Raw genomic sequence first — 72,089 nt, forward strand, 5'->3', positions numbered from 1 at the left:
ATTAATGGCCCACCGGACGAGACATTTATGAGCTTAATATGATTTTCGGGCCGGGCCTGGGCTTTTTTTTCACAATATGGTTTGTACCGGGCCGGACCGGGCTTAAGGATAAAATTGATGGACCGGACCGAACCGAAAATATACGGCCCTTGCAGGTCTATAGTACCTATACGCTTTGACGGTTTAAACAGCACTTCATTGACGTAATTACGATCCAAAATAGATTTAATTGGTTGATACTTACGACTATAAAATAAATAAAACAACTAAATTATAGATTTTCAAATAATTGAGTTATCACCGTTTGGTTATTAGCCTATGGCAAGCTAAAAATATATGTATTTTTTTTTTTAGTTTAAATTGAAAATTATTTTACTTTTAGGTAATTACTGCTTTAAGATTTTTTGCTGCTGGCAGTTACCAATTAGATGTTGGTGAAAACCGGCATACATCTATTTCTCAAGCTTCAGTAAGCAGAGTTATTGAAGAAGTAACAAACGCAATAACAAATCCTGCAATTTTTAATCAGTTTGTTAAATTTCCCAATAACTTTAATGAATTGGATGATGTAAGAACAGGGTAAGTATATATTATTTTATTATTAATTTTCCAGTAATTGTTTTAAAATAATGAGTTATATTATTTGATATTTTCTTAGATTTTTTTCTAAGTATAAATTACAAGGTGTTATAGGAGCGATTGATTGTACACACATTGCTATAACACCTCCTAAAAAAGATGATCCAATTTACCCAGAAAATATTTATGTAAATCGCAAAGGCTATCATTCAATAAATACTCAACTTGTAAGTACCTATCTACAATATTTTGGAACTTTAAAATATTTATAAATTATAATAATAATATTCAATAAATCCTATGTGATGCCCTATAAGTACCTATATAGGTATTCTTGCCATTGAGTTTAATAATAAGCAAATTGACTAATATTAAAGCTAACAACGTAAAATGGTTTCTGCTGAATGCAAATGTACTATGTTGTACATTGGTTAAACGTAAACAACACATAGTTGACATATATATACTGAATACACCTATATATTGAATTCATGCAGTCCATTTACGCAGTTTAATTAGTTACTAAACGATTAAAACAATAATCATTATTATTTTTTTTATAGATATGTGATGCAAACTTACATATTTTGAATGTGTCGGCTAGGTGGCCTGGGTCTACACACGATACACACATATGGAACGATAGTGTTGTAAAACAATTTATTACAGATTTACATGGTCGAGGTTTCACTTCGTATTTTCTAATAGGTTAGAATCTCACCTAATTTTATAGTATTAAGTAAATAATTTTGTTATAGGAATAGTATATTAGTATTATGTATATGCTTATATAGGAGATTCAGGATATCCCCTTCGACCATGGTTATTAACACCATTTTTAAACGCTGAACCTAATACTCCGGAGTACAGATTTAATAAAACATTTTGTCACGCAAGATCTTGTATTGAAAGATGTAATGGAGTCTTAAAAATGCGTTTTCGGTAAACCTTGTACAATTTTTATATATATTTTTAAAACTAATATATGTACAATTTTATTTTTAGCTGTCTTCTCAAACATAGAACACTACATTATTCTCCTAGCAAGGCTTCAAAAATAATCAATGCATGTGTTGTATTGCATAACCTATGCATTTCAGAAAACGTGCCTATAATAGATGGCGATAATGATGAAGTTGCGGATTTAGAATTAGGCCTCTATCATTTTCCTATGGAGGAACATAATGATGATGTACCAAATAGGCAGAACCAAGAGCTTATAGCTGGTCAGCGTTTCCGTCAAAATATAGTAAATAGATTGTTTACTGATTGAGAAAAATGTAAATATTGTTTTTAATTGATTTCAGTAAATTATTATACAATGTTCAATTATATAGGTGCTAGAAATAAATTTCTTATTATCAGGATATATATTAAAATGATAATTCTTTATTTTATGAAACATATTAGGTATATTGTATAATATATTTACAATTTAATATAATTTATAATAGGTCTAGGTACTGAGTAGTTTATTATAATAGATATTTAGAACAATTAATATTGTTTTTTTTTATTTTATTTATTGTAGGTAATGTTCGGAATACCGATAACGTGATAGATAATAGATATTAATATAATATGATACGGTCGATATTCGACGTTACTTATGACCATAGCTAAATATATGTATAACCAAATTTTATATTCGTAAATGATTTTATAATATATAATTAAAATTAATATGTTATTTTAATTATAAATTAAATTTAAGTGTACTTTATGTTTATAATTTTTTTTCTTTTATTGTTTATATTTGTCAAATGTAAAAAAGAATTAAAAATTATTTAATAAATCATCATAAAAATAATAAGTCAATAAAAAATGACCGTAAGAAATAAAACACTACTGATTTCTTGTTCTTAAAATACACAGTATCACTTATTCATGTGGCACAGTAAATTTGCTAATAATAATATTATATTATATTATATAATATAATATGATACGGTCGATATTCGACGTTACTTATGACCATAGCTAAATATATGTATACCAAATTTTATATTCGTAAATGATTTTATAATATATAATTAAAATTAATATGTTATTTTAATTATAAATTAAATTTAAGTGTACTTTATGTTTATAATTTTTTTTCTTTTATTGTTTATATTGTCAAATGTAAAAAAGAATTAAAAATTATTTAATAAATCATCATAAAAATAATAAGTCAATAAAAAATGACCGTAAGAAATAAAACACTACTGATTTCTTGTTCTTAAAATACACAGTATCACTTATTCATGTGGCACAGTAAATTTGCTCAGAGCATCAGCAATTTTTTTTTGTGCCACACATATACGTTCTTTAGCAACTGTTGATCGTTGTTTTAATTTTAACATTTGTTGCATATGTTCAATTTTTATGTTATAATAATTTTGAAGCATTTCATTGCGTTGATTGCTTGCTTCTCCTAATGTCCCTACAGCTTTTACAGTGTTTTCCAATCTTTGTTTTGTTGTAAATTTTTTTTTGTACGCTAAAGTATGTAATAATTTTATAATTTTATAAATATATCTAAATACTTTAAATTGAATTAGTTTAATTTAAAAAATTAGTAACTAGATAAGGTGAAACATTAATAGGTATATAATATATTATGCATAATCGTAAACTCGGGGGGGGGGGCAAGATTTATATTTTGTAAAATGTATTTATTAGTATATGTATTTAGTTTCTATGTATCTTTAAGTATACGGTAATATCGACTTGAAATAAAGCCCCCCCCATAAAAATTGCACAAGTTACGCCCATATTATTATGCTTTAAATAATTATAAAATATGTTTTTATTATTATTATTTTATTAATATGCCTTTTAAAACGTCATTATAGAACAATAAATTATCAAAATATGTACTTATACCTACATTAAAATATGCGAAGAAAATTCCATTTAATAAGTATAACAAAAATATACTTTTTAAGTAATATGCTTCTAAATAAGCAAATATACGTATGCATCATAGCAATTTAAACATAATATTTTAACAAATATTACTTTTTTATTGGTCTTTACTATTTTCTTCTACAAAAGCTACCTCATATGGTCGTTTATTATTAATATTATTCGATTCTTCAACAATTTCACTATTAAATAAAGACAAACACGTATTGAACTATGATATGCTTTAAATGTTAAATACAATTTGCTCATAGATTTTTTAATTAACTGTCTAAAAGTGTCAATAATGAAGTTGTCACTTACGTAGCGTTAATAACAGTGGTATTCGAGGAAGACGGTTTAAATATATTGTTTTCAAACGAATCAATAGAGTGTATGGAATATTTTTTTTTCTATGTAAAAAAAAAAAAAATGTTTTTAATAATGTCATTAAGAGAAACTAGCATTTTACATTAGGTATATAACCTTTCTGCCTCATCTTGATTTTCAACAATCAACTTTGATTTGATGTCACTAGGTATATATTTTCTAAAAAAATATTATGTTTAATTTCTATTCAATTCAAATATAGGTATATATTACATATTGATTCATCACCAAAATCAAAGAAAACCGTTGACTCGGCAATCAATGGGTCTCCAGAGATTGGTACCTCTCCTATTATGCCAACGATAGTTTCACTCAACTTATCAAGTTGGCGAGCAGTAGATGGTCCTCCACCAGTCCCTCTCAAGCTTTTATTAAGCTGTGCCTGTTTTTATTTTGCATCAGCTTTAAGATCTTGCCACGTCTACAAATTATTGTTTTATAGAGGTATGTAGATATCTCACTAAGTTCAGAAATGTACATTTATAGATCTACATTTAATATATATTATACTTTACTCTAATAATATCTAATTAACTGATTTTTAAATGGTTCGAAAAATAAATAATGTTCATTTAAATTTTAAACTCTGTAGGTAGTTATTATTAAATATTAATATGATTTAAAATCTATTATGTAGGCAATGAATGTAAATTAAATGTATGCAAATGAATGTAGGTGATGGTTTACTACACACAGCTTAAATCGCAAGTTTTGCACACACATATCTACTTAAATATTTTATATTACGTATATCGAAGTGATTAAAATATGGTACCTATATACTTTGCATCCTATTCCTTCAATCATAAATTAGGTATATATTTATATATTATAAATTGTAATTTAATGTACGTACTCTACGCCAGGTTTTCCATTCTTTTATTGGGCCTGGAATTGCATTTAAAATATAGGTTAATTCTTGCCACTGTTGTACGGCAATATTTTGGGTAAAAGTAGCTGTGTGTTTTCCTTTTAGTAAGTCCGAATGACTCGATAAAAATTCAACCATCGCTGTCTTTTGGTCATTGGTGACGGAATGACTTTTCTTTCTTTTTTCGGAAGACATTTTAATAAAATATTATAGATAAATATAAGAAAAATACAAATTACAACGTACAAGGCAGTCAAGACTACATGTCTATATACGCTAATGATTCGTAATGAGCGCTAAGCCGCTAACGTTCATGATACTTTATTATTCTAAACAATTTATTTTACTTTCCATGACGAAAAAACATATTTTGCGACGTTGCCGTTGTGTACCATTAGGACGGTATTCCTAAACGAACGTTTTGGAGAACGCGGATTCGTATACGAATAAAAATGATTTAAGAATACCATTTTCTCTTCGTATACGGAAATATATCGTGTGAATCGTTCGTATACGAATCTCATTCGTATGATTTTAAGAATAGACCCCCTGGTGAGTTGATAATATTAATATATTATTGACATACAATATTCGCCGCGCTCGCGTAGGACATGATTACGGGCGGCGAATGCGGCTAACGCGAATTCGTACGCATCAATCGCAAATTCGCGTTCGCAGGTCTTACGTAGGACACAGCGTTAAAGTATGGTTGTATTTGTATGACAACGGATTATAATTTAATATTTATAAATATTTAATGTTTATTCTGTTTCGTAAATTCAATATCTTCCCTAATAATAGTCTTCTATTAAATGTTATTTATAAAAATTTCTTATCGTTATCGACATCCGTTCCACAATTAGTTGTTATTCCTAATTTCCCAAACAACCTATAGGCTATAATTTACTATAATTATTATTATATTATTTATAGTTACATAGAATATAGAATTATATTTTTCATTATTTACACTTTACAGTTGAAATAATAAATAGCGAAAGGTATAATCCATATAATAATATTGCTATAAAAAAAAATATAATTAAATAGGTACATTAAATTGTTGAAAATGAAAGGCCCAAGTACAAAAATTTCTAGGGGGTCTGGGCGGGTAATGCCACCTTCCCCCCCAGCCAGTCCGCCCCTGCTACAGAGGTCATGTTGGTTTTTACTTTTAACTTAATAGTTTAATATTTAGTCGAAGTCTTAATACTTCACTTCACACAGTTAACATGAAAAGTGAATAGTGAAAACAATATGATAATATGATATTAAACAAGCTTTTCAGCCACGCATATTTGCTGGTGGTTATTGAAAAAAAAAGATAAAATATCAATATGATTGCAAATACGTTTAGTGATTACAATTATAACCTCGGCTATAGATACTATTAATAGTATCAATAGCCGTGGTTATTACCGCGCGCAGAGCAGATAATATTAGATTATATATAATGATAAATTGTTTTTTTTTTCATATCGGTTCAAATATCGGTTTAAAAAAAAAACCGATACCGATAAAACCGATATTGCCAATATCGGCCGATAATCGATATCGGTTTGCATATCGGCCCAGCCCTAATAATAACAATAATTTTTAAACGCTTCTATATCTTTAAATCGAACAAACTGGTATATAGAATTGTAAGTTTGGAAACCGCCAGATCTTTCATCATGATAACATGCACTGTTACACCACTTTTATGTTCCTACATTTTGTATAGACAGTTCAACTAATGTATAATTTCGAAGTGGATCGGTTAAAATATTTAATACATGATCCTTTACCATAAATGGGTAATAATCTCCTACTAATCTAAAGGTGATTTCTGGGTTAGTACGATAATATTCTAAAGATTCTAGAACATTGTTGATTTTTCTATCCCATGTATTGTTTGAAACGATTGAAGACATACTGTAATTTATATTTTAAAAACAATTTTTAATTGAATATTGTACACGTATACAATAATAATGTGCGTGTATTCGTTTGAATCGTTCTATATGTAGGTAACGTACACCTATCTGCCTATACATATATTTTTTTTTATATAAAAATAATATCTATACTAATGATATATACTTACATTGTTATTTTGTGAAGTTGAAATATTTGAAAAAAAATTGAACTTTTTCCGTGTGTGTTTGTGTTGAGCGTCGTGATGTGTTATGATATATTATAAGTTTGTGAGACCGTTGTTCAATGTTTACAATAAAACTGTTGATGTTTTTAGATAAGTAAAAAAAAAAAAAAAATAGATTTTATAACTATTTTATATTTTATGTTTAATGATATATACTTACAATATTCTTTGAGAAGTTGAAATATTAAAAACACTTTTTTCCGTGTGTCTATGTGCTGAATAGTGTGCGGTGAATGATATGATGCGGTATATTTATACGCTCGGTACTTTCGAAATAATACTAGTTTCTCTACTCGTATTTATATGAGTTCTCAATGTCGTCCAGGGATTAGTATTATTAATAATCATAATTTAGGTTTCATTTAGAGTGGCGTGATCTTATTATAATAATCTACATATTTATGAAAATATAACCTGTTTTTCCGCTGAATGTGATAAAAAATCCACGGAAACGCCCTGCTTTACATATGTTATATGTCAACGTTAAGTTAATGTTAGTGTTTATGTTAACGGTATGTTTTATACCAATAATTTTACGCGAATAACAATATTTCTACATGGTGCATTATAAGAATTATTCATATGAGTAGTGATATAATATACTATTAGTATACCTACTATCAAGGTGACGTGCTACAATCATTGAACTCTATATGATAACTGAAATGCTCACCAAGCAGTGTTGCCCGAAAGAGGATGTTAGAATGAGATAGCACATACTAATGGTGTTACTATCTTTGTCTTACACATGGCGCTAATATCTTAATTTCATATTTTACCGCGATATTATTTTAGTTTGGTTCTTAAAATGTAGTTGCACCTCATTATTATTTTTAACTTCCACAAAATAGGCGATTCTTCCCACGTCTGGCAAACCATAATAATCCACTAATCAGTAACTTAAATAACTTAACACTTCCTGATAATCCTTGCCGTCGACTGAAAAGGAGATGGTGTAGAGATCTTTTACAATAAGTCACTCATACTCTTCCTCTCCCAGGAAAAAAAAATATATATATATACTTACCTACAGGGCCTGATTTACCAATTCATGGGCCCTGTACAGTTTACAATTTTGGGCCCCAAATGTTCGATCTCTATTTTCTTCAATGCTAAAATAAAAAATGTACGCATAATATATTTTTAAACTTATGCTGTAGATATCTAATTAGTATATGAGTAGTTGGAGCATAGAATAAAATTGTATTGTTAAAAATATGATTATTATTTTTAATATTTATTCAAATAAAACAAGTAACATAATTATTATAAAAAACAAGCTTTTTTTAAAATTAGTATTTTTTATTAGATAGGTATTACACTATACATATAATTAAATATTTTTACGTTCAATGTTTTAAATCTAATTTTATTTCAGTTTTCATAAACATTTCCTTGCTTTCTGCTTTGAAAAGTGGTCAATAACATCATCAAAATTCAGATTTGCTGTGATATCACTTTCAATAGATAATATTCCTAGAGCGTCTATATTTTCTTGGCTCAATGTAGATCGTAATCTATTTTTAATTCTTTTTAATGAAGAAAATGATCGTTCACTAGACCAATTTGTAACAGGCATTGTAAGAAAAATTTGAAGACACGTTTCCACATTTTGAAATGCATGTGATATTTGCATATTTTTAATGAATTTAAATTGGGCCGCGGGATTTCTTGATATTTGATGAGAAGAAATTAACCAATGAAATTGAAACCATTCATCTTCAAAATTATCGGGATCCAAATCTAGTTCATTTGCATACATTGATTGTAAATTTTTTATATGATTGTTTATTTCATTTCTATCAGGATTTTTATTGAATAAAAATCCAAATTTTTCTTTCTACTTCAATGTAAGCCATTTTTCGTTTATTCAATTCAGCTATAAATTTATCACAAATAACATAATGAATATCACTAATAAACTTTGCTCTAGAATCTAATTGTCTTTCTTCAGAATCAGTGTCATCTAAGTGTCTACTTTTTGGTGTCTTTTTTTTTCTTGAACTCTGATATTCAATATCCTTTTCTAAAAGTTCTATAGATTTGCTTTCATAATCATCAAAGTGTTCGCGAACATACTGTATGAAATCTATTAAGGAGCTGTATAAGGGCACTATTGAAAATAAATTTTCTGTTGAACTTTGAAGATTTTTTGATGTTATATTTATTCGTTGTAATATAACATTCCACACAATAGTTAATATAGCGGTTTCCCTTTTTTTCAATTTTTTCAAAATGTTTATTGCATCAAATCGAGTATTGCCGTTTTCATTTTTATCTTGAGATATTTCTAACAAAATAGACAAAATATGAGTATAGTTTTGTCGTAATGCTTTAGTTGCATTAGCATTTGCGGACCACCGTATTTCTGAAGACGATTTAATAGTTAACGTTTCATTGCGTTTTAGATGTTGATTTTAAAGTCTCCAACGATGAGTTGAAGACGAAAAAAAGTTATAAACAGATTGAACTATACTAAAATATTCAACTGCATGAACACCGACCAGGTTTAACGAGTGTGCCGCACACGGTAAAAATAATGCAAAAGGAGCTAGTGTTCTTATCCTTGTTTGTAATCCTGAGTACTTTCCAGCCATATTACTGACATTGTCATACGACTGTCCAACACAGTTTTTAATATCTATACCAAAGTTCTTAATTATTTCAACTATAGTAGTGGTTAGATACTCGGCTGTATGCCCATAAATATCTTGAAATTTTAAAAAAACGTTCAACTGGTTGTCCATCACAATTAACATATCGCAATACAATGGCTAATTGATCAATGTGAGTGATATCAGGTGTGGAGTCAACAATCATTCCAAAATATTTTGCATTTTTTACTTCATCTATAATATGTTTTAAAACTTTATCTCCCATTAAAATTATGATTTCACGAACTGTGTATGATGAAATATAATTTGTTTTACCACTACCAACGTTTCCATAATTATTGAGATATTCTTTTAAAAATGGATCAAACTTTGCTATTAACTCCATAATACCCAAAAAATTTCCATTATGCGCATTTCCTATAATTTCATTTTCTCCAAAAAATGCTGACCCTCTTTGAGCTAAATATTGAACAACTGCTACTGTTCGTTTTAGAACGTCCCTCCAATACTGAACATATTTTTTGTATTGTAAAACTAGTTGACAATCAATACGTTTAATATCTATAGAGCGATTTGAAAAATCACAAATGGCTTTTCTATGAATAAATGAATTTTCATGTTCTCTAAGTCGTTCTTTAATATGTTGCCAATCACTAAAGCCCTCTTTACATAACAGCGTGTTATTTGGTGAATATAGCTTACAAATGTAACAAAATAAACTAACAGCCGATGGTGAATATATCAACTATTTTCTATGTATTTCATGACCACTTTTTTTAATTAAATAAAAATGTTCTTTTGTTAATTTTCGTAGAACTCCTCGAATAGTTTTTTTTGAATTATGAATACAATCTATATTTTGTTTTGGAGTATTTAAAGTGAAATATTCACTAAAGCTTTCCGAAATTATTGGTGGCTATGTTGAAATATCATCGGAAAATCGTGCAAAATGGTTTGGTGGTAAATCTGGGTTTAATATTATGTCATTATTATCAATATTATCGATTAAACATACCTCAGTTCTAGCAGTTACATTAGTATTATCAATTGCAAATTTTTCATCGGAATTATTAGTACTGGTAGTACTACAGACTTCAACAGATTTTTCATGATCGGTAGTTTCATTTTCGTTGGTACATTTTTCAGTGACGTCTGTCTCTAAAAATAATAATTTGTGATATTTATACTAATAATAGTAAATAAAAGATTACGACTTCAGATTGTTATTAAAGATGTATTACCTGGCGATTGTACGCTAATAGATAAATTAGTTCTAAACGTAAATTTATCCAAACAACCGTGTAATTTTTTTGTTTCTTGATCTCGTTGATCCTTTAATTTTCTCTTCATTGAACCACTCAAATATTTTTTTGACATTTTAAATTATTAAAAATAATTCACAAATGACTAATAATTAATTAATATACAATAATTACGACTGACGTTAATCGTAGGACTGAATGCATCGCGCAACTAATAACTATACAAGACATCGTCAATAGTATTATATATTTATATTACGATTATTAATAATATATTATTATATTATTATTATATAATATTGCGACGATAATAACGATAATGAGATTTTGTTATCGTCAATGCTGATTAAAGCAGTCGTTTTCGAGAAATCCCCATTATACTTTTTACAAACTGTATATCCCAGCAATATATCCAAGTAAAATTGTGTTTTCCCAAAATATTATGATAAAACGGTATATAATTAGTTTTATATGACCGAAGTCGGTGGGCCCCTCTGACGAGTGGGCCCAGTGCAAATGTCCTATTTGTCCTTGCATAAATATGGCCCTGCTTACCTATTACTTTATCTTCCTAAATCTCCTCAAGCAAAGAGTCACTAGTGGGTGACTTCTTAATCACGCATACCATGTTTTCTGTCTCTTTTCACTTATACTTATTATGCTAAGAAGTATAAAAAAATTATAAAATTATAAAAAAAAAAAAAAAACTTCCACAAAATATTTTTTATTAATTTAATAAAATATAAATAACAAATAAATAGTTTATTAATTTATAATTATAATTTAAAATAATATAACAAGTACTTACGCTATTCATCTGGAGCTATATCTACTACTTACTTTAGATTGTACTTACTACTTTCCTAACTTAGGCTTAATATTGTAAATTTATAATTTAGGAAATATTAATACTGGAAATATCCAGTAAACAAAATCTGCAATACATTTTTGTTATATTTCATGGCCAAAATTTCTTAAAATAAATAAATATTTAAAGATACTATGATACTTTGTAGATACTTTAACTATATTCATAACCTTGGAGTTATATGATCTGTTATGTTAACTAATGTAACTTATGTTGAGTTACTTCAGCTAGATATTTTTCCTGTAATGACAATAAAACTATAAATTAATAAAAAAAGGTATTACAGTTAAAATAAACTATCAAAATATTCATTTAAATAAGAAACCATTGTAAAATACAATAGTTTAAAATAAATAGATTTATTAAATTTTAAAGCATTAAGCATAAAGCATATTAAAATAAAAGCATACACTACAAGTTAACAATGTTATATTATGAAAAATAGGTGCATATATGAGCAGTAGTGTTGAAATAAAAGCATACAATGAAAATATATATTAATTATAAAATAAAACAAGCTTATATAAAAGTATTAAACATGCACAATTTTCAATGACAAGAGTGCTGAAATCCTTGTATTGTATACAAAAAAAATTTAAAAATTGGATATAAAAGTATAATTAAATATAAACTGGTTATATATTATAACACACAAAATAACTTTGTAAACACATGTAACCAATGTATAAAACTCAGGTTAAACATGATTAAATAAAATAAGTTTGTTCAATTTATGCCTAAGGGATGATTTTAAACCTTGATTTTGTTGTGTCAATTTTTTACACTGAGTATGGACTCTTAATGTACAATAATATGAAGATATAAATTTTACTATTTTCATTTCGTGTAATTCTAAAGTGCAGGTATCAATAATTGGATGTATAGGATTTACATTTTTTACTTGATCCAAAAATTGTCTATGCACTTTTAATATAATATCTTTTTAAAAGTTATTATTTTTTATATTTGCAGAATAAACTTGTAACATTTTTCAGTGAATAATATTATATCAAAAATAAACATTGATACAAATTTCAGTTTGCCTCGATTTTTAAAATGTGTAAAACAAACATAATCTGTTACAGGCATTAATGAATAGTTATGATCCTTACTAAAAATATCTTTATTTAAAATTATATCTTCACAAAATGTACATGGGAACTTTTCAATAAATTTATTAGCTGCATTTCCTGCTATATAATATAAAATATTTTTTTGGTAATGACTAAATGTATTGTCATCTAGGTATGAAAATGACCACCCCTCTTCATCGATAGATTCTTCAATAATAAATTCTTTTTCAACATTAAAACTTTTTTCGTGTGACAGAGAAAAAATTCCAATAGAAATGGATTCATTTTTATCTTCTAAATCTTGGCAGTTGGCATTTTTACTGGGTAAAACCGAATTTCTGTACAACATTTTACGAATAATCCATTTGAATTGAAGAGCAGAAGGATTATTGTTCCAACCCCCTGTAGATCTAATACATGAAAATGTAATTTCTGCATGATCTTGGGATGTTTTATAAGGTAGGAAATATAATAATGGTTCATTTTCTCTTGTTAATAAATCTAATGCTACATTTTTATAGATAAAAATATTAATCAAAAAACCTAATTTAAAGGTTTTCCTACGGTGTTGTAAAATATCCTTTTCCTCGCATTTCAATTGTAAGATATAACTCTTGGAGCTCTCAAATATTTCTTCCCAAACAAATCTATTACTCAATTTTATAGGAGACTTAAATCCTTTACCAAAACTATTTTTAGCATTCATAATATCAAATAGTCTATCGAAAATTCTGATAAATTCAATAGTAGCAGTAGCATCTTTAAAATCATTATTATTTGACTGTAAGAATTGTAATGCATCAGCTACGCTGCTACTCAAAACCTGTACTGCTAAAGGAACACTCATTTTTTTGTTTTTATAAAATATATGTAATGAACTTAATTTATTGGCAAATTTCAAATTTTCAATTTGCTGAATTTCATGAAGTTTTTTTACATAATCAAATAATATCTTATTGCCTGAGTGAGATAAACTTAATTCAGCCATACAATTTCTACAAATTTTCATGAGATGGCAAGGGTCAACAATACAATAAATATTTATAAGAGGTTCATCTGGATGAGGAAAAGAAGATTGATAATTTGCATGATCTAAGCTACAACCTAAAATTGCATAGGTCTTTAAATTTGTGGTTGTTCCATCACTGGTCAGAGATCTAACTGTGATTCCAGCCTCATAAAGAACTGAGATGATAGCAAGTGATAATTGGCTTTGTACTGTAGCATTTATTTTATTAATAAAAAATAAGCAACTGGACACTTAAATTTTATATTTAGACTACTAATTATGAAAACTAGTGCTTCTTTGGCTAACACTTCATTGTCTGTGTGTGCAATGCCACTAAGATCACAATATCTATACACTTGTCCACTTTTATTAGGCCAAAATTCTTCTCTAATTGACATAGCATCATAAATCAAAGCAATATCTTTTACATGCAAAAATTTAGATGTCTCAGACTTTAATTTATGTTTAAAATAGTCAATTACTTCATGTAAAATACCAGGGTTGCAATGTTTAGTTGCTAACCATCTACGAATAGTAGAAGGATCTGGTAGTGTACTTCTTTGCCTTATAAATTCATATGCTCGTGGGGAAGAGCAATGTAACGTTAAACAAAATTCCCGTATTTCTTCTGAGTATAACTTATGGTTTGAAGCATTATTTACGTTAGCAATTTCATTTTTAAATAAAGCGAAAGGTAAAGAAGAATCAAATTGATTCTTAAAAATATCTTCAACAGTATCTCCAATTAAGTGATTATTTTTTAATAAATTTAACATTGCACGCATATTACTTACTCGTTTATCTCTTCTACTTAATTTCTGTTGCAAAATCCTTTTGTCTCGACGTAAATCATTTAATGTTTTTTCGAATTCTTCCCCAGTTAATTTTGTCTGTACGCCAACTTCTACAAACTTTGTCTCTGTTTTACAAGTAGATAACATATTATCATTATTTTGAACGGCTATTGTTGTGGTTGTGTCCTTAAAAATACATTTATCCAACAATTTTATCAAAGAACACAAAATTCCTAATACATAATGGCCATGTAATAATATAAAAAATATATAAATACTTGTTTTTATTAATTGTATAATTAACTTACTTCTCGTTGCTGAATTCTCCTTTCTTTAATTTTTGGAATTAAATGATTTGGGAAATTAAATATAGTTGGCACAGCAGATTTTATTAACATTTTTTTCCCACTTAAAACTGCTAAATAGAAGTCAGTTTCATTGAAATGTAAACTACATAAAGTTGTATTGGAATTAGGTTTAAAATCTTTCCTTCGAACAGCATGCACCCATTTTTGAAGCCTCTCTTTATCTTTAAGAGGGAACCTTAAATATTAAAATAATAGATGTAAATCTATTTAAAATGATCAATGAGTAAAATTAATAACACTATATAATAACTTAATACTAACTTGTGAAATGATAAGTCTTTTCTAACATCACTAGAGCTAGCACAATTAAAGGCACTACAAAAATTCACCATTTTAAGTCTTAACTGCACAGTACACACTATTTTAATTTTTTTTAAATCTTTGAAAACGCAGAAGGCAGAACAAAAGTCAAAACACTCAAAAAGTTAAACGAACAACGAATTTAAAATGTATTGGTAATCAATTCATATAACTATGTGTGATAAAAAAAGATAGCAACACCATTCTTATCTGCTGTCTTTTTCTAACACGCTATCTCGGTTATGTTTATATTGGTCTTATAACTGGTGAGCATTCCAGTTATCATATAGAGTTCAATGGCTACAATACTCTTGTTATCACAGGCGCTGTCCACTACTATTACTATTATCATTGATTATAGAATAAACAGATAAGCCATGGCATAGGGAAAAACGGGGATAAAAATTATGATATTAAAAGTTAATAGAGAATTTCAAATATGATTTAATATTTTTAGTTTGGAAATTTTAGCAAACTGAGACGTAGTTGAGTAACTTTGAGTTTTTTTTAAATATTTTACAAATCAATAATGTGTCTATAATATACAATTTATGTTCTTTACAAGATTCAAGATCATCTAACCTTTTTTTTAATTAAAATATCGTTTTTTATTTTAAGTGTCAATTTGAATTTAATTTTTTTTTATGTTGTATTTTTACAAAATTGTTTTCAAAAATTTCTAAAGCACGATTTATTATTTTATTTAATGAAAATGATGGTGCCTTAAGTCCCCCATCTTGGTCAAAAGATGAATAATTTTTGTTTATTAAAAGAAGTTGTCTTTTTCATTTAAATTTTTATCGGTAAATAAATTATTTTTACATTGGTGGCAATTAAATTTTTTATCACACTTGTAAGCAAGATACCCGGCAAAATAAGTAACCGAACAGTCTTCCAATGTAATTTTATTTGTTATAATCTCGTCTACAGGGCACAACTCTTCAGTATTAAAGGAAATATTTGATTCAGTATCAGAAGACGTATATAGTATAATATCAGTGTTGGTACATAATGGAGTTACTACGTCAAATTGTATAGTGTCATGGTCATCGGTTTCTTGGGGTGTTTCACAATTAGTTCCTGTCAAAGTACATATAGAAAAAATACAATTACTTCTAATGGAAGTTCTTATGGTTCGCGCTGTCGGATTTTTATTATACCCCCCTTTTTGCCGAAAAATACTGAATAAGTTTTCTAGAACATCCTGGTTAAGCCGATTTGTTATTAAAAATGCTATATTATTACATTTTTCCTCCTCAAAAAATTGTAAAATTGCGTTTATAGTTTGTGTAAATCCTCTAAAACACGGTGGTTGGGAAATTTTTCCTTTTTTAATTTTTGTCAAGTTTAAAAAGTATTTTGAAGCTTCTAATAAGAATTTTTTAACCGTTCCTGAATGATTTAATGCTGCATTATATTGATTATGACTGAAAAGTGACCTACTGTTTAAGCAATCAAATAAATTATTCATAAATTCGATGAAATCGGCAGTATCAAATGCAGTTTTACTGAGAAGTTATTCAGTTTCTGCACAAGTGCGGATAGCTGAAGACATAGAATGACTGAAGACTTAGACGGCTAGCTTAACTCGCATTTTTTGGAAAGAAGTTGGGTGAATGTGTGAATCTGTAATCTTAATTAGTGCTTTACTTTTTTTATTTGATTTGTCTATTTTATAAGTTTCTTTAATGTCATTAAATGAAAAGATTTTGTTATCTTTTTGAAAACAAGCCTCAATAAAATTGTTACGTACACTTTTTAATAAATACGGAACATCATATAATGTAAATATTTTATGGCCATTTACAAAAAAAAAATGGATTTTCTTCAGAAATATTTAATAGTTTTAATGCACTTTGATTGGATGTGCTTTGATTGCACACTATAAGTTTTGGGCACAAGCCAACATCAAATAATTTTTTTACAATATCAATTATTAATTCTTTTAGAATATTTTTGTTTACGCCGGAATGTGCAAGATAATACGCGATAGGAAATTTCCATTGAGTATATATACCACGAGCCATAAATACCAAAACGCAGTTAGCACTCTTATTTATCCTACCATAAGTCCCTAAGTCTTGAAATCCTTCAATGAAATCATAATATTTTGAATACTCTAATAATTCTTTTATGTACATCTCGTCAAAACAAACTGTACATGCTTTTTCTTTGTAAAATTTGTGCTGAAACTACTTCTTTTCGACATGACTAAAAAATATATTATTGATACCAGGTAAAAATTTTGTTTGGCCAATCCAGCGTCTAATGGTTGAAGGCAAATTTAATTTTTGCAATCTTAAAAAGTTATACGCAGTAGGTGATTTATAAAATAAATTTAAAGATAGTTTTTTTTCATTATTTGTCCATGTACGACGTTTATTTTTTAATTGCATTGTGACCATAGCTCTCGAGTTACATGATGGAAATTTAAAAGCAGATATAAGATTATTCAAATTATGACGAGTTTTATACTTAGAAATAGATTTTTTTAATTTTAAGATATGGGTATTTTTATTGTGTATTAATTTTTATTTTGTTTCAATTTTTTGTTTTAGTTTAATTTTTCTGGGAGAGTCATTATCTATTTTTTTTTTAAATTTGGACTAGGCATTTGAATTAAATTTGATATCTTTCTTTTTTTCGGTGTAGACATAATTGAAGAAGTACTAGAAATAGGGCTAGAAAATACTAATTCTACTGCAATATCTGCAGCTCTAGGTTTATAATAGGTTTTAGTAGGAATTAAAAATTGCAATTTACCAGTACCAGCCGATGTAGACGGTTCTTCTTCAGATGTAACATTATATCTGTATGGAATAGCTCTCGGTTTCAATGATTTTTTATTCCCTTGCATGAAATCATTTGAACTGAAGTGTTCCTGACACAGATACGTATTGTATAATTTGTCTAGTCAAGTTACTAATCAAAACAACAACGATTTCCTTTATTTATACAAAGAAAACTGTATTAATAAAAACTGGAATAACTCTCAATAATTTAATTTTGTTTATGGTTGGTTCCAAAAAAAATTGGACTCGAATGTTTAATCACTTATAATAAATACTAAATCTTAATATTAGTTAAAAACTATTTTTCTCAGAATTCTCAAATATTTGGTGAATTAGATTGTGAAGATGAAAATATTCCCACATAAATTAGAACTAATTAAATTAGTTGTTAGCATGTACTTAAAAATAAGATTGCATGCATTTGCAAAAAATCATTTTATGGCTATAAATTGCACTAGTAAAAGAAATAAATTCAATAAACTTGTGTTGTTTTTAAACCAATAATAATTTATAATATGAAGGTTACAAATTTATAATTTGTATAATGTATATTTTATAATTTGTATTATGTATAATTTATAATTTACTATGTGTTGACAGTAGTACGATATTGTATAGTAACTATACATTTATACCTAATCTGTATAAAAAATAATTGAGGACATTTTTAATCTAAATAATAAAAAAATTAGCTACTATAATATGTTATTATAATATTGATAGTTAGTTATCTAGGTTATTTAAAATATCTGTAGATTATACATTTATATTATAATGTTTGTTTTCAATTATCCCAATTATTTTAATTAAATTTAAGTATATTTAATTACCAGAGTTAATCACCCAAATTTCATTTCTTGCATCTTTGGGGAATCTGAACATTCGTAGGCCAGGAAATTTTGTTGTCGTTTTTAAACAATTAAAATATTGACATTTGTTTCCAGGCATGGTTTCATAAAATATTAACTCAATGGAGAAGTAAAGAAATACGACAAAACGACAATAAATCGACGTGTAGACGCAGTGGCTCTGCCAAGCGTAGTGATTAGTGATTACTGATTAGTGCTTAGTGGCGTTGTCATGTTGATTATATTAATATGATAAACTAATATAAAATTATAAGAATACTAAGAATAACTAAAAATACAATTTATAAATAACCATGGGCCTGTCTTACTCCGCGCTCCCCCAGTAATACATATCACCATTGATTATATAAACTATAGATTGCTCACTGAGCGAGTTTTCGGTGGCGTACCATGTGGCGGCGGCCGTTATAAAGCGCTCTAGTCACCTGCCGCCGTCGAGTGTAGTACTGGCGGCCGCTGTAAAAAGCGCTAGTGTTCCCCTTTCAGTGGCGGAAATATTCCAAAATCTATAAAGATCTTTATAAATCTTGGGATTTGGGAATATTCATTCTGACATCTAAATGATAAATTGATAACTGATTGGCTTGCAAGTTGCAATGACGTGTGGTACGAACTATGAGTTGTAACACAATGTACACATGTCACATACGTCACATACAGAAGCACAGAGCGCAACAGCGATCTAATAATCATAATTCATAATATTGTATGAATTAAACACCTGTCACCTATATAAGGTCACCCTTATTCTCCAAAATGTTTAAAATAAGATAACAATTTATTGTAATTTATTGCAAATTCGGGTAGGTAATAGATAAACTTAAAAATATATATTATATTTATATAAAGAAAGTCAATAGTATTGACTAGTAATAAGTAATAATACTAATAGTATAGTAACAATTTGTTTTGTATTGCAAAATATTAAGTTGTTAATATACCTATATATTAGGCATTATTTCTATTACTCATAATATAATGATTATTGTATAATAGAATTTACTGTTCTATATAACGCTCAATTTTAGAAATTAATTAACCTATCTGAGGTTTTATAAACATACGCTTGTATAGTTGTATGACTGTATAATGGTAGATATTAATATTCTCATCGATACCTTTTCTAAAATTAAGAACCACTGACCATGTTGTGTTTTGGAAATACATTGAAACTATTTTTAAATTATAAGTTTATAAATGTTATATTAATCAATTACAAAAACTTAGGTACCTACTCTCAATCAAACATTATAGTCATTCAGTATAAGTACTATACTATACGTTACCTGTGTAATTCATTTTAATAATTACTACAATTTAAATACTTTTTGAATAATTTAATATTTGTTTAAAATGTCGGGTGATAAATGTGTTTTTTTCAACTGTAATTTAACCAGAAGATCGTCAAATAATATTTTTCACAGATTTCCACTCAATAATGAATTGCTCAAACAATGGATAGTGAATTCTGGTAAGTATTCGTATAATAAGATTAAAACTATAAATTAAATCTAGAACATTATAAAAAAAGATATAGGTACCTACTTAGTTGAATTGTTTCTAAAACAAAATTATTTATATACATTTAGGAAACATTACTCTAGTGGGGATGAGCCCAGAAAAATTAAGAAAACGATATATTTGCTCTAATCATTTTGAAAAAAAAATGTACATGAATCCGAATAATTCAAAATCATTAATTGCTAATGCAATACCAAAGAAATATTCATCAGGTAAAAAATCATAATAATACATATATTATATTATAATATTATATGGTTAAATCTTTTGGAGCGCATATAAATATCACCGATACTAATAAAAAAAATAATAATCAATTATAAAGCAGTTAGAATGATTATTTATTTATATAATATTATCTACCACCAAAAAATTAAAAAATCTAGAAAATACATAAACACAATATTTTTTGATTCTGAACGAATTGATGAATGTATTGATTTTACAATGATGTGTCTATGTACCTATGTGTTTTTTTGTGTGTCTGTGTACAGCATAACTAGTCAAAATAATGCTCTAATTTCAAACTATGGGGGTGGTTTCCGATGTAAAAGTGAAAATCTTTAGTGCATTATAGAGGTCAAAAATAAACATTTTCCAACAGTTTTCAAAAAAATTGAAAAAAACTCTAAGCATTATTATAGGAAAAATTTTAAGTGCGTTTGAATTTTAAATTTTTAGAAATAGCGTAACGTAACGATTTATCCTCAGGCGATTTTAAATATTTGTTATTATTCAAAAAGTATAAGTCGTAGATACTTGAAAATTTTACCAGTTATTTAGATTGGCGTTTTATTTACATGATTTAATTTTCAAAATATTTTAATGCTATTTATAGGCATTTGAAATATTCGTTTTTGTTTATTTTTTTTTTTTATAAATATTGATAACAATTTTTTGACCTAGTCAAATACATTAAAATTTAATACAAAGTTCCTCATAAGTTATTCTTATAGTGATTCAATAATTATAAGAATACATTGGTACAAATTTTTTTTTATTAACATTTGAAGTTCAAATATTGACAAAAATTCGTTTAATCATGAATATTTGACAAATTATTTTGTAGGTATAATTCATAAAAATGTTTTTATAAGTAACTAAGAGTTGAAAATTTAATACAAGATTAATATTATTTTAGATTTATCTGTAAACGATAATGAGACGGTTAACAGTAATAACTCAGTGTTAAACACCCCTACTAAGACATTACAAAGTACATGTCACCCAAGTAACAAACTATCATTTAATTATGTTAAGCAAATATTTATTTATAAACATTAAAAAAAATCAATGTTGATTAAACATTATCTATTGATTAAGGATACATTTTTAAATATTAAACAATATTCAGTTAATATTGAATGAACCAAAATTATTTATTTAATTAACATTGACAACTAATATTTAGTTAAGATTTTTTTACCAATATTTAATTGATGTGTTTAACAAATATTTAGTCAATATTGACTTATATTTACCTAACACTATTTTTAATATACTGTAGCCATGTATTAATAATATTGTATTTTGATTTATTAATTTTACTCAACAATTTGTTTTCAAATTATTATTACGGTTCAGTGATCAATTGTTCAGCTTAATTGTCTTGCTCAAAATGCACTGAGTAAAAATAGCAATATAGGTATTTTTTTTAATAAGCAAATATATTTAAATAATAATAATGTAAGAAAGCTAAAATATTCACACACTTTCATACTTCTACTGAACCAAATATAAAAAACATTACAATTGATAAAAACAAAACTTTATTTAGTTTTAAATAAAAAAGTGTTGCATATTAAACATAGATTATTAATTATATTTTATTAATTTTAGAACGTTTTTCCGCAAAGGGTGCTTGAGCCAAATATATTTTTAATGGTTCTTCAATTTCATGATCACTGGCACTTTTGAATTTTACTTGTTTTTTTATTGCTTCTAAAAAGATACAAATGTAATAAAATTTATTTATTTATAACACATTTTTAATATTTTGGGGATAGGTATTTGTATTTTAAATTTTTTATTTAAGTTAAAAAAAAAAAAATGTTTTTATACTACTGAGTACAGACTATTGAACGTAACGACATAACAAGCAGTTATTGGTTAACAAAAAAATCATGCTCAACTAAGATTACTATTAGAAGTAATTTTGAACCTTGATCCAATTGAATCATTAGGTATAATATAATATAATACTTAGTATTTAAATAATAATAATATTTTAATTTAATATTATATTATTAAAAAACAATTAAAATTATTTTGTAATTTTTAAAATTTTAATAGGAACACTTATTTTATATTAGCTAATATTATAAAAAACATTTTTATGTCTCAATAATTGTGAAAAAAAGGGTATGGGCAAACATTTAGTACAGGTGCTCAACATTTAATATGTTGCAAGTGTTAAATAAATTGATTTATATTTTTCATATACTTACTTAAAATAATTGGAAATATAAACAAATCGGAAAATTTCTTTTTCCCTTTTTTGCCAGTAAATGAATATTCCGCAAGAAAACAATTTGTAAATAATTTTGACATGATTCTCTTTACAGCTGTTTTTACATTTTTCCCTCCAACGTGTGATAATTCATTTATCTATAAATATATTATATTAATATAATTATTATAATTCTGTTTTAATTTCTAGTTATTTGAAATATGATATACTTACCAAAGCTTTTTTGAAATCTTGATCGCCCAATGTTTTGTCCTCTAAAGTGTTTAATTCCATTATATTATTAATTGGCATAGAGCAATCGGACATACAGTTTATGTCTAAATTTGTTTGATCATAAAATTTAGTTGGTTTATCCTCTAGAAACTTTTCAATTGATTGTACTCTTTCTAACAATTCATAGTGATTATTGGTCATAGTATTCATAATATGTTTCAGCTCTACTTTGAAATACATAACATGTCTTATAATTTGTTTTTTGAACTCTTTATCTAAAAGTGAAAAACAACATATGCTATAAATTAATGCTAGAGTATGAAACCAATAATATACTTACCATTGATCGCATCATGATCTTCACATAATGAAAATGATTTTCTTCCAGTTGATTTTTCTAAATCACAAGTTACTACATTGTTAGAAAAATCTGTAACATTATTATACAACTTTTTTTCAGATACTTTTGTGATTATTAGGTATAAAACAATAATTTTAATAAATAATAATCATTAATCATTAGAGGTACTCATGTTTGGCATTTAAACAAATGTTTATTACAAAACAAAAATTATTATGATTTGTTTTATTAATTCATGTAGAACCTTACCAGGACTATTGCGAGAACTTAAGTATTTATTATTTTCCAGTTGATTTCTTCTTTCTTTAGAATTATCAGATCTAAATGTAAGTTTTTTGTTAAAAAATGATGTTTCTTCACCATCTGAAAATTTTTTTTTTATAGATTTATATTAATTATTTTAATATCATTCTATAATTAAGTATTAAAAAATAAGTAAATTTCTAGTTTAGCAGGTACCATAAATTTTAGATTTTTTTTTTTCAATGTTATGTTACTTTTTAACACTGAAAACTATGGTTTTAAGTTTTAATGAATATTCAGATCCTTAGATTCAAAGTAAAAATAGTAAATATAGTGTAAATATTATTAAACATTTTTTTTTCTTACTGTCATTATCTGAATTAATTATAGCAGGTGATAAGAATAATGATGTCTGCATGTGGTTACTTTCATATAAATTGTTTCTTTTAAACAACGGAGATTTTTCAGCATCTATCAGATGTGCTAGAAATAAAATACAATTGTTTAGTTAATATTGATTACAAAAATAAAAATTGTAAATATATAGTGCCTGGTTTTCTAGAATTTTTTTTAAACAATCATTATTATTTTATTTTTCTTACAGCCAATACCTGAATTAATCATAACAGGTGAGAATAATGATGTCTGTGTGATGTTATTTTCATCAATACTATTTCTTTTTAACAATGGAGATTTATCAGCATCTATAGGACAGTATATAAAACATACTTAAGTAAAATTTATTTGAAGTTAATTTATGTTTTACTGGAATTTTAATAATCCTATATTGTGATTTAATATTCCAATTATCAAAACCCACAACATATATTTCATTTAGACAGTTATATTTTACCTGAACTTCTGCAAGGACTTAAATGACGACTAATATTTTCTAGGGGATAAGCTTTTTTCTTTAAATTATCAATACCAAATGTCAGTTTCCTTTTGAAAGATGTGCGTTCAACTTCTGAAATGTTATATATTTATTATAATAGGTTATAATATTATGATAATTAGTTTTAATTAAATTGCATATTATAGTCAAAACAATAATAATACCTTCAATTTTTTTTGGAGAGGGAGACCAACCACTTTTTTTTTTTACCAGATTTGTTTGCATTTTCTTGTTTTTACTATTCACTGTACCAATGACACTACCATCAGAATCTAAAAAATTATATAAATATTAATATTATAAATAACTAGTGTATTGCCTTATATATATTTAATTTAATACTCAAAAAAGTTAATACTATATTATAATGACAAAACTACTAAAATATTTTACATATAAAACAAGTTTTAATTAAATTTAATTATGTTACCTGAATTGTATATAGGACACTCCACAGACTTTGTTGAATTTATTTTTATTCGTTTTTTATTATCATCATCAGATAGGTCCGAAGTTAATTCAGCTTTCTTAGCTTTAAATTTTGCTTCTTCTAAAGTTTCTATTATCAAATGTAGACCAAGTATTAATATTGTTAATTTGATAAGCTGTTATACTTATTTATAACTACAGACATTTTATCATAAACTGAAAATGAAAAAAAAAACAACTCACTTATACCGGAACAAAGCATTCTTATTTTAAAAAAACTAAATTCTTTTTTATTTGGTTGATATTTTTGTTCAATCATTTTTCTAGCATTTTTTGGGTTTAACGGCCAGGCACAGGTATTATTCTTAATCCAATTACTGGGGACACCCTCTACAGTGTTTTCATTTATAAAATGAACTACTGAATACTGCAATGACTCCATGATAACAGATAAGCTGTATTAAAATCGAGATTAAAATTAAAAAAAATCAATTCATACAGATCATATAAAATTAATTTATTATAAATAGATATAAGAATAAGTTTATACAATATTCAAAGTAAAAACTAAAATTAAATACAATTTATTCTTGAAAACTATTATTATTTTGAGTGTAATATCGGAAAAACAATTTTAATATTAATGTCATCATTTAGGTCAAGTGCCATATACTTTTTTAAATTAATTTTATTTATGTTGCATATCATTAAATCATCTGACAAATCAGAAACGGAAGCAATTCCTAACTTTAAACTATCTATGGGTTTAGTATAAAAGGGTTTAACAGTATTGAAAATCTTTCCCAAAAATACATTTGCTTGACTTTCATGATGATAACAAACATTTAAAACTTTCATAATAATAAGATTTTTGTTACTGCCAAAATATCCAATAAAACAATCAGATAATGATCTTATCTTGACCAGAACATTTTTCATACATACAATTTTGAATTGTGGTGATGAACAGCCTTCAATTAATGGTCCTTCATTATGTATATTTTTACATTCATTATCTGTTATTTGAGTACAAGTCATTTCAAGTCTACCAAACTTTTTAAATTCTTCGTTACGCTTAATAACTTGCTCTAAAGGTCTAGCTTTGCTTCTAACCATTTTTTTTAAAAACTGCATGAAATTTTCAAACATGAAACAAGAACAGTTATCAAGTGGCCCAAATTTGTTATAGTCATCACAGAGATGGACAAGTGCATGCAAATTATGAGACAAAAATTCTTCTCCATAAATTTCACCAAATTTTTTTACATAGTAAGTCAATAGCTTATCAATAAAATTTAAAAGATATCCATGAGAGGGACTTAAAAGAACAGTCATAGACACGTGTAAACATAGAAAATGTTCATAACATTCAGGACTAATAATAGATTTAAGTACTACAGGCCCTGTATACAATATGAAAGTCCTAAACTCTGTAGCTTTCCATCTCAAAACTTCATTTAGCCCTCTTGGAACCCTAGCAAAATCACGAGTTATGTTTGATTTTAAATGCAATAGTCTATTTGATATTAATTTAACACTCTGGCTTGGTAATCGAACTAATAATGGCGAGTTTTTCAAAATACCCAACCATAACAAAATATTTTTTTTAACAACTCCCAAACAAACCGAATGCATATAATCCAGTGGAAAGCTATATACCATGTCTATATTGGGTACTTCGGACAAAATGGAAATAGTGTTATGAACTTGATAGTCTTCATCTTGCCTGTTAAGAAATTCTTCATGAGTACGCTTTTTGAAAACGGTCTCACGAAAACTAACCCTTCTTTCTAAAAATACTCCTGTAATTGAACACCTAATGCAAGAAGAAAACCCTGTATGCCCTTTGGTCCTTAATATATAACTTATAGCTGGGGCATCAGCACAAATAGCTTCAACATAGACTTTTTTTTTACCTACAGGTAGATCAATACCATCAATACACAATCCTTTTAATTCAACTACTAATTGTGATAAAAACAAATTACTATCATGTGGCTTTTCTGTACCCCAATACAGACCAACCAAAAACACACATGACTTAGTATTATTAAAATTAGAAATAAAGCAAAGAATTGGCCAAAATTGGCTATTGGTAGATTTAGTCAAAGGTAAACCATCTATTCCTAATTGTAATTTAATTGTGTCATCAGAAAATACATTTGAACCAATGACCGATTTTATGCCATTCGCTAATCCAAAATAATGAAAAATACCAGGATTCATATTTTGAATTTGTAAGGGCTGTTTACTAACATTAGTTTTTAATAATGTTCTGGCATCTATTGGAAAATAATCAAAACATTTATGATTAGTTTTCAATACTTTTAACAAATCAGATAAAGCTAAGTTTGATATTTTATGTTGAATAGCCCATTTAGTAATGTTAGTTAACACTTTTTCACTATAGTCTGAATCACTATAATCAGAATCTGATGAAAAATTAGAAACAAAAATATTTGTACTATTTAGATTAATGTCAGCTATTAAGTTTTGATCAATGTCTTTATTATCATTACTTGCAAAAAAAATAGGAGTAGGATCACAATCATTACTTATATTATTAGATAGGTTATGTGATATATGCTGTTCGGATGAACTAGGTTGATCATTACCATCATGGTTATTGCAAGAAGGATTGCTATCAATGGCTAAACCTAACTCCTCGATCTCTTCTAAACATCGCCTACGTTTAGTAGACTTACTTAAAGCAAAAGGCATTTTTTAAGATAAATATTACAAAAACAGTGTATGTACCTATCTACCTAAAAACATTGTACTTAATAACAATAATAAGTAATAAAATAAAGAGGGCATTAAAAAATTACTGATTATCAACAACAACAATGCTACTATGGTATAAATACAAATTAAGTATACAATTGACACTAATAGTATGACTTGACAACATAAAAAACAATAAAATAATAATAATCTCCTAGGTACTAACCAATAACAATACTACAACATATGATTAAAACTGGTAGGTCCTCAACGGTTCCTTGGCGTCAACTGTGAACTTGATAGGTACTTAAAGTAGTCTTGAGACTGGAATAAAAATAGAAATATAGTAAAATGAAAAGAATTATAATATGTACGGCCGTTTAACAGCCACGCATACGTATCATATGCTATATAGTTTTTCGATTTACATTGTATAAGTTTGTACTCGCTGACTTGCTTGAACTCATGTATGGCCATTTTGCGCCATTGTGCCGTCGACGACTATCGGACTATCTATACTAAGATGTAAATCGAAAAACGCTTGGCTATGAAACGGGCCCAATAATCATAATGATATTATATTACATACCGGTGACAAATGACAATATTATTGTGTATCCACTTGTCGAAAACTCAGCCACTAATTTTTCAATAAAAGAATAATGACGAATGACGATGACAATCCGAAATTCACAGCATACGAAAAACTAGTAATGGCGGAGATAGACATAGATAAATTATAAACTTCGCATATTATTTACACTTTACAGTGTTTTATACCGTTTACCATTTAATTGTTGATTGATAACATCATAATATATTAATATATTATTATTTGTGTATTATGAGTTATATTTATAACGGGACAATCCGCGGTGATACGTAGTATTGGTAGTATAAAAATAGATTGTTCATGAATTGTGATTGATAATAAAACATGGAAAATATAAGCGTCAGTACGTCACGTCGTCACACAGACAATAATAATGTATATTTCGTTAGGTATATTAAATAAGAGTCACAACTTGAAGCATATCATTCGTTTTTGAATTATAACATTTTGAAATTTGATTATTTGTGTAGATCATTTAAATAATCAGATTGGTATCTCACTATGAATTAATCAGGGGCGGCTCGTCAGGGGAGACTTTGAGACTGAGTCTCCCCCTTAAAAAAACCCAGTTACTTGTAAATAATAATTAATTAAAATAATAATGCATAAAAATATTTTTTTTCGAATTGAAAATATAATATTATGTAATTTATATCGTTTTCTTTGTTTATTATTATAAATTGAAAGCAACCAAGTCTAAAACCTTTAAATAGTTATTTTAATAGAAATGCTATATTAGTTTTATCGATGACGGTGACGGTCGCCGTTACAGTGAAACTGCCGCCCGACAGTTTCAATCATAACATGACGTAAAATGGTACGGCCAGTTTGATGGAGGGCCGGAGGGAGCAGGGAGAATAAGCTGCGTATTATAGACAATTGAGACTGGGTTCACGACAATAATATTGCCGTACCGCTCGCCGTTCTTAGTCGCTGTCATAATTTAATGCATTTTTATGATTTAATAACTATAACACGATTACTACAGGGTTTTATACTATTTTCTATTTGATATTTGTTATATTTCTAATTATTTTAAAAATGCAAAAAGACAATATAATAGACATATTATTAATTAGTGGTTTTAATACTTTAACTTACGAACAAAAAAATCAAATTAAACTTAAAAATATTAACTAAATATGTGATACTATAATATTATTAGATTTTCAATAACAGGGTTTTTTTTGTTCGTTGTTGTACGTAGTTTATGTTAAATAATTTTAAGTCTCCCCAGAATATTAACTCACGAGCCGCTACTGGAATTAATAGGATGTCAGCGCACTATTTATTTTCTCTCTCTGACCCACGCTTAACATAGATAAAACGCATTTACGCAGAATCGTTTTTTTTTTGTTTTTAAGCAATCTTAGGGTAAAATCAAAAAATTGCAAAAAAAGATAGAGAGTGTAATTTGATGAAGTCGTTTTCTTTTTTCATTCGAAAATCTAAAAAAAACATTCGTACCTACCTAGTACATAAATGTACAATGTAATGCGAATGCTTTTGGTATGTTTAGTCACATAATTTAATAGTAATTTTTCAAATACGTTCAAATAACTTCAAAAAATAAAATATAAAAAATAATATCATTTTATGTAAATACCTATATAAAAAATAATGTAAATAAAATACTTTTTTAATCGATTTATTTTTGCATATTTTTTATTTTAAAGGGCATATTCCTACAAAATAAGAGCATAAATGCATATTTTTGAGTACATATTCCTTAGGTTTTTAGATATACTCAATTAGCTAATAATACTATGTGGTTATTTATTAAATATAATTTTTAAATATTTATTAAAACACTATTAATTAACATTGATATTTATTTATTTTTAATTATTGTTAAATATTGAATAATAGTTAAGTTAAATATATTTTAAAGTTAATATTTTATAAATATATAAATATATTACAATACAAATATTAATTTTCAAATATTTAATTAGTTACTGAACAATATTAAAAATTTAACATTAAGAATTTAATGAAAATTAAATATTTATCAATCTGTACGATTGAAAATTGTTACTTGGGCACTCTCCAAAATCTTGGAAGTGGAATACTATAAATCAATCTAATATTGAAGGTAAAAGAAAATTTAATTATAAAAAGTATTAGATTTTAGTTCAAAAAACATATACATTCATATATGACTTTAGATTCATTAGTACGCGTTGATGAGACGGTTAATACGACTCCAATAAAACAAAAACGGTTCAACACAAACCAAATATTTGAAGGTAGGAAATATAATTGTCTATACCGACTATACTTATATATTTAGGTACAAATTTTAAAATTCAGAAATTATATTTTTTTACTATAGGGAATGATATTTTCAACTCAGTTTCACCCGAAACAATTAAAGTATTATCACCAAAAATAAAGTACAGTAGAAATGTAGAAATTCGGACTCCAAATTTGATAATACTTGACAAAACACCACCTACGATATCACCAGCTTCGAAAACGTTTGTATCTCAATTGATTGAATTACCAAGTCCGCTAAATAAAGTAAAAAAAACTAACAAAGTCAAAATAAATGAAACCAAAAAACTTTTGTGTAAAAATAATATTTTACAAAATAAAATAACTAATCTAAAAAGATTACTTAAAATAAAAAGCACCACAATTGGTTCATTAAAAAAAAAAATGTATAAAAATAAATCAATTAATATACATAGTATATTTGAGATGTTAAAATTTTCTTCGGAAAATTCTAAAAGTGTCGTATCTATGCAATTATTACATAAATAGCGTAAGAAGTGGTTAATAAACGAAAAAAAAATTGCACTTTCATTGTACTATAAATCTCCTGCGACGTATAAATTTATGCGTAGAAATGATATAATATTACCTGGTGAGAGTACCATTAGACGTTGGTTGAACTCTATTAATTATTCAACTGGATTTCCTTTAAAATACATGGAGCAAATTAAATTAAAAATTTCAGAAATGAAAGACAATGAAAAAAAGTGTGCGATTTTATTGGACGAAGTAGCAATTATGAAATATATTGAATATAATAAAATTTTAGATGAAATCGAAGGTTTTGAAGATTTGGGGGCATTAGGACGAACTAACAAATTAGGTTCTCAAGCATTAGTGTTCATGGTAGTGGCATTTATAAGAACTGGAAATTTCCACTGTGTTATTTTTTTACCGGTAATGGTATAAAAGGAGATGACTTAATAACGATTGTTAAAAATTGCGTCGAAACTATATTAAATTTTGAATTATTGCCGACTTGCATTATTTGTGATCAGGGTACTCAAAATCAACGTTTGTTTAAACTACTTGGAGGAACAGAAAAAGACCCATATACTATTATAAGTAATACGAAATTATTTCTAATATATGATATGCCACATTTAGTCAAAAGCCTAAGAAATAATTTATTGAATGTAGATTTTGAAATCGGTAAAAATAAAATTGTGTCAATAAACGATATTAAAACAACTTACAATATAGATGTTAAAAATACAGCTAGAGCAATGGTAAATATTACACCAACTCATTTGGCACCTAATCCATTTCAAAAAATGAATTGCAAATTGGCGATTCAATTATTAAGTCATACTGTTTCCGCAGCAATAAAAACCTGTATTGCAACCGGAGAATTAAAATCATCGACTGCGTATAACACTGCTAACTTTATCGATATTGTAAATAATATGTTTGACTCTGCCAACAGTAAACATATATATGATTTAAATTCTAATAAAAGGCCAATGTGTGACCGAAATCCACAAGTATTGGAAAATTTGGAAAACGCTAATTCTATGTTTCAAAATGCTCGAAAAATATGTCACAGAACAAAAAAAATCAGCACACCGCCATGTTTTATAGGGATTCTATGGACAACTACTGCTATACGTCAAATGTACGAGTCCGAAAAATTGGAAATAATGAACGACAACCCAAAACAAGAATATTTCATTATGACTAACCGACTTACGCAAGATGCGTTGGAAAATTTGTTTTCAATTATGCGTCAAAAAAACGGGTATATATTTCTATTATGTCACAATCAGTATTTAATTTTTATTTAATTTAAAATAAATAAAATCTCATTTTTTATGTTGTTAATTTCCTATTTTTTTATTAATATAAATATTTTTTTAGGTACCTATAATAGAAATCCAACAGCTAGATTATTTAGGTGCTGTTTCGGGAATATATGCTCATTTAGTTTAATGAGATGTAATTCAAGCTGTAGCAACTGCGAAACTGATGATGGCGAATTTCTGACTGTGGATGTACTTAAAGATATTGGTGTAGAGAATAATAAAGAATTGACTGATTTACCTGCAATAGAAGAAAATAATTGTAACGAAACAGATTCCAACTCAAGCAATTCGCCAATTTTGAGCAATAACAGCCCATTGAGCAATAATAGTAATCAATTATCTCTGGAAACATGTTCAGTAACTTATTTCGCCGGTTACTTAGCAAAAAAATGTCTGGATCAATTTAATTGTAGTGATTGTGAATTAAATTTAATTATAAGCAAAACAAATTTAAACGACGAATCACTACTTTTGATAATGTATAAAACATATGATCATGTTGGCCCTATTCAAGGACTTAAGGCTCCTTCAATTCAGCTTTTAAAAATTGTTAACATTTGCTTGGATGTTTTTGAGAAATGGTTTCCGATAATCAAAAGTTCTAAAAAAATTGTATTTCAACTAAAAGAAAAGGCAAATGCAATAATTACTATAAAATTTCCAAACTTTCAAAAAACAAAATGCATTGACCACTATACATACATAATTGAATTGCTTTTTAGAACAAAATTATTCAAAGAGTGTAAGTTGGAAAACACAAAAATCAGGGAAAGAAAATGTGTACAAAATGTAGCTAAATTGCGTGTTCTGCAGAATCAATAACTAATTTTATAATTTTTTAAAATGTATATTATATAGTTTTATATCATTATACCTATTATTATTCAATAAGTGTATATAAAATAATAAAAATGTATTTTGAGTTTAAATATATGGTATTATTTAAATAATAATATAGTTATTTTTGACTAATATTTGCTTTCAACCTTATTGTGGTCGACGATCGTTTTATTTAATAATTATTTACACTAGATACCTAGGTATTCCAAATAACAATAATATAATATAATTGTTTGGCATGGCTAATGACGTTAAAAACCAGTTATCCCCGCACCCTGCACTTTCTTAGTGATGTTGACAATAATAAAATAGGAACTTATTAGTATTGTTAAATCTTATCGCCATCTAGCGAGAGTTTTATACTACGCCACCGAAAACTCGCTCAGTGAGCAATCTATAGTTTATATAATCAATGATATCACCTATGGCGAGGTGGTACCTCTACCGACGACAGCGCGACGACTAGAGCGCTACATAGTGGTCGCCAGCGCAGAATTGTCCCCTATTTTTTATACAGCATGGCTTATCTGGTTATTCTATAATCAATGCTATTATTATTATTATTGGTCTCAAATAATAAAAATATATAGTCGCACATAATTTACCATCTCTATCAAACAATATAATTTTACCCTTTCCGTTTCAGTGTGCTTCAACTGAAATTTATATAAATAGAACACTCGATACAAAATAGCTAGTCACTTTAAGAGACAGTACGTAAGTCCACTTAATAGCTACAAGTTATATCTGAATAAAAAAAAAAATGTCATTTGTTAGCTCATTAAATAGTAGTAACGAAGAATTGATGAACGAAAGTGATGTAAGTACAAAATAATATGTTTTTTATACAATTTATATTTATTAGTTATATTTTGGAGATGACTAAATACAATATTTTTATTTTGTATAATACTCAACTATGTTGGTTCGGTATTATACTTAAAGATATAAATAAATAGGTGTAGCGTATATTTATATTTATATTTTTACTAGATTTTTAATTACCAAATTTTATTTAATTTCAGAACGATTATAATAATGAGAGTATGAATGACAAGGTTAAATCAGTGAAAAAACAAAACATACGCGGTAAAAATAAAAAACAAGTAAAATCAAATAAGAACAAAACAATGGCTAAAAAAGTAAGTAAAACAAAACATTTACAGTAAAGTAAAAAAACATTTTTGTTTATTTATTTATTTATTTATTTTTTTGTTTTAGAATATTTCTTATTTGGATAATATTGAAAGTTTGCTAAAAAATGAAAAAATTGAAATTGATATCATAAATACTATTACGGTAAAACAAGATGACAATTTGATAAATTTTAAATCTCCAACTGACGAAAAAAGTTCCGATTATTGGACCATCAGCCACTATAAGATCAAAAATATTAAGAATGTTGATAGCAAGAACAGGTAATATAATACATTATATTAATTATATACGGAGAGACCAGGACTATTTTCGGATAAACGCTTTTATAACGAATGTAAACTAGTGAATGATATTAAATCATTATCCCTACAAAGACGATACACATTGCTGACAACTTATATGCTCTTTATTATTTAATCACCAATATTTAAAAAATGTATTAACATTATTCACTTTGTCCAGCTATCCGGGTTGCCGTAAATGCCCGGAAAATAATAAGGCGGACTGTAAAAATCCGGAATTTTTCCGTAATATCGCGGACCGTAAAAATCCGGAAAAAAAATTACTGCGGACCGTAATTGTCCGGACTGTTATTATCCGGAATTAAAAAATAGTGAACCATAACACCACGGACCGTAATACCCCGGAAAATCAAAAACCGTAATCTCCTGGACTGTAATTGTACGGAAAACTAAATGACATGGACCGTAATCTCACGGAACGTAAAATTCCGGAAAAGTATAACATACGACGCTGACGCCATCAAGTGGAGCATCTATGTAACTATACACTGTCAACAAAAATAAATATTGGTCGCTGACAAAGGATAGGTATTTCTTATGAAACAGCGAATAATAACCAAACTAAATATTAATAGGTACCGACGTGAGTACGCGACTTTTTCAATAATAGTATGCACCAGGTTTTGGAAGTGGGTTCAGTACAGTTTCTTAAGTTGAAAATGGAGAGGATGAGGCCCTATTTTTTAGTGAACCCCGACACAAAGTGTGTAGGTAGTTCTCGAAATCGGAAGTGTGCGAAGTATACGGATTTGATAAGTATGTACTATGTGAATAAGAGTACAAAAATAAATAGATTATAATTCGTACAATGTAGTATACATAGTACAGAATATGTAGTATACTTATATTACTTATAGTACCTACCAAAAATGAATTGTTTTCAGTTACATTTTAACAAATTTATATTTACTTCTCTACACTGGGTAGTTGGTAGATATACAGTATATCATATACCTACATGCTACAACTATCGTAAAGAAGACTTCGTCATATTTTTATTCAAAATGTTATCGATATATAAAATAAATGTTTAATGAACATTACTAAGGTACCTTATATGGCTATATAATATATTATAGGTATACAAAATTGAAAATAGTATAATATTATTAACTAATTACCACAATTAAATAAGTAAAAACTAAAAATAATTAAATACAACTGAAGAATAATTAAAAATTTGAACTCATCCAATTCGTTACATCATACAAAAAAGCGTGTTGTATCTATCAGTTTAATGATAAAAGAAGTTATAAGAAGTTATAAGATATTTTGAAAACGTTAATGAATTATTATGAAGGTTGGATACCTTTAGTTATTTCTGTGTTATGATTTTGACTCTCTTAAATTTATAAAAAGTCATGTCCCATATTTTACTGAATAATATATCAATTTAAATTTAAATTCTTGGTCCTCTTCGTTACTGTGTCATAATATCATTGTAAATAAAGTGTATAGTACACATTTTTTTGAAAAATAGGAGCTGGATTGAAGCCCATAAACAGAAGGTTTCGTGGAAACTTATAAAAATGAAACTAACAAATTGGAATAGGTAGTACATTATAAACAATATACAAAATATAATTGTCTAGGTTTTTGTCTATGATTATTGATTAATGATGAATATCATTGATGGCATTGTTATTATGTACTTGTTATTTTTCTTATAATAAATGTTAAAATACGAGAACAGAATATTATTTTTTATTATTCATATTGATAACTCCATGTTTATACAAGTACTGAAGTACCTAATATACATTAAATATACCAGTATAATATTTTTACACGTAATACGCACTAATACAGTAATACTGCTGTTCTCAACTTTTTTATATCCGCGTACCACCTTTTTTTTTTTTGCAGTTTGGAACCGACGACCGGGAGGGGACTGCTATTGGACTTATTGATAAAACAAAATATCGGACAATGGGGGTTGATGGGACAATCCACATCTAACCCCCTTACAAAAAATTATAATAATTTGATAACATCGGACAATAGGAATTGATGGGACAATTCCCCATCTAACTCCCTTACAGTAATTATAATATGTACAATTGGTTAATCCTTCCGCGTCTGCAGTGATCGTCCTTCCCCCCCGTGGTGTCATAGTTGGTAATGAAGAGCGGTGGTCGGTGACACCTCCGACGTTTAACGGTTGACAATGGTATGCCTGCTGCCTTTCTTCATCAATGACCGCCGTTCTTCATCTTGCCCCGCAGGTTTAGAATGGACTCATCGCGCTCTGACTTCAGATTGCTCCGAGCCTGTTTCCAGCCTCTATCTCGCGTTCGTCGGTTTCCTTCCTTGACAATATCGATTCCACCATGCCGATTAGCTCATGTCGATTGACGGCCGCCTGAGTTAGGAGTCTGTGTCGCATGTCGGCCTCTTCGGGCATGCCGTCCATCAGAGGTCCGCACAGGAGTTCTTCAACGTCACTGGCGTTGGGATCCGCGTACCACCTACACAGTTTGAAAATGTTTTTGTATCTTTGGACCAAATAACGTTTTTTTTTGCTTTACAAAAATATTATTGTACATATTGTGTCATGTACCTATATGAAATTTAATTTTATTAGAAACTTTAAAATTATCATAATAATATTATAAGTTTATTATAATGCATAAAATGAAGATTAAATATGTACAATATTATATACCAAATAAATCAAATAATATCTAATATTATTATAATGTGAACGATCCTTTTCATTTTTTTTATAAATGGAGATGTTTTTAGCTTACCACCGTCCACCTATGAGCTTTCCACATACCACTAGTGGTACGCGTACTACAGGTTGAGAAACGTTAGTGTCTCTCTATTAGTGACATATAGTAATATGTATACGTAAAATTATTTTATAGATATTATAAGTATATTATTAAATATTTAGAACTGTCGGACTGGATTGAACCAAATCAGACTGAACCACATGTAACTTGGCTTTTTAAATTTTTATACTGTGGACGAACCAGACAGGTAAAGATAATAGTGGTAATTGTATAACGTCTATAAGTATGTAATGTTGCTAATATCTTCGCTCTACGGTAAAATAGAAGGGGATAAGCCCCCCATAATCTCTTAAAGCCCGCTCAAAAAAAAATAATATAATTTATATTATAATTTTTAAAAAAAATGTCTTGTGGCTGCTAGCCCCCTAAACATTTTTCCTAATTGCGCCATTGCTCCACGGACAAGATACCTTATGGTGATGTGCAATAAGTTGGATTTTTAGGCTATTTTTCCGTGGAAGTTCACCTAATAATCACGATAATTTAGTTGTCTACCACTTGTAAATGTGGTTGGTATTTTAAATTTGAATGCAACGATAAAAAACAATGCATTCGGGAAAATGATTCTTAATAAATCTCAATACAAAATTGAAATCTTAAAACAAATAATTATTTTAAATATAAATTAAATAAACTAAATAATAACTTTAAAAAATCCGCCATTGTTGTCTAATTTGAGCCAACTCTTATAAAAAAAGGCGACAAACGATTTTTGATATTTATTATTGAGTTTAAATTAATGTATTTAACCTATCTACATAACATTACTTTATACATTGCATTATGGTATCTTGGTACCTATAGGCAATGTATTAGATTTTCAGGTTTTAATATCAATATAAAAAAATGTGATATTTCTATTATTTTCAAAGTTAAATATTATATATTATATATTGTTTCACCCTGAAACTAAAAACAGTCTAGATCATACGATTGTGCTGAGATATAATGTATCCAACATAAATTGATATTTTATATAATACATCATATACTAAGATTAAAGGGACAAACACAAGGGGTTGTACTATTAATCAAACTTATACGCAGTTGTATTTTGTTGGTAATAACTTAATTAATATTCTAAAACAAGGTTCCGCGTAAATATGTAAATAAATTACTTTATTCACAATAATATCATCAAATATAGGTACTTAGTAATATATCATAGGCTGACTCTGACTAACCGTCTTCGCCCAGAGTCATTTTCCGTATACAATGATATTATAGGTACCTATCATTGTATTCAAATTTAACACCATCCATTGCAGTGACCTACTTGTTACCTATACATTGTACCTATTGTACAGCAGAACGACACCCACTTGCCCACCTTATTTAAATTTTAACATAATATTAAATATTCTTATACATACAGGGAATTTTATACATTAAGAATTTTTTTTTTTTTAATGTTGCCACTTGGTTTATCACTGCATGGAAGTTTTTTGAATAGGTAATTACTAATTAATAATAACACATAACAGAAACTTTTGATCTATATCTATGTGTGAGTAAATGAACATTAGTGTGTGTTTAAGAAAATCGCTGTAATGCCGCGTCGGGTAACTAACGCACACGCACGCACATTACTTCGCGAAAGATTAAATATCTACTATACTACTATAAAAGCAATAGTCAATTGTTCCATTGTAATTTCGAAAAAATAGTTGCATTTATAAGTAATTCCTATAGAGATAGGAATCACTTTTTTGATTTAAAATCAGATGTGCCCAACTGGCAATAAATACAAATGTAATGCAATTATTTCATGAGATTTTTGAAACAAAAACCTTTATTTAGGTCTTTAAAATTTAAAATCGACTTCTTAAAAGCCTAAATATAGATTATACATGTATAAAAATTAAAGTTTGTGTAATTTACCACCACTTAATTTTAATTATTAGCATGGGCGTAGGTAAGGGGGGTTTTGGGTGTTCAAACACCCCCCGAAATTAAATAAAACAATCTTGAGCTTTTTGTGAATTTGTTCGAGAATATTATTAACTAGCATATTATGTAGGTACTAGGTATAATTTGTGGGAAACCACAATTTACATTGTATACTAGTTGTATTGCAATTGTTGGTAATAACATAACAAAATAGGTATAGTGTATAAATACCATAAATCATTTAGATAAATTCAATATATAAGGGTTTTATCGGCGGACCGCGATTATCAGCTAGCGGTTGTCTCCAATTATTGTTTCCGTTAAAGTCTTTATATTGTTCAATTAGTCGTTAGTGTGATGTAGCCTTGTAGGTACTAGATACTAGTGTGCAAATAAATTTTTAATGAAAAATCTTTACAATAAAGCCTAGTAAGTACTCATGTTATTTTATATTTAATTATATGTCGTGACCATTTGCTACTAAATTTAATAACCAATCTATTTAAACGAAATAATATAAATTAATTTAATAAAAACATTATAAAATAATTTTAAAAATATATTCTCGTAATATTCTTTAGACTTTTAAAATCTACGATGAAGAGGTTGAGAAAACAATCATCAATATCTACATTTATAAAAAAAAATAAAATCTCTGATTCAAATTTATCAGAAACTATTGAAACTATAAATGAAGAACAAACTATAGAAAAAACTATTGAATCATCTTCAAAATTAATTTGTAATGATGATATATCTTTTTTTGTAAATAAAATTTTGACTGACGCGGAACGCAAATTAATTTTAACCAATTTTTGGATACCCCCAGGTTATTTTCCTATAGAAAGCATACGTAATCTAAAATTTCAAATACAGTGGATTGATCAATTCCCTTGGATTTTATATTCAAAAATTGAAAACGGAATTTATTGTAAATACTGTTTAATTTTTGCGAAAGACGTTTCTGGTAAAGGCAATAATCAAAAACTAAGTAATTTTGTTTCAAAAAGCTTCAATAATTGGAGAAAAGCAAAAGAAATATTTAATAAACATGAAAAGACTGACTATCATAGTAGGTACTTGTAAAATAATGGTTGATAACTTTCTTTCTGTAATTAATGGAAAACAAATAAGTGTTATCAATATATTAAATACTGAACGAGCACGTCAAGCTGAAATAAATAAGAAAAAATTAACTTCAATTGTAAAAACAATAATACTGTGTGGTCGACAAGAGCTTCCATTAAGAGGAAAAATTGATTTTGGTAATGTTCTTAACTGTGATAATAAAAACGATGGTACATTTAGATCACTTTTACGATTTCGAGTTGATGCAGGCGATACTGTCTTAGAAGATCATTTTATTAACGACAATAGTAGATTACAATATACAAGTCCCTCTATTCAAAATTAATTCGTTGATATATGTAGTAAAATTATTAAAAAGAAAATTGTAGATAATATAAACGATTCTAAATATTTTGCGGTTCTAGCTGACGAAACAACCGATATATCTAATGTTGAACAAATGTCGTTATGTTTAAGATCTATAGATTTAATTAATAATGTAATTCGTGAAGATTTCCTCGAATTCATTCCTGTTCATGACATGACGAGCCGTAGATTAGCATTAACAATTATAACACGACTAAAAGAAAATGGAATTAATTTAAATTATATGATTGGACAAGGCTACGATGGAGCAGCATCAATGAGTGGTCATTTGAACGGTGCACAAACTATTATTCGTTCTGAATATCCAAAAGCCTTGTATGTGCATTGTAGCGCTCATTCCCTAAATTTAGCAATTGGTTATGCCTGTCAAATTCAAATGATTAGAAACTGCATGGGTACTGTTAAGTCTATTACATCATTTTTTAAAAAATCTGCCCAACGCACTAATATATTAAAAACACATATTAAATCTTCTTTACCAGAGTCCAATCATGATAGATTAATTTCAATGTGTGAAACCAGATGGGTTCAAAAGCACGAATCCATAAAACGATTTCATGAAATGTACATTCCAATAATACATACTTTAGAAGAACTCCAAGAAGTAATAAATAATGAAACATCACAAAAAGCACATCAATTTCTGGCAACTATTATCAAACCTGATTTCATATTGGCATTAAAAGTAACTGAAAAAGTTTTTACTTTTACACTTCCACTCTGTAAATATTTACAAAAAATTGATTGTGATCTTACCAAAGCATGTGATCATGTTCAAGTTGTCATTGATTCATTAAATACTCTTCGTCAAAATGCTGAGGTGGAATTTAACCTAATATTTATTACGGCTTCGAAAACTTTAACTGATGTAGGTGGCACAATGAGCGTACCAAGATTATCAAAAAAACAAATTAATCGAGATAATTATACAGAATCTACGCCGGAAGAATATTATAGAAAAGCACTTTTTATACCGTTTCTTGATCATTCTATAACACATTTAAAAAGTAAGTTTGAACATCATCATGATTTAATTTTATCTTTTCAAAATATTATGCCGAATAAAGTTGTTTTTACAAATGAGAAAGATGTTTTTAATTTATGGGATTTTTACAAGACAATACTTTCGGATCATCAACAGTTTAATTCAGAATATTTACTGTGGAAATCCAAATGGGTTAAAGAAAAAGAAGATTGTAGGCCATCCTCGGCATTTGAAGCATTTTTAAAATGTGATTCTGATTTTTTTCCAAATATAAAACAATTGTTAACTATTATTTCTACACTTCCCGTATCAACTACCACTGCAGAAAGAACTTTTTCAACATTACGACGTATTAAATCATACTTGAGAAATTCTACAGGAATTGAACGATTAACTGGACTTGCTTTGCTAAGTGTTCATCGTGAAATTAATATTGACCCGGAAGAAGTGATTAATATTTTTAAACTTCAACCAAGAAAACAAAGTTTTATCTTATAATTTTTTTTTTTTTTTTTTAATTTGTAAATTATATGGACAAAATATTGTATTGACCATGGGTATTCAATTGTATTATTTAATATTATTATATTATTATTTATAATTATTAATTATTATTATATTATTTATAATTATTAATTATTATTATTATATTATAATAATTATAATTATTATTATATTATTTAATATATACAAATAACTGATTCTTATTTTATCATATTAATATAGATTTAGACAAAAACCCCCTCCGAAAATATTTCCTACCTACGCCCATGATTATTAGTCTAAAATGTATGCAAAATACGTGTTCTGCGAATTGCGATCCACTTAAAGACGTAAACATTTATAAGTTATACAAGTCATATAAGTTGTATAAGTTAATACTCCGTTATAGATACAACGTTATAGGCACATATATTTTTATTTAATACCTACCTATGTGAAATATATAGGTAATAAAAATGTTAAGTTTTTTGAACGCAAATATAGCTTTGTCTTTTAATTAGGTTATTGTGTCTAATTGAGTAATACATAGTGAGTAATATTAATAATAATCTTCATATTGCTTATCTATATAGTTATGAATCGTTCATTTCTAGGATTTATATAATTGAACCAAAACAGTCTCCACAAACGACTTTGGTGGCATAAAACTTCTCAAAAACCAGTTTCAAGACTTCAGGGAAACGACTAATGTAAAATCTTTAACTCTGTGGGATAGGATTCTGAACAAATAATTGTAAAATGTATTGCTGAGAAATGGTTTTGAACTAGGTACTGGAAAAAATCATTATAAATGGTGGGTTATTTTTCATCCCACTATATGTCGCAACAGTTAAGACTTTTAGACGTCTCGCCACTGTCATTTGCGATCTGCCCTTTATCGACTTTCGATAATCTTACGAGCCACGTCACTCGAGATTTGTTTTTCTTTAAGGTCTTTGTTCGTGTATTAATTGTGATTGTGTCAAATTAAATATTTTTTATACATTTGTATAGTGTATACTGTATACCTAAATTAATTTTGTTTTAAATAATTAAAATTAAAAATGGACCCCAATGATGGGTACAAATATAATAATAATGGCAGTCGAAATAGAATCACGTAAGTATGATTAATTATAAATACCTAGTTATTATGCCAACTTAAATTATATTAATTTTGCACAATTTATTCATTTCACTTAAATATTTTTTGTTATACCTATTAAAATTCCAATATTCAATTGTATTACCTTTGCAATAGTGATGTTTTTTCAGTTAATATGTCATTTTCAACATAGGTAATAATATAAGACCTGTCATTATTATTATAAGTATTTATGAATTTAAAATAAACATGCAGTTATTGTAATTATTTATTTTTAATATTTCAGTTATTTTAAATGCATTAAAGCTCGTACACATTTTTGTAACGGTTCTATAAAAAGATTGGAAAATGGTACATTCGTTATGGTCAAACCACACAGAGGTCATGGTAGAGAACAAGGGATCAATAACCAGGACTTGATCTCTAATTTCCGAGCAGTTTTAAAACAACGAGCAGCTACAGAAAATATACCGTTGAAAAGCATATACGATGAAGAATCAAGAAGGTATGTTCTTAGGGTCATAAAAAGATGAAAAATAATGATAGGCCCCAATAACAGTCATTCTAAAATACAATGTTTAATACTCTTCAGAATTGAAAAATATCTCTCACTTGTAGATGTTGTAACTAGTAATAGTGCTAGAATAAATAAACATTGACGTATGTTTGGAAAATATAAACATCTATCCTCTAAATCTTCTATAATCTCAAACTGACTCACCCCACACCAGCCTATTGACTTATAAATACATTATAATATAAAGCAGTTAATTTTATTGTTAGGTACCTACCTGCCATTCATATAAAATATTTATCAAAGCACAAATTACCAAGACTTTCTAAAATATTTATTTATTTTTTAATTTTGTTACATATAAATTATATGTAGGTAACAATTTTTTTTTTAGCATAGATGGTATGTCTATGTCGGGGACCTCTCGTCAACCCCTCTCCTTAAATTGGCTACTGATTATCACAATAGGTAGAGTAATTTGGAATGATGTAGTATTTACAGTGCTGTAAAGTATTTGTTTAAAAGTCTTCAAATAATTTTTTATACTGTAGGTAATTTATTGATATTTAATAATAATTAATACAGGCATGTGGTAGCAGCAGAGTTATATCCATTTTCTACTGCTGAATCGATTATGCGATTTACCAGAAGAAGTACAATGCCAAGACTGCCAAATTCGTTATCCGACTTAGCTACATTATTTGAAAATCAACAACTAAATCGATTTGGATGTTGTGATGCTCCATTCTTTAGAGGATGTGTACGTGATGCTGATGGCAGGAGTAATGTTGTTTTTGTATGCACCAACTTAATTCAGCATGTACTTAGGAATGTTGTCACTGAAATACATGCTGATGCAACATTTAAAGTGGTCCCAGTGAATATGGGATATCAGTTGTTGACAATACATTGTATGATTCAGAACCATGTAAGATATTGTTTTATTTTCATATGCCTAATTAAATTTAAGATTATTTCAATCATTTTTCATATATATGAATAATTAAGGTTAAAAATGCTAAATTTATTATTTCAGTCCATACACATAGTATATGTTTTAATGTAAAGCAAGTCGAGGAATTCGTATGATTGTGTAATACGATTTATTAGAAATAATCTATTGCCAAATTTAGCTCCAGAAACCATAATTACAGATTATGAAACAGCACTGAGGGATGCACTGATTTCGGCATTTCCAGAATCTCGTACTGTTGGGTGTTTTTTTCACCATAATCAAGTACCTATCTATTAAAATATATTAAAAAATTAAAATGAATGACATATTTTTGTATGTATATTGTTAAGGATGTATGGAGAAAAATGAAAAACTCAGGCTACTTACACCATGTCAATAACAATGACAATGCGTTTAAAGCTTTAAGACTCCTCTTGTCTCTTCCGTTATTGCCTGCCAGAGATATAAACAGTGGATTTTTGTTGATTCGGGCATTTTGTCGAAACCATGGAGTGCATCTAGAACGTCTGTTGACATATTATGAACGGTAACTTATAATAAAAATATCTTGTTTAAAATTAAATTAACAAAAAATTATACATTTACATTTACTACTAATAACAAACCTAAATTATTAAAATAAATATTTTGTTAAATACCTAACAACTACTTTAAGCTATGAGCAATGTCAGTAGGCAACATTTAACAGTTTATTGAAGCCAATAATTTTCAATAACATTAATCATTACTCATTAGTCCAGGGCTCGTAAGTTCATGCACTAAAAAATGCATAAATAAGCATGCATTCATGCCCTAAAAATTAGCAAAATATGCATTAAAATATGCACTAAAAAGTTTGAAAATATGCATTTATAAGCCCTAAAATTTTTAAATTATGCACTAAAAATATGCATTATGTAAAAAACCATGGGCAAATTTTAAAATAATAAGAATATATCCATTAATTTAAAAGTGTTTTATTAATTTTAATTTTTATACATTTATTAACAAAATTAGTAAAATAAAAAAAAATGAATACTTGTGAAGTTCATAATATGGCTTTGTTATCTAATTTTTGAACACCATTATTCTGCACCTACAATGAAAATATTTGAAATTTAATATTAGGTATTTCATTTTGAGATATATTAAAATAATATTTACAAAAATTATACTTACTTAAGAAATTACACTGTATTATTAGCGTTTTTTTTTATGTTTTCCAACTTAAAAGATCGGCGATTGTCTACCAATAAGTTTTTGAGCATAGAAAAAGATCTTTCTACGTCTGCTGAAGTAAGGGGTGCATATTTGAAGTACAATAAATCGTTTGCCGTCATATCATCAGGTAGATCTAAATTTACAATATTGTCTTCTTCGCCACTCAAAACTTTGGAAATTTTACGAATTATGTTGTACCCGATATTTTTGTCCAAAACATATTTTAGTTTTTTTTTAATTTCAATTCCGAGATGTCCTTCTAATTTTGTATATGTGTCTTGGATTTCTTCGACTATTTTAAGTCCTTCACTTAATAGAATTCTTTGTTCTTGTAGACGCGTGATCGCTATTGGTAGGCAATCAAAGTTTGATTTGATATAAATCAAGTTAGCCTGTAGTTGTTGGAGTTTGAAAACATTTTTCGATTTTTTTATAGCCACAGCATCGCTTTCGTCAAATGATTCAACTATACGTTTTATAGTTTCAAAATGTGTGCAGTAGTACGACGCAGCAGTTAACCATGTACCCCAGCGAGTGATAACAGGTGATGGGGGTAATGGTAAGTCAGGTGCTTCATTTCTAAAGTATTGTATTCGATATGGACATTTTCGAAATACTTGCTTAACGTTGGCCACTAAATCGTCTACATTTCCAAACTGTGAACGAATTTCTTCGGCCACACGATGTAGACCATGTGCCATACAAGTGAGATGAATCATTTTCGTGTAAAAAGATTGTAAAGTACGAGCGGCCTTTGTCATATATGGTGCGGCGTCAGTCACAAACAACAGGACATTATCGTACTGTATTCCGTCGGGCCATAGTAACAACAGTGATTTATCTAATGCTTTACATATAGTACTATGATTTGCTTTTTCCAGTTGATCAATATTTAATAAAAATATTTCACCAGGAGAATCATGCAAGAGTGTTCCAATTATTGTGCTCATTATATACCTGCCCTCAACATCTGTGGTCTCATCCATCGATATCCATATTTTTTTACCGTTAACTTTGTCTTTAATCTCGTTAACCGTATCGATGTAACATTTGTCAACATATCCTAATCGTAATGTTGATTCTACGGGGGTATCCTTCATAGTATACTTTTCAAGAAACCTTCTAAATTGTGGATTGGATAATTTGTTAAGAGGGATATTGGCCGCTAGCATCGCTTTACATAAATCTAAATTATATTCACTCTTTTTCGATATAGAAGGTACGAGCAGCTGTATTTTTTTGTTTCCTTCCTTTCTTTTGAAACGTTGAACACCTCGTACATGATTATCTGAAGCAATGTGTTGTGAAATACTAAAACGTTTTTCACTGGATACCTTTGTTTCACAAACTTTACAGATCAAAACTTTGTTGTCCGTTGAAAAAATATCAGATCCAAATTCCGACACAAAACCTTGCAATCGGCTTGCAACTATTTTTTTTTCTTTCGGCATTGTTTAAATAAAATAGGAATTACATATTTTTAGTGACGAAATTGGTGTTGGCAGTGGTGTTAATATGAACAGAAAAAAGTTAAGTGGGTGTCAGTATAAAAAAAAATCAAAAGAAAAGGCTGAAAAATTAACTAATGTTCTTAATCGGACCCAAAAGGTTGATGCATATTTTAAACCAATAAAAGAAAATGAGGAACAACAAGTATCTATTTCTAATTTACCCCAACCAAACTTGACTAATGATTCGAATATTATTAATTCACCTAAAAAACAAATATTAGAAAATCAAAACCTAGAATCTGTACCTTTTACTTCTTCTGCCATTCATTGTCAGTCTTTACCTCCCCCCAGTCCCCCCCAAGATGAAATAATTACATGTCTCGAATCATTATCAACTTCTTATTCTACCGATCCTTCAAAGTGGATTATAAATGATGACCTCCGAGATTATTTTGCTGTTAATGGTTTTGAACAAAATAAAAACATTGATTTTTCTAAATCGCTGCGTATGTATAATGATGGGGAAAAACGACCTTCGTGAACTTAGCAGCGCAATGATAACAGACAACTTTTGAAACAGTCTAACAAATTTGTTAGGGAGCTGTTAGAGATTGTTAGACAACTTTCAAAGTTTGTTAGACTTTATTTTTGAAGCTACAATACTTTTTTTTTTTGTACTGCTATCTTCACGGTAGCAGTACAAAAGTTTGTTAGAACTTTTTAAAACAAAGCATTTAGACTTGTTAGACATTGTTAGACAACTTTCAAAGATTGTTAGACTTTTTTATCGGAGCTAAAAATTATTAACTTTTGTACTGCTATCTTCACGGCAGCAGAACAAAAGTTTGTTAGAACTTTATTATCTTGCTCAAACAAAGCATTTAGACTTGTTAGACATTGTTAGACAACTTTCAAAGTTTGTTAGACTTTTTTTTCGACGCTAGAACAATTTCTTTTTTTGCACTGCTATCTTCTCGGTAGCAGCACAAAAGTTTGTTAGCACTTTATAATCTAGCTCAAACAAAGTATCTGGACTTGTTAGACATTGTTAGACAACTTTCAACGTTTGTTAGATTTTTTTTTCGGAGCTAAAAATTATTAACTTTTGTACTGCTCTCTTTTGCGGCAGCAGCCCAAAAGTTTGTTAGAGCTTTATAATTTCAATCAAACAAAGCATCTCGTTTGCTAGACATTGTTAGATGACTTTCAAAGTTTTTTTAGACTTTTTTTCAACGATAAAACACTTTTTTTTTTGCACTGCTATCCTCACGGTAGTAGCACACAAGTGGCCGTTGAAGATTTTCCTAGGATGATTACCGATAATGTCACCTTTTAATATGATTTTAAAAAGCTTATCTAGATACACATATTCATGTAAATATATACTTTAGTAAGTATTTCCCAAAAAAATATCAAAAATGATCCGTTATAATATTATTCAAACGTAAAATTAAATTGAATGCCTACCTATAATTTATATTATTGATACAAATGTAACATGGTTCTCCTTTGACTTTTATAGTTATAATATAATATTATAAATCGTATGAATAATAACCTAACAACGGTAATGCGTATGTATTATTGGCTACCACTAATATAATGAGTAAAAACATTTTAGATGGTTTTTTAGCTAATAGCCAAGAGTCCAAGATACTTCGCAGAATCCCAACAATAATGTGTATTAAAGTCTTGTTTGTCAAAGAATATAATAATTGAAATCCTGATTAAAAATGATAAACTGCAGTACTTATGCAATTTTATTATAATAATATAATAGTTCACAAACACTGCCATAAATAATAATAAAATAAAATAATTTAAAAATAAAATATATTTAATATAGGTACGACGATCAAAGTGCCACCTATCAAAGATAACTGATAACCAATACTTTATTTCAATATGTGCACCTAATAAGTACGTAACAAAAGATACATTTCTATTAGGCATATACTGATCCACGGTTCGTAAAAGTAAAGAGTTGGACAAGTAGCTAGACTATTGTTATACCAAACATTGTTGATAAACATTGAACCCATATTAACTACAATTCAGTTAATAACTGATAAATTCTTAGTAAAAAAAAATAAATAAATAATACAATGTTAATATATTAGAGATAATACTGTTAAATATAATATCTAAAACAATATTTAAGTGACTTTTTTTTTTTATTAAAAGTAATAAGATCTAAAATAATTAAAATCCTAAAATTAAATTCTTAAATTAACCTAAGCGGTAATACGGCCCTGAATTATTAACTACAATTCAGTTAATAGCTGATAAATTCTTTGTAAAAAAAAAATAAAAAAATAATATAATGTTAATATATTAGAGAGAATGAATAGGACAAATAATATAGGTAGGTAACTATATTTAAGTATATTTTAGAAAATCTAGACTAATTTCAGTTTATTATTTTTATTCACGATTTACCTTCGTTTCTAACAGTCCAATACAGTATTGAGAGTTGTTAATTTCTATTTTCTTAAGTAAACATATATGTGCTGTGTACCTACAAAATCGTCTAATATTTTTCATACGGATCTCCATCGTTATTCTGTGAAGGGTAAGTATCTAAATTAACATTTTTTCACTATAGGTACAATAATATTACTATGTAAAATTATTAATGAACATGTTTTTTATTACTTAATACAACGAATATTAATATTATAATGTATTATTGTATACTTATTAAATAATAAGAATAGATTATTATCCAATGATAAATATTGTATAATAATATTAACAAGCTTATTTTATAGTTGTAACTTGTAACCATTTATAAATTATACGAATACTTCAACTAGGTATTTAAAAAACTTTAAAATATTCATTTAATTATAATAATATCGCATTTTTTTTAAATATACCAAATTATACAAATAACATTCTAGTATAATAATAACTATGTATGAATACAACTTTAATGCATGCGATACGTTAAATAATTTATTTATATAAAAATTATTTGCAATTGGTTTTATCAAAACACTGACATGTTTTATTTTCATCCTTTATATTTTTTGAACTGTTTGAACAAAGTCGGGAGGCAAACTTCTTGAAGAACCAATTACTTTAATAACAATAATACCATAAAATATAGGTAATTAATACCTTTAGTTTTATTATAAGCTAATTAGTATTTTTTTTAAATACCAATTGATGCCGACGTTAGGGAAAGACAATTAATGGGACATAACACATAAGTCCAGGGCGTCGTGGTTTTAATAATCATCATAATAACATGAAGCATTTTATACAAATTACAAATCTATAGTTTTATTATTATATATTATAAATGTATAATATTTATATGATTCCTATCACCAGTTATTTATAAAACGATATCTAATTTCAATAAAAACTAAATATTTATTATCGATACGATAATATTCAAGAGTTATATTTAAGCGATACCCGCCGACGCGCGACGGCCGGGTAGGAAAATACTATAAATAATTTTAATTAATTGTTTTCTGTTTTTATTTGGAAAGCCATTTGCGTATAGCAGTAATTGTAGAAGGGACAAAAGCTATATTTCTAAAATATTTGTTTGATTATCTGATATTATGTTCGACATTTGATACTTGGACGTGTAAGAAAAATTTAACGGCAAACAACAAAAGTAAGTTTTCATTCTATGAAATAATTATTCAAATAATTTGAAAATATTATTATTTAAATAAGAATTGATTCAAATAATTTTGAAACATAATGTTAATATAAAATACAAATATGTTGTAGAATGATTTTAATATATAATAGGTACCTACTAGTATAACAGGTGTATAATTATTAATTATTAAAAATTATTCATACATTATTATTAAAATATGATTAGAAAACCATATCTAATTCTAATTTTTTTTTTTAGTTTCTTCTTTGAAATTTAAATGGTTCTATATTTGTTTATTTTGTGTCATTTTAGACTCTGAAGTCTGAATGGAGTGATGAATGTATTGATTTTATTTTACAATAATGTGTGTTTATTTTTTTTTTTTGTCGGTGTACACCATAACTTGTTGAAATAACGCTTCAATTTTAAAGTTCAGAGGTGGTTTATGGTGTTAAATTGAATATCCTTGGTGCATCATACAGGTTAAAATTAGGAAGTTCCCAACTGTTTTCAAATAAATTGGAAAAAAAAAACAAAAAAGTGACGGAAAAACTGAAATCTTTACGCAAAACCGGTTTTCAAAAAAAAAAAAAAAATCGATTTTTTTATATTGTTGTAATTCAAAAACTAATCACAGTAAATACTTGATATTAGCGTTATCTATACAAGGTTAAATTTTGTCTTTTTTTGAGCTATTTATAGACAATAGACAACTGAAATTATAGTTTTTTTTTTTTTATATAAAAATCGAAAAATATATACCTATCATACTCTGACAAATTATCTCCTTTCAGAATCTTTTGTCGTATACAATGATAACTATCATTTCATTCAAATTTAAAACATCCATTATAGTGATTGCCTAACCTACTTTATATCTAATATCTGAGGTCCAATCCATACCTACTGTACAGCAGAGTATTACCCATTTTACCACCCTTTTTATTTCTATTTATTCCGAATAAAAGAGGATTTACAATAGTGTAACTTAAAATACAAATACTAACTATTTTTTAATACGTACTTTTTTAGTTTCCAAAATACCAACCATAATATATAAACACATATGTTCACTAATATATAATATTACCAACAATTATTTGAAACTATGCTTGTAAATAATTAGTCTTATAATATTTTTTAGATTTATTTTTGATTTTAGAAGAGGTCGGAGTAAATGGAGGCGGGAGTTAAGTTGTTTACGTTTATTTTTTGTATGATTTGCCCAGGTTAGCCTTTTGTCTAGAGTGATGCCTAGGTATTTAGTTGATTGATGAAGAGGAATTGGTTTGTTATTAAATTTGAGTGAGGGACATTCTTTTTTCTTAAGGGAAAAATTTACCTGAGCGGATTTATTGTCATTAATTTTAATTTTCCAGTTATTTGCCCAAGACTCAATTAAATTTAAGTGCAATTGTAAGTTGTGTGAAGCGGTGTCTGAGTCATTATTGGAAGCAAATATAGCTGTGTCGTCAGCAAATGTGGCGAGGAGAGTTTGATTGGAAGTGGGCATATCAGAGGTATAGATATTGTAAAGTAAAGGAGAACTGCATTTTGGATAGTTTTTGTTAATTTGAAGATTGCTAGGTCAATATCGAGAGGGCATTTTAGAGGAGTATTTAGGTCCTTGCTTTTCGTACAAGTGGTTGAACTGTGATTATCACCACAACGAACGCATCTAGGTGTACTGTGACAGTAGGAACGCGTATGGTAAATTATTTTTAATATTATGGGATTAATAAGTTGTTTTAAACATTTTTAGGTTAATGTTTACAGTAAATAATAATAATAAAAATTGAATACTAATTTCTAAATATTTAGTATTCGTTAAATTAGTTCAGTATTTTTTAAAAATATTTATTAGAATAAATTTATTGTTTTATTAGGTATATCTATATTGTAAGTTATAATTAATAGATATTATGGCATCCAAACGACTTGATGATATAATACAAGTGGCGGTTGATTTTCATTTATTAAATGAAAAAGGCGAATTATTACCATGGTCATCTTCAGATTATCAAAAAGCAGCTGATAAACTTAACTTAAAAGAAAATTGCTCAAAAATTAATAGAGACTATTTATACATACTTCTTAAGAATAATAGGTACAATCTTTTAGATACATTAAAATCTAAATGTGGAATTGAAATTATTCCTGAATTTATTGAAAAAGTATATGAAAGTGATTCATATGAAGATGATGAAATTTAAAATGAGACAGTAGTCGATAAAGGTAATAGTTTTCTAAATAAGTATATTATTATTTATTAGTAAATTAAAAAAATATGAAGTTAAATATATTATAATAAAATGTGTTATTTTATATATTTGGAAGAAATGTACTTAAATCAGTGATGTATTTAGAGGGTCTAGGGGGGAGGCGATTGCCCCGGGCTGCATTATTATAAGGGTCGCATCCGACTTTTACATAACCCATCTTCTGTTAACATTTTTTTAGATTCTGAACGAAGTGATGAATGTATTGATTTTACAATGATGTGTGTTTTTTTTTTGTTGTTTTTTTTTTGTGTCTGTGTACAGCATAACTAGTCGAAATAATGCTCCAATTTCAAACTATGGGGGTGGTTTCCGATGTAAAAGTGAATATCCTTGGTGCATTATACAGGTCAAAAGTTAACATTTTCCAACAGTTTTCAAAAAAATCGAGAAAAACAAAAAAAAAAAATGACGGAAAAACGAGAATTTTTACGCAAAACCAGTTTTCGACCAAATCGATTTTTTTTTATGGTTGTAATTCAAAAACTAATCACTGTTAATACCTGAAATTTTAATGCAAAGTTCCTCATAAGTTTTTCTTATAGTGATTAAAAAATATTAGAATACATACCTAGGCACAATTTTTTTTTATTAGCATTTGAAGTTCAAATATTGACAAAAATTCGTCAAAATCATGAATATTTGCAAATTATTTTGTAGGTATATTTCATAAAAATGTTTGTATAAGTAGCTAAGAGTTGAAAATTTAATACAAGGTTTTTCATAAGTTTAGCTTACAATTATTATAAAAGAACTTAAATTTTGGTGTATTCAGGTCATTAAAACATAAACCACCTTTTTCACCAACCACTGAAAATTATATCCTAGGCTGACAAATCATCTTCGTTCAGAATCGTTTTTCGTATACAATGATAATTATCATTGGATTCAAATTTAACTTTCCTATAATATATAATAGTGATCCACACGGCACCTAATGTACAGCAGAGCGGTACAAACTTGCCCGCTTTTTTACTTTTGTTCTAAAAAGGATAACGATAATGAGTAGTCGCCGAAAAGTATGGCTTCGACGCGTTAATTATGTGGAAAAAGTAAAATCATTTTTTTTTTATGTGGTGGAGGGGGAGGGGGGTTATAATAAAATATTAGCACCCAGGCACCAAATATCTGAATACGTGTCAGACTTAAATGATAATAACAATTAAAAATTGTTAAATACAAATAAAAAACTTAAGGCCCCGGTGCACATTTGAATGGTATTACTTTTGATGTACTTTTGGTGAGTTATAAATAAATTACAGTGTATCATATGAATATATGATTATTAATTTACAAACACTATATTATTAAAGTTATTAGTTTATTACTTTTTAAATTAATGAGTTTTATTTCAAAAAATTTTTAATTTAGAAAATAAATGAAAAAACAAATAAATAGTAATTTGTATTATCTTGTTATTAAACATTTAGGACCATTATTCTCTTTAAAACAAGTGGAACGGCACCAAAGACCATCAGTTAGTTATAAAGTTATTATACCATACACATGTTATTCAAAAATCAAACCACAAATTAAATTACAACGGGTCAAAAATACATTGAAAGGTACACGACAAGTTTGGAAATTACAAAAAGGATGGGTTGATTTATTTTTGGATTCCTTCTTCAATCAATATGGATTACCGTGTTCATATGCTATAAAATATCATAATGTTTCATCAGAGTTCTCAAATGGTTCTTACATTTCATTTAAAGGTAGATGTACTGATCCTAGTTGTCGTGCAATCATATTTGGTGATGTAATTAATGCACCGAAACCTGGAGAAGATGTGGTATTAAGTATTTTAACTGTTAATACAATAGATATTGAACACACTACAAAACGATTTTTACGAGAACCAAAACGCAGTGTTGTTAGTAAAGAATTAATAAACAATGGTTCATACAAATGGCGACAGACTGTAGCTGATCAATCCATGGATTATGGAGATTTAGAACCACCTAATTTATATGAAAGTTGTGTACTTAGAAAAGCTAAACAACAATATATGGATAAAACGTTAGGTGTAGAAGGTAATGATCCAATACACAGTATAATATCACTTAAACACGAAGTCGAACATAGTGGTTCTATTCATAACATAGGATGTGATCCATTCTACGTTCACTATTGGTTACCTATACAAGAACACATTATTAAATCAAAACTGTATAACAGCTGGAAAACTATAAGTGTAGATGCTACAGGTTCTTTAGTATTGCCAATTACAAGGACAAAATATTAAATACAATCGGCACATATATTTTTATATCAAGTTATTACAGAAGTGGATGGAAAAACTATACCAATAAGCCAACAATTGTCAGAAAAACAAGATATGTTAACAATATATTATTGGATGGCAAATTGGATGAATACAGGTATTACTCTACCAAACGAATGTGTAAGTGATTACTCGAAAGCATTACTTGGTGCAATTACTAGAACATTTTGTAATCGAAGATCACTAAAAGAATATATAAACACTTGCTTCATTTATTTAACTGGTGATAAAAATCAACTTCCTGAATGTTACATACGAATCGATGTGGCGCATATGGTACACATTTTCTGCCGTTGGAAATGTTTATCAGTACGAAAGCCGGTTAAAGATTTTTACGTACGTACTGTAGTACTTCTTATAAAATCAAATAACATTGAAGACTTCAAAAAAACGTTGGAAATGATAATTATTATTGCATCTTCCGAAACTGATGGAGATGATGTAAATAAACAACCTACTCCTTCGGAACAGGCGCGAACACATTTAACTAAATACATTTCAGACGGCGAAATCAAAATTTCGTTAGAAGAATTCAACAATATTTCATATAAAGGTATAAATAGTGGAGAATTTTTTGATGATGTTGACTCAGATATCATAAACGAAGATTGTTTGCCGATAATCCAAAATTGGATTTCTGACATTAAAATTAACGGGTTAAAAAAATCAGAAGTCATAGGAGATAGATTGAATGCTTTACACTGTCCAGATTTAATAAAACCATTATTGCGTATATGTTCGGAATTTCCATTATGGTCAGCAGTTATGGTTCCACATTTTAAGTCACCTAACCTAACAGCTACATCTGCTAGAGTTGAGGGATATTTTTCAACACTAAAATCTTCCATACTAACAAAAAAAATGTCGAGAATGCGCGTTGATAAATTTTTGGTCACGCACATAAAATCTATTAGAGGGGATTTGAAAATCGCAGCAAGTCATAACAATAATGAAACACTTTCAAGTAAAGTAAACATAAATGCTGACGAATGGATCCCAAATACCGAAGAAGTTCAAATAGTTGACAAGCAATCTAACAGTGACGAAATATTTGATTAATGATTATGAAGACGTTTTAATAGATGAAAAATCAAGTATTGAAAGTGATGAAAAAAATGCAATTGGTCAAGATTTCTTAAACGATGATACTTCAAGTAGTTCAGATAATATTAATAATGAAGAAATTGAAATTGAAAACTGGAAAAATAAAGCATACTTGCAAAGCCCCCCACCAAAAAAAATCAAGAGATCAAAATACTTAAGCAGTCATCCCGAAATTAAAATTAAACAAAAAATAAACCAACAAATTGTAAAACATCGATTAGATATAATAAAAAACGGAAATTTAGTAGGAACATTATCAATTGGCCTAAACAAAAATAAGGAAAAATGTAAAATTACGAAAGTAGGGTGAAATGGCCGGTTCTGGTGACCCTCCGCTTCACCCCCCGACCACCCATCCGACCCACCATGCCCCACCCTAACCCCCCGAATCGTTACCCCTCCACCCACCCACCGCCTATACTGCCCCACCCTACGTCACAAGACCCCCCGCCCCCCTGCCGACACTTCGTCATAGACTTTGCGGGACGGAAATCCATCAACATCGGACTTGACGCCGCGAACGTTTTCAACGTGACCGTACAGATGATAACCTAACATACATTATTAATTAAAATAGCTACATTATTATTATTATTATTATTTATATGAGAAAAAATTATTTACCCATTGAACCACCTACTCATACAGCGCTGTGAAATTTGGGAGTGTTTTTAACGATCTCTATTTAAAAAATAATTTAATTAATAACCCTGATTTAAGCAAATCATCTATGTGTATATTACGGAACACTATCGATTAATATTCAATGTACTTACTATGACAATTTTGTACGTGGATGCTGAGTTTGTCTCGGCGGGTGAATATCTTGAGGCATATTCCACATGAATTCACCGATCCATCGTGAGTTTTGACATGTCTGTTCAAACCACACTTATGAGCATACACTTTTCCACAGGTCGTACAGTTAAACATTTTCGAGAATGTAATACAAACAACGTTTTAAAATAATAATAATAAAATGTAGACGAGACTATGAATATACGCAAGAACGTCGAACGTGTTTAAACTTTGTAGGCCGTCTGATCTGTATACGTCGGGACCGTTGGCATTTCGATTCAATAACTAATCGACCGCTAAGAAAAACCAGCGCTATGTTTCGGGCTATATTATACGAGGAGTATATATTATATATATATATATTATATATATATATATATATAATATATATATATATATATATATATATATATATATAAATTACACACGAAATATGCGCGTCGTGCAAGATGTGTTAACAATGACACTGGTGGCGACATCATACCACACATCTGTATGGTCAACAACGACGGGACGGCGGCGGCGGCGGCTGTTATCTGTTAATGAGGAATAACTGCTCGACATTGAATTTGCTATTCAAATATTTTAATTCATATTATTTTTGTTACTATTATTATTATTATTGACGCGTATACACCACGCGCGAACTATTACCATATATACAGCCGTCAGTCGTCAGTTACTGTGAGACCTTTACACTGGCCGCAAGTGTCTTATTCGCGATCAGACAGCTAAAATGAATTGCATGCGATTTTAAAACAATTATTTTTATACGTTGTATTAAAATGAAATTATTAAAATGTTCGACTGATTGCCGATCACTAGTGCGTTTGGTTCACGAGAACTCGGATCCGGAATATCCCCAGTATTCAAGCTTTTTATCGAGACTTAAAACATTCGATTCATATCCAACGCGATCGCATCAAGATAAATATTCGTTAGCCGAATGCGGGTTCACTTATACCGGAGCTGGCGACTTGGTTCAATGTCACTACTGCGGCATATTGTTGGTGAATTGGGAGGAAAATGATGAAGTTTGGCAGCAGCACGCCGTGCATAACCCTAAATGCGTTATTATATAAAGGCGCTCAATTTATTACGAATGTTTAAAATGAATTTAATGACATTCGTAATAATCGTAATAGTAATGATCAAGTCCATAGATGTAAAACGGAATCGTATGATGTCGTCGGATAACATGTAGATTATTCATGCCGGTTATAACACGATAACGTGTATAATATATTTTTATTGAATAAACATCTAATTATATTAAACGATTCAATAGTGTTAGTATTTAACTCCGTATCCTACTAAAAGTATGCATGTATGTACATGATTTACACATTTATGTATATGTTTCATACGCGAATGTATATGTTTTACACATTTATTTTTATGTTTTATACGTATATGTATATGTTTTATACGTATATGTATATGTTTTGTATGTATATGTATATGTATATGTTTTATACGTATGTATATATGTTTTGTATGTATATGTATATGTTTTATACGTGTGTGTACTCACGGCGCTCGTGGTACAAGTGGCGGGGTTTTAGCGTGATAACATGGAGATATCGTACGGATGCGAGGCGAAAAAACCGCGTCAGTCCCATGTACGGACAGATGGGGCCACCGTCGACGACGGCGATAATAGGACATGATAATAGTGTGATGGGTGGGGCGACAGTGACGCGGTATGGGCGGCGGTGCTCCGATTACGTAGTGTATGGGGGTGGGGGGGCTCAGGGGTCTTGTGACTTAGGGTGGGTCGGTATTGGGGGGAAGGGGCTCGGGGGTCTTGTGACGTAGGTGGGTCGGTATAGGCGGGGGCGGGTGGAGGGGGTAATGATTCGGGGGGTTAGGGTGGGACATGGTGGGTCGGCTGGGAAGGCGGGGGGGTGAAGCGGAGTAGTGGACAAACATTTTGCGGGGTAACCCCGTACCACTCCACTCCGCGGAGCTTAACTTTAAATACGTATAACTCATAAACTACTCACCCTAAATTTGATTTTTATGTATCGAATTACTCAACAAATTATTCTGCTTTGGAATATGAAATTAAAAATCTATGTTGTCATTCAAAAAAGTAAAAAATTTAAAAAATTATAAGGATAAAAAGTATTTAAAAATATAATTTTTTTATTAAAACGTTGTTTTTTTAACAATTAGAAACTATGTAAAAAAATATTTTCAAAAAAATGAATACTTTTGGAAATAATGAGTGTTATTTGATAAAAAAAATCACCCTGTATACAGAAGCACAGACAGGATTTTTTTTGTGACGGGTTGTGCTTATAGTTTCCACCACTCCATCTATGTGAGCTACTGAATATATAAGTTATTATTATTATTCATTAAATTCATGTATAAAATGAATTTGTATTAAAGTATAAAGTATTAAAAATTATTTCAGCTAAATTGAAGGAAGGTGTTACTTGGGAGCATATTTTGGACTTTATTCGTGAAGGTGAAATTACTGATGATACTAATCAACGAATACTTCTTCTTGAACGTCAAGATTTAACTAATATATCCCGTGACTTTAACATTAATTATGCTACAAGAAGACATAAAAATGATGCAGTCAGTGTTGACCTATGGGTCAATGAACTGAAAAATCAGCTTAAAGAAGATTGTCCTATCCTTTACTATAAAGCCTAAGATAAAGATGATTTCAAGCAAAACAAATACTGAAGTTTGGTCCCAATAAAATTTGTATTGATGGAACTCATGGTACTAATGCTTATTACATTCAGCTATATACCATTATGACAGTGGACGAATATGGTACAGGATTTCCAGTTGCATTTTGTTTTTCAAATAGAGTACATGAAACTATATTTACATTATTTTATAATCAAATTAAAACTAAGGTTGGCATCATAAAATCAGAAGTATTCATGTCGGATGATGCGCCAGCATTTTACAACGCTTGGGTCAATGTCATGGGACCTGCTGAACATAGGCTCTTATGTACTTGGCATGTTGATAGAAATTGGAGAGATAATTTAAGTAAGATTAGTGGAGGATCTGAAAAAAAATCGCTTGTTTACAAAACCTTGAGAGTGTTGTTACAAATGATATCTATTGATGAGTATAAAATTTCTCTAGATCAATTTATAAATGATTTATTAGCAGACAAAGATACTGAAGCATTTGGATCATATTTTGTACAACATTACTCAAAACGAACAGAAGTCTGGGCATATTGTTATCGTTTGAGACTCGGCATTAACACCAATATGTCCTTAGAATCGTACCATAAGGTTTTAAAACATATTTACCTGGAAGGTAAAAAATGTAAGCGCATCGATAAAACAATTAATGCAGTGATGAAGTTAGCTCGTGACAGTATGTTTAAAAGACTCATAAAGGTAGCGAAGAATGCATCAAATTCAAAAAGTAGAAAAATTCATGAAAGCCATAAAAGCAGTGAGTTGATTTCATCAGATAAAATCCAAATCCTAGAAGGTGGACAATCATGGATAGTAAATTCATTGACGAATCCCTCTGAAAAATATTGTGTTGCCAGAGCTGATAAAACATGCAATGAACCCTGTTTGAAATGTTCAGTATGTAATATTTGCATACATACATTTACATGTGAATGTATAGACAATATAATTAAACTTAACATTTGTAAACATATACATGCCTGTGCACAAGCATTCAACAAACTACCTAATGACAGCAGTAATGCATTTTATTTAGAAGATGCAACTATTGGAGAACAAGAAGAATTGATAGAGATGATTTCTCAGCCTTCTATGAAATGTACTACACTTAGTACACCTGGCATAAGCGGAAAAATTATTAACAAAGTAGAGCTTATCCGTAGTCTATGTGCTACAAGCGAAGTTAGTGAGGAGGAGGACATGTTGCTTAATAAAAAATTGGATGATATTATAAATATGTTGAACAAAACAAAAAAACTCCATCTTAATACTGTTGAAAATGTTAATATCCAAAAAAAAATTACTGGCCAAATGCGTTTATAATGTTTATATTCAACAAGAAAACGAAGATTGCATAAAAATGATATTCATAAGCCAACTGTAAATGAAACAAATGCTATTCGTGATGGAATTAATTGCCAAAACAATGAATATGTTAATATTTACCAGACATTTGATCATGGTTACCTATGATTAGTATGATTAAGTGTATCAACATAATTGATGTATGTTTGTTTTATAAATCACATATTTAAGAGATAATTAGAATATTAAGACCTTTCACTCCATTCTTGTAAAAAAAAACTGCATTTTTCTAGTACCTAATTAATATTTAATAAAGTTGTTTAATAAGTCCAGTCTCCATTACAATTTACAGCATTATTCATTTGCTCCACTACCTATCTACCACATACATTAGGACATATAATTTATATTCATCAAATGTAAAGAATTTATAAAACTATGTGTTATAATATACAAAATATATTAATATATACCTTTTAAATCAAAAGATATCTTCTAGCTCCACAGTAATGTTAAAAATTGAAATAATATAAATTATTATTACCTACTATTTTTTTTAAATATTTACATTTTACAATTTAAAATTATGATACCGTTTTTTTATGATAAGCCAACCAAATGCCTTACTGCGGGGAAGCGTTCGTAGTTTTTTTATATTATTGTTATAATAATAACAATTTTTATTTCATGGAGTAAAAATGGACATTGGATATGTTTTTTTATCGTGCAATTATCTTTTATTGAACAATTAAGAGTTCGAAAATAATTTATTACAGTCATTCGGCGTAAATGTTCTGACTTATAATAATTATTGAATATCGAAATAGAAGTTAAAAAGGTAAGTTAAGTTTTAAATTATGATTTTTAAGAAGATATAATAATAACGATTTTGGTTATATTGTTGTAATTTAAAAATAATATTTGTAAATATATGAAACTTGTAGAGTATATTGTTATATTTTATACACACAATGACATTTTCAAATGTAATTTTATGGGGAAAAATTAATTTAATCTACTGTAGTAGATACTAGTGTCTAATACTAAAATTAATTACTTTATCACAATAAGATCGTAAAATATGCATACCGATTTATTAATATTATAGGCTGACAAAATGTATTTAAATAATGACCGTCTAAATAATAATTCAGACCAGCCCTAGAAATAACTATTTGTATGCAAAATCATGTACTTTTTGGCGGCGTACAGGGGACAATGCACCATACTAAAGGCATCATTTTTTTTTGAAATCTTTAAATGAGTGGTTAATATTTATTGAGAATTTTTGGTGTATTCATTGTTCTTACAAAAATAATTATATTATAATACATCGGGTAGTGATATTTGCATATGGCCAGATATAACTGTATAACTGAAAGGCTCAAAACCTACTGTATTCATAGTTAATAATAAAATAATTTTCAAATTTTTGTGATATTGACTAATTTTTCAAAAAATAAAAATTGAAATGCGTATTTAAGAAAAATCGTGTCTATGTGGATATGTACCTTTAATTTATACATTGATTTTAATAACTTACGATTAATCGTGTATTACATTTTCAAGCTTTTTGATCCCAGCGAATAAATTTGTATTGATTTTTAAAGAAATAAACAAAAAAATAAAATTAAAGTGAATAGGCTCAAAAAGAGTAGACTTATTTTAAAAATATTATGATGTATGGAAAATGGCCAAACACACATTTGGTGAAAATTTTAAGTAGGTAGGAAATTTATTGTTGTATCAAAATGAGATTTTTATTTTTTTTTATAGTGGATAACTTAAGTGCATAGTCTTAGGTTCTTAATACATAATATACAAGTGAACATTTATATTTTTTAATGCAATGCATATTTCATCAAATTTTATTTCGTAAGTGATTAATTTAGGTCTGGTAAATTCATCAGCGATTGATCGGCCCACCGGGATAACGGGAAAGTTCCTAGTGGACCGAGCCTCGTATTAGAACTCTGAGCCGATGTACTTGGCTTACAAAATATTTGATAATATTTAACTGCGTGTCTTTTTTTTGGCGTACCACTTAGGTGTATTATTAAACAGTCACGTACCACTAATGACTAAAAATAGAACGATCCAAATTGTACAATTAAATACCTACTTTACTTTTTTTTAGTTAAATACATTTATTTTAAATAATAAGGAAGTAAAATACTACAGTATAAATGTTTTTATTCATTAGTTTTTTAAAGTAAGATATGAATTAAGTAACACATTTTCAATGCGATTAGAATCGAATATTTATTTTTAATTTTCTGTTCTACCACCATTTGGTTTAAGGTACGCGTACCACCATGTAGTCTTTCGTGTAGTGGTAGTTTGAGAACTGCTATCATCGATTAATACTCTCTAGTCTATACGTCGTTTATTGTTATACCTACTCGTAGCACGATTTTGAATGTCATTTTCGCTACACTATTTTATTTTTTTTAATTGTTATGCAATTTTACTACTTTATATTCTGAGCGAAGCGATGAATGTTTTAATTTTATAATGACGTTTGTTCTTTTAAAATAAAAATTGTGTGACTGTCATCACTTTTTGAAATAAAATACATTGGTTTTCTATTTCAGCATCTTTTCTGGTAGGACAGTGATCAAAGGCGGCACTTGTCTTCTATTATCAGGGGGGAGGGTCAAAAATTAATCATAATTAACTGACTTACTATCTCAATAAGAACAGATAACATCTTACACTCCTATACTTTTATAATTTATATTTAAATAATTTTCCAGTTAAGTGCCACTAATGGGTGGTTTCTTATTCCTATTTTCATTGTATTTTTGTTCAATCACCACATACACTTATTGTGCTAAATAGCAAGGCTAAACATTAACGAATTAAAAGTTAAAATTAAGTTAAAACGTTAAGTTAATTAACTAGTTACTTATTTTTTAAGATTAACGTGTTAACTTTTCGTTAATTGTTTAAATTAAGTTAATTACCATCCAGATAATAATGCAAATTTTTTAATGATATTTTTAGAAAAGTAAGTTTTTTTGATAGCTAATTAATATTTTGATATATCATTTTAAATTTCCCCAGTAATATTCTTGAGTGTAAAAAAAAAACTATGTAATAAATATTATTATGTGTCTAGAATTTTTTATATTGTAAATTAGAAAATCTTAACTTAAAATTAAGTTAAGTTATTTTTTTGTCAAAGTTAACGTTTAACTCGACGAGTTAATAAAAAAAAATATGAGTAACTTTTAACTTAACTTAGCTTTATTATTTTAAAATAACTTAACTTAACGAGTTCAAAAAAAAATCGTTAACTTGCCCAGCCTTGCTAAATAGTACAGATTTGCATCTTAATAAAAAAAAATATGTGATATATGTTATGTTATGTTTTAAATGTACCTAATCATAATATTATATTAAAATCCACAGCTTTCTAGAATTTACATTACTTTATATTCATTTATGGTAATATTGATAATTCTATTTTGATCTGACTTAACATGGGGAATAATTTTCTTATATAAATGTACAAAAGTATTTTCAATATAAATATTTTATAAAAATTAAAAATTGTTAAATAATATTTAATTATGATGGGAAAAAATGATGAGTTATAATATATATTTTTTTTTTTTTTTGGGGGGGGGGGGCAATTGACCTCTCATGCTCCCCTAAATGCCGCCTATGACAGTGAATCTAGTTGGTAATTTGAATGGTCATAAAAAAAATTTAAAGATACTTACTTACAAAGTATTCACAATATTTTAAATGTATTTTATATTAAATTATAAAAATAAGAAAATTCCTAAATAAAAAATAAAAAGGTTTTTATTGAAAATTATTGTAATATGCTTGTTGGGTATACAATCCAGTTTTGTTTTTGAATTTGGCGGTCGTATGCGACATCGTCTATGTCGCTACGTTGTCGCCCTGCTGCTCCGCCGCCAAAAACTGTGCGAGCGAACTTTGTACCCCCGGGGAGGGGACTCGACCATCGCGGTCTAGCCGTAGCCGCCCGTCGCTATCGCTTTTTGTCGTCGTTTCTGATCCGTTTAAGACACAAGTAACGTGTCTCCGCCGTCTTGGCATCTTTTGGGTTAAAACCTCGTGTTTCTGACCAACGCGACCCGGTGCGCCGTCGTCGTTAATACCGCCATTTTTTTTGTTCCGTGCACCCGAGCTTCGCTGCTCACGAACTTGTCGCGTTCGAGCGTTTACGCGATCCTAGTTCCGGCCGGTGGAAGACATAAGCGCCAAAATTAGATAAGAAAAAATAAAGTCGTATCGTACAAAAGCGCCAAAATCGTATCGTACACAAGCGCCAAAATCCTTGGTACCTGTGTGCCACGGTTAATATATGTTAAATAACAGATATTAAATTTAGAACTATATCGTTCAAAAACTCCAAATGTTTAATCTTAATCGACAAATGTCGACAATTAGATTATATATCTGATTACGATAGATTGTCACATAGACAGTGTGTGGGCAGTTTTGTATTATAAGTTTATAACATATTGTTAGTACCTACTTTGTACGCATTCGTTTAAGCATCATTCGTTAAAATGAATTTCACAAAAACTTTTACGAATAAAGGTGTAGTGTGTATTTTATTTAAAAGAGCAAAAATATAGATTTTTACGAGAAATGGCCAGTGGTAATGTGTCGTTGAGGTGTACCAAAAAAAAATGTTCTGCTAGAATACAAATGGATAAATCTATGACTACAATTGTTAGTATTAATGGTGAGCATTTACACGAAATAGTGAACGATCATGATGCCCAGTGTCATATTTTGCGCAATAATTGTAAAAGAAAAGCAACCGAAAATATAACGGACCGACCATCGAAAATTATGCGTCACGAGTTGTGTGCTGCTGAAAATACTGCAATGGTTTCAGATGATATTGGAAATATTCGAGTTTCAATGTACAGACAACGACGTAAATTATTGCCGACAACGCCTCAATCATTGGAAGAAGCTATTAATCAAGTTAGTAACCGGAATATTTTTACTAATAGGAACGAAACGTTTTGTCACGTAGATACAGAAAGCAAAATCATTTTTCTGACCACTAAATCTAATATCCAATACATGTGCCACAATAGTTCACTTTTAGTTGCCGATGGTACATTTTACGTTTGTCCGAAATTCTTTTACCAACTATATACGATACATGTTTATAGCTGTGGAAGATATTTACATTTAATTTACTGTCTACTACCAAGTAAAACTTCAAATTGCTATGAATCAATGTGGAAATACATACAAAAATTGTGTGAAAAATATAATTTAGAATTTTCTCCTAAAATACTCCTAGTTGATTTTGAAAAAGCAGCACATGATGGATTTTTAGCAGTTTTTCCCAATTCAAAAATAAAATGTTGTAAATTTCATTTAGGGCAATCGTTGTTTCGGAAAATTCAAATCTTGGGTCTTCGAAATGAATACATGAAGAACTCTGAAATAGGGATTTGGTTGAAGTCTTTTTTTGGTTTGGCTTTTCTTCCGTGCACCGAAGTATCTGATGCTTTTGCAGATTTAATGTCTATCGCGCCCGAAGATCAAACAATTTTAAAATTTAGTGATTACGTTTTAGAAACATACATTGATTCTAGTATTTTTCCACCTAAAATTTGGGCTGAAATTCCGGATAATGAGGTTATACGAACTACAAATGCAGCTGAATCATATCATCGACATTTAAAAGATCAATTTTATTCGGCTCATTGTTCCGTCCATATAGTAATTGATGTATTATTAAAATTACAAAGTGAAACATATTTATTTATGAACTCTCCTCCTAACAATAAATTAAGGGTATCTCACGAAGAAATAATTGTACAATGGAAGAAATATCAGGATGGTGAAATAAATCGTTTAGAATATGTGAAAAAAGTAGGATTAAAAAATCAACCAATTTATTAAATTATTATTATTGACATTTTTTTTTATAAAATCACAACCTTTTTATTAAATTTATATTTATTTGCATGTATATTGTATATCATAATTTGTTATTGACATATTTTTTTTTGTATAAAATCGCAACCGTTTTTTTAATTTATATTTATTTGCATGTATATTATAATTTATTATTGACAATTTTTTTAACACAATATAATTATTTAAAAGAGCAATTTTTAAATATCTACTTATACAAAATTTTAATTTTGGCTCAAATTATTTGTAATTTTTATACCTTTGGCGCCTATTTCACATGTTAGGTATACAATATTATATTGGCGCTTATGTCCTACACATTTTGGCGCAAATGATAGGTCATTTTTGTGCCTTTGGCGCTTCTGTCATATAGCCGTTCCGGCCGTCCGTGCCGACACCACGACTTATTGTTTTTGTATCCGTAGCCCGTCCGATTATTCGCTGTGCGACCTCAAGTCGTGGTCACCCACATATTTCGTTTGTTTGTTTTTTCGCCCGTCCGTTCGACGACGAGTGAACCCGCCTCGCGGTCGTTGCCGCTTAATTGTGTTTTTTTGTATTTCGTCGTCACCAGTACGACATTCGCACTGCGAAATTTGCCTCACGCGTCCACGTGCTTTTCCGTCCGTCCGCCCTACATCGTACGAACGTGTCAGCCACGACGTGTTATAGTGTTGTCGTTTTGTACCGCGTTGTCACGCCGTTACACAACCTCATAACGACAATACTTGGAAATACCCGAAATTTGGTCAAAAATTTCAATAATATATATATATAATATTACGTAAGCAATATAATGTAATATTATTAATAATAATATTGTTATCTATTATATAAAAATAAGTCCGGTTTTCCTCCCTGACGCTATAACTCCAGAACGCACGAACCGATTTCCACGGTTTTGCATTCGTTGGAAAGGTCTTGGGCTCCGTGAGGTTTATAGCAAAGAAAATTCTGGAAAATTCAGGAAAAATTCAACAGAAAAGTGGGGAAATCGTTTTTCACATACAGCGCCATCTATTATACATAGCATGTACTTCAAACCAATAGCAACGGTGCGTGATAAAGTGTGTGACAGATAGTCATTATTCTCTGCTCAGTTAATTTCATTTAAGCTCAGTGTAAATTATGTGGATCGTGCATTTGAAGTTAAATTCAACACTCTGTCCATAGTCCAAAATGCCTAGAGAACGACGTGCGAACATCGGCCGCCGCACAAGACATGCAAGCCAGCAACAAGTCTATTCAAGGAACTTAAGAGAAGAAAGACAAAATATAATAAGAGAAAATGACCGATTGAGACATCGCGTGAGCACACGAAGATCATTGGCATCATACAATCGATATATAGATATTATGTAAATAACTATATATTATAATATTTAATATTAATATTATTGTATAGTACAAATAATAATATATAATATTATTATTATTATATAGTTATGCCGACGTCCTAAATTATAGAACGATGTGAATATATAATATTACAATTTTATAATATTATATAGTTTCGTTGACGAATTTAATATAATTTTAACTTTGAATACTTATAATATAAACTATAATAATAGCCAATAGGTACCTACTTTTAGAATGCATAGTGGATTGTAAAAATAATAGCTACACTAAAGCCGCTTATACACACACATTTTCATCGTGGTGTAGTAGAGAATGTAATATAATAATTATAACTAATAATTAATTTTAATAATTTATACTAATATGATATTAGTATAATTTAGTAAACAAATATTTAGTTAAATTAATTTATTTAATAAATTATTTAAATATTAGTGACTAGGTGCAAATTAGGGAAGACTTGAAGGGGCTAAACTCCCCTTCCATCAAAGTAGTTTTAGCCTCCCTAAAATGAACCACACGAGGTGTTCAAATTTTAATTTTCAATAAAAACTAATTATGGATAAAATGTACATAAATCATACAATTTATTTGTTTCTAATAGGTAACAGACTAGTTGAACACAATCTGAAAAAAATAATAGAAATTAACTATATGCTATTATATTATAAACCAATAATTATAGATTGCATTAGCACGAACCATTAAATATAAATTAATATAGGTACCAAAATATGAAGATCATAAACATGATGTATTAGCCCATAATATTTTCAAAAAAAGAGTACAATTTTATGTAGGTACCTACTTAACACTATTGTTAAGGACACTAGATGCTAAGGGCATGCATCAAAAAAGAGTACTCTGTTCTACGACAAATAGAACGTCTGGACGTCTGGTCACCTATTATAGTCTATAGTTGTTCATTATACCATCAAACTTAATTTTTTATAATAGCACGCTATAATTGTTTCTTTAATCAATATAAAGCGAGTGCATAATCTATATAATTTCGATAAACATAATGTGTTAAATCTTAATGATGATACATAATAATATAATCATCTTTCTTGTTGAAAATTGACACTGCAGTGCTTTAAAATGTGTAATTTAAGTAACAGGAATATATATATATATATATATATATTATTATAATTATTTAAGGTATACTATGCGGTATACCCACTACCCAGTATAAGTAATATACTATGATATTATAGTTATGATTAAATAATAGATACTGTTTTTATAATATAATAATACATCAAATATTAAAATGTTTTTAAAACTAAAATTTATTATCATAACATATGCAGTGGATGTGCTTTGTATGGGGTACAGTACTACAGTAGTTATAATAACATAATCATTATATAATAAATTATATACCTACCTATAATAGGTATACCTATTATACTATATATTATAGACAAATCTGAACGAAAAATGGACTCCAATGAAATTATTATAACTATTAATATTAATAATATTATATTATTCATTACAATTTTAAAAAATAATGATAACTATAATATTATAATATATTATTCATATATAATTTATTTTTAAGAATTTAAAAATGTTTTCACAAAAGTTTTGCAAATATTGTAATTGTAGGTATTTGGTTTGAAATATTTAGACATAAAATATTTTCAAAAAATTTATCATAAAATAAACTTAAAATATTTGATTCTCAAAATTTTGAAAATATTTTAATTGTATTTGATTTGAAATATTTGGTATAAAATATTTTCAAAATAGTTAAGCAATGTTTTCAAAATAATATTTTCAAAAAAACATTATACAAATATTGTGAAAATATTAACATTTCCAATTTGCTGTGTGGGTGATAACTGCTCATGGTGACCCAAGTCACTCGTTTTATCAGCTATCAACGATACTTTTTTATTTGCTATTGTATTTTTAAATTGTCTTTTAATAACTTGATTAATAGATTCAATAAGGTCATTTTGAATTCGATTACTTGTATAAAGAGAATTTTGAGGTCCGGATACAAAATGCTTTTCAAAAAGTGGGTCATACTTGCGCAATAGCCTGACAACATCCAAAAATAGTCCTTTATGTACATCATTAGTTTTTTCAGTGTGCCCACGAAATGGTTTACCACCAATTTCCAAACAGAGTACAATATCTATTAATTTTTTCATAATTTCTCTATTTTTTAATCTATTTATCTCTTTTTGGCTGAGTATATCTTTTCTTTGCTCATTAAAATGGTATCAATCGATTTTAAATTTGGATTTGAAGCAGTTTTTAAAGATGTAGTACTATTCAGGTGATATTTTGATCCTTGGTGACAATTAAACCTTGCTGTAGATTGTTTCCAATTTTAAAAACCAGATTTTGAAAAAGCTCCATCAGATTGTCCAGCATTTAACCCAACAGAACCACTGAACATCCGACAAGCGAAACAATAAGCAGCGTCTGTTTTAGGGCTATATTCTAACCAAGGATATAGCTGATACCATGATTTTTGAAAGCTTCGATACCTATTATCAAAAGTACTTCTTGGAAAATTTATATTTACTGGTTGATACGGTCCTTTTAAAACTCTTTGTTTGAACTCAACTTTATTTTTAGGAACTGGATTTGTTGGATCATCAGGATGTATGTCAATATCTTCTTTACCTAGAATGCCTAACCAACAGTTCACAGATTATAAATTATAATTTTATTTTTATTTACTACCTAAATAATATACAGAATACAACTAAATCACCACAACTAAATACCATGTTAATGCATACTACAAATCTATTTGAAATAATCACTAAGCAATTCACAAAAAACACCAAGCAACCAATAACCATACAACCATACAATTAAAACATATATTATTTAAACTAAATTATACTTATGTCTTATCACTCTTATCTTGATGATTGGTAGGTGATACACCTTGAGGATGTTTGATTTTATTAAAAAAAAAAATAAAATAATTAACCAAATTTGTAAGACATATAATAATTAATACAATAACACAAATATTAAAACACAACATATGCAATTTAAATGGTTAGGGAATAATTGTTTTACATAAACAAATACAAAATTACAAAACTAAATCATTTAAAAAAAAAAAATACAAATAAAAATATCATAATTTATTACTTGAATAAGATGTGTTTGATTCATTCTGGTAATTTGTTTTGGTATAAGTGTCCACCAATGTACT

The 72,089-nt window shown here is 28.2% G+C and overlaps 4 protein-coding genes, 1 long non-coding RNA gene and 1 pseudogene across 5 annotated transcripts in view; 2 read left to right on the plus strand and 4 right to left on the minus strand.

Annotated features, from left to right (window-relative positions):
• Positions 1-382: 382 nt before the first annotated feature.
• Positions 383-1,961, plus strand: LOC126553891 (putative nuclease HARBI1; the record flags this gene model as incomplete). The annotated part of the gene is made up of 5 exons (XM_050209002.1): positions 383-579; positions 659-806; positions 1,143-1,287; positions 1,374-1,521; positions 1,585-1,961. Coding segments are annotated over 5 exons (906 nt in total), but the record flags the coding sequence as incomplete, so codon positions are not given.
• A 12,300-nt stretch (positions 1,962-14,261) lies between these two features.
• LOC126553890 (THAP domain-containing protein 2-like) lies at positions 14,262-15,190 on the minus strand (annotated as a pseudogene).
• A 6,956-nt stretch (positions 15,191-22,146) lies between these two features.
• Positions 22,147-24,601, minus strand: LOC126553892 (uncharacterized; the record flags this gene model as incomplete). The annotated part of the gene is made up of 8 exons (XM_050209003.1): positions 22,147-22,281; positions 22,788-22,947; positions 23,024-23,298; positions 23,364-23,453; positions 23,634-23,747; positions 23,994-24,098; positions 24,230-24,331; positions 24,508-24,601. Coding segments are annotated over 8 exons (1,062 nt in total), but the record flags the coding sequence as incomplete, so codon positions are not given.
• Positions 24,602-39,952: 15,351 nt separating this feature from the next.
• LOC126553893 (52 kDa repressor of the inhibitor of the protein kinase-like) lies at positions 39,953-44,042 on the plus strand. Its single transcript, XM_050209004.1, has 4 exons — positions 39,953-40,097; positions 40,849-41,817; positions 43,690-43,888; positions 43,976-44,042. The coding sequence occupies exons 1-4, from the start codon at positions 39,953-39,955 to the stop codon at positions 44,040-44,042; spliced, it is 1,380 nt and encodes a 459-aa protein (XP_050064961.1).
• Positions 44,043-44,327: 285 nt separating this feature from the next.
• On the minus strand, positions 44,328-45,465 carry LOC126553896 (uncharacterized). Its single transcript, XR_007606586.1, has 3 exons — positions 45,240-45,465; positions 44,941-45,142; positions 44,328-44,852 (listed from the first exon to the last, which is right to left on the minus strand). It is a non-coding gene; the product is annotated as an uncharacterized LOC126553896 (long non-coding RNA).
• Positions 45,466-71,243: 25,778 nt separating this feature from the next.
• Positions 71,244-72,089, minus strand: part of LOC126553894 (uncharacterized) — a 1,535-nt gene continuing 689 nt past the window's right edge. Inside the window, exons 3-4 of the mRNA XM_050209006.1 lie at positions 72,026-72,089; positions 71,244-71,551 (exon numbers count right to left, since the gene is read on the minus strand). The exon at positions 72,026-72,089 is cut by the window's right edge and continues 12 nt beyond it. Of these exons, the coding sequence (XP_050064963.1) occupies positions 71,244-71,551; positions 72,026-72,089 (372 nt within the window). The remainder of the gene's footprint in view (positions 71,552-72,025) is intronic.

This window comes from Aphis gossypii, unplaced genomic scaffold (assembly GCF_020184175.1).
Source record: "Aphis gossypii isolate Hap1 unplaced genomic scaffold, ASM2018417v2 Contig00367, whole genome shotgun sequence".
Lineage (NCBI taxonomy): Eukaryota > Metazoa > Arthropoda > Insecta > Hemiptera > Aphididae > Aphis > Aphis gossypii.

Bases quoted from the DNA above. Each gene is read 5' to 3' on its own strand.
- LOC126553893 (XM_050209004.1), top strand. From the start codon at position 39,953: ATGAAGAGGTTGAGAAAACAATCATCAATATCTACATTTATAAAAAAA. The intron at 41,818-43,689 runs GTAAGTTTGAAC...AATGCATTAAAG, and splicing joins TTCTATAACACATTTAAAAA to CTCGTACACATTTTTGTAAC. The intron at 43,889-43,975 runs GTATGTTCTTAG...AATACTCTTCAG, and splicing joins TACGATGAAGAATCAAGAAG to AATTGAAAAATATCTCTCAC.